At 34.5% G+C, this 70,113-nt stretch overlaps 1 long non-coding RNA gene across 1 annotated transcript; it reads left to right on the top strand.

Annotated features, from left to right (window-relative positions):
* Window positions 1-18,869: 18,869 nt before the first annotated feature.
* LOC146767349 (uncharacterized) lies at window positions 18,870-61,030 on the top strand. The gene is made up of 2 exons (XR_014955623.1): window positions 18,870-41,275; window positions 42,516-61,030. It is a non-coding gene; the product is annotated as an uncharacterized LOC146767349 (long non-coding RNA).
* The last annotated feature ends 9,083 nt before the right edge of the window (window positions 61,031-70,113 follow it).

The following is a 70,113-nucleotide window of genomic DNA, read 5'->3' as shown; positions in this document are numbered from 1 at the left end:
AACAGCTCTGTAGTGATGCCTATTTGTACTTGTTTCTCTAATAAAAATGCAACTGTAGCTCTCAACACAAATTAGTTTTAATTATTTAAATTATATGAATTTGTCAAACATAAATAATCTAACACCTGGTTTGCCTTCTTGTTCTCTGAAAAAATGCGTTTCATGAAAACTAGTAGAGGATGATAATAGGGAATAAAAAAGGTAGGTCTATGTATTTATTCCAATTCTATTAATTTTTAAAAAGGGCAAATGTGATTTGATTACTGTCTAGGAGGGTGAAAAAGTAGTCTGTCTTATTGCTATGCAAGGACACAACAGAATACACCAAAGCAGAGGGATGTCTCACATACACTGGTTCTATGCTACTCATCCTATGTTCATGTCTGAGGACTGGTGACAGTGATTTACAGTTTAGCAATCCTTCTTCTGAACACAAGGATCATGTTACCAAGCGATAAGTGGTGTAGGTTTTAATACACTTAATCAAGCTGCCAAAATCTGCCATAACAGTCACCAATATATGTGAAACAAACCCCAGGCAAAAGAAAAGGCTGAATTTCCCTGTTTTGTCTTTGTTTTAGTAACTTCATTTCAGGAGACCTGCCTGACCTTAGAAGAGGAGTGCCCTAAGTTTCAGAAGGGTATAATATCATACATAAGCCAATTGGTAGCTAACTCTGAAAATGGACATCCATTTGTTTTCACCACAGGATAGTATAATTATGTTTGCTGTTTCTGTCTCATGCTACATTTTGTTTTAAAATATTTGGTATTTAAAATTCTGCATATCCTAACACACTACCCTGAAATCATTTATTATTTGGTTGAGGAAATATATAATCCAGTTGTGGTTGTTGGTGATGGCCTCATATGGCCACTTCAAGCAGTGATAATTTGTATGACTTTTTGTATATTAAACAATTCTTTAATATTGATTCTCTTTGTGGTGTATTAACTGTTATCCTTTCTTTGTAAAGGAAGTGTGCTAAGCAGATACTTACTGTCTTAAATCAACAAGGCAATTTTAGAGTCACATGAAGCTGTTGAAACCTACCACTCAGTAGTTTGTCTGCCAGATTAATCATCTTTATTGTTCCTTCTGGAGAAGTGTCTCTTCCTTTGTGCAAAATATTTCTAGCAGGCAGGCTTATAGTGAGAACTTACGACACTCCCAGGGTATGATTACGCGACCATCACCGTTATTATTGTGCTCTACATGTTAGTAATAGAGTTCAGGCTTTCAGACCTATTTTTTTTTAAATGCAAATTGCAGATTTTTTTCTTAAGCATTTTATATTTCACAGTGCATTTTCTCTCAAAATGTTCTTATAATTATTTTGTGCAGTCCCTTCTCAGTGCTGTTAATTTAAAATTCTTATACGCAATTTTTGCATATCAGCTTGGTTTTTAAAACCATTTGCAATATTTAATTATTGTTAAATAATCAAAAGTATACTACAGGAAAGTACTGTGAGACTACTTAATTTTGATTTCATTGGAATTCAATTACATGTCAGTAGTAAAAAAATCAAAGAACTATGGTATGCAACTACTCAACAAGAATGAGAACTATATTTGGTTCTTTTTATTTTTATAGTAATTTTATAAATTTATAACTTGAAACTATATAAACTAAGAAAAAGCATACACAAAGCAAGATATTTTCAAAGATCCTTTTATACATCATAGGACATTAGCTTGTAATCTAGATACATAAAATAATATAAGTAAAATGATAGTATTTGCTGATGTTGCATTCAATGCTGCAAAGTAGCTCAAGAAACCTTCATGTTACTGAATACATTATGATGATAAAAATACTTTTAAACAAAAATATCAGGATAATCAGATTTCATATTTGTATCTTTGAAACAATATGAAGTATCTCCATTTTTCAATACATTTCCCTAAACAAGTGGAGTTCTTTGCTGCTTAATATAAGCTCTTAGGGAAGTATGTTTATGGGGGGAGGGAGAGAATTCAAACTAACATTTTTACTCAAATGTATTAATCAAAAGTAAATATCACTTTAAAATCAGATGCTTGTTTTCTCTTCTAAAAGCCTACTTGGCAATAAGTCAGATTCCAGACTTTTTGAAATGTTATAATAGCATTACCTGGCCACAGCTATTCTTGCCACACTATATTATTCCTCTTTCTGTACCTGGAGGATGTAGCATACATCATTGAATCATTTCAGTTTCTGCTGTGCATTCAATTTGTATAAAATTATTTAATTGGCAATTTCCTTCCTTTGAGTTAAAAGAGTTGGTGTCCTGTGATATTGACTTCATACTTTATATTACCACACAAACACATGTAAACATGAGCAGTTGCAGATTGTGAGATGTAGAGGAAATTGAAGCGGTAATAATGTGATTTTATGAAAGTCACGGGACTCCAAAAGTATATTAGATAGGTTTACAAAAAGAAGAAAATATTTTAATTTTTATTATAATGCTTCAAAGAACAAGTTTATTTTCACTGAATTCTCAGTCATACCCTGTCAATAAAATCAAACCTCACAGAAATTTATTCTGGTTTAAAAAAAAGTGTTTTCACATGTGTTGTTATAATCAATTTGCTCTCTAAAATTCAGTTCATTTTTTCCTCCCAATCAAATTACATCACTTGCTGTACAATGAAAAAAAGGGGAAATTTTGAAACAAGGGCTGTTCCTAATCAGACTGTATTACTTACTGTGAGCCAATTTGATTGCATGTGACTATTGCATTAATTTTATCATTATTGTAGGTCATCAAGACAAGTAATGGAGCGTCATCACTAAGTATAATTTTAGGTGAGAAATTGGATTATTTTTTGCTCCCAACATCAGTGGGCATAGTAGAGTTTATGGCATCCTGGCATCCATGAGTTTATATGTCTACTTTTTTGCTATATGCATTTGTCTACATTGTGTGGAAGCAGAACTCCTGATGAAAAACACTAATTCCAATTTTACTGAACATGCATACTTCTATATACAAATATTAAAAAAATAAATCTTTAATTCATTTGTTTAAGTAAAGCTCAAGTGGGTATCAAAAAGGACACGTCGGTGAATGAGCTGGCCAAATTTGCCCCCAAATATAGGCAAGTATATCACTTCTATCTGCAGATTTGTATGCCAGTCAATAATGTTACTCACAGGCTAACCATAAACCTCACAGAAGCTTGGTGTGGTTTGGTGGACAATCGGCTTTGAAGATGTTCATCTCCTCTGTACTGGTGACCAAAATTAATGTAGAAACCAGGAACAGTTGAAGTGATGAATTCCAGCCTAAGTTAGCAACTCTGTGTATATATTAACTAGAAGACATATTTATGGTGCTCTTATTTTCCCAGACTGAAGACTTAGAAGGGAAAACTCTATTAAAGAAAACCTGTCAAAGGGAGTTAAGGGTCCCTGAAGTTTGCAGCTTTGCCTTTATTTGAATTCCAATGAAATCAAAGGAGATTTTTGTTAAAGTGAAAGCCCTGGCAAGAAAGCTATGACTTGTAGGTACAGTGTAAAATTTGAATGGTATGGTTGAAGTTCAGTCTACTTCCATCCAATACTTAAATAGGGGGTCCTAATTTGGAATTAATCATTAATTGAAATTATTAACTATGTCAATCAATTCTGCTCAAAGTTCAATTTTGAGAGATGGACATTCCACACTAGGGTAAACTTCAAATAGACGTACCAAGGATAAGACTTGAAAGAGTTTATATTGTTTATATAGGAGGGCATGCTCCAGAAAAGAAACATTTTCCAGAATCATACAGTACTGTAATAAATTAACAATATGATTACTAGCATTTTTGTTAGAAACCATTAAGAGTTGCTGTTTCAGTTTAGATATATTTATCCTAAATACTATATATATAGAAATCACTGACCAAACCCTGATGTCATTCTACTATAAAACTTCACTTCCAGCTCTTGCAAAGATAAGTCTTTAGTATTTCAACAGCAACAATGTTTTTGATATGTATTCTCTTACTAAGCATTTTTGCAATACTGCATTTAATATTTTCTTCCTTCAAAATAAAGAAACATTATTATGGGTGTGCCCTAAAAATGCTTTTATACTTATTGTTAAAGCATTGGATGCATAATGCAGATGACATCCTAATATGGCATTGTTCTGGAATGATATTCTCTTACCTTTAACATAAGATAAACTGGTTGATCTAATTTTGTTTTTCACTTCTAATATCAGTAACAGAAATAGGAAATTCTTTAATACAAAGAAGGTGAGTTTGCAAGGTTGAATCATTTAGAAGGGTGTTCTATAGGACAGGAAACGACCTGTTTGGCTAATATTTACCTACTTATTTGAAGAAATACAGCTGTCTATGTCTTTAAACTACCTGTCCATTTCCACACACTCATAAAATACATCTGCTTGATTTCAAAGTGGGTATAACAGGATAAAGTAAATAAAGAATCAAATATGTCCTCTGTTACTAAATTTTAATAGATTTATCTATCTTCTCTGATAGACACAGCAAGAACCTAGCACAGTAAGATGCCACACAGGTTTGTGAGCTGTAGAGTAGGCAAAAAAAAAAAAAAGGCAGTAATGCTTCCAGTGTGTATATATATTTGTATATGTTTATGGTTTTTTCAGAGAACACTTTCCTGGACTGCACATCATTATATCAAAGCCAAAATGTTGTGTTCCCCCAGCACAAATATTTCAAATTTAATTAATTATAATTTTGACACAGTTTTGTTTAATCGGAATTTTTCTGTCTAGCTCACTTGAAATAAGAATACAATTTCTACAGAAGTGTTCAGAAAACTGGAGCTGTCTTAGGAGGGTAAGTTAACACCTCCCATATCCTCCCTCAAGGAAGTAGCAAAGAGAATTTTGACTACACACACTCTGGGTTTTGTTTAGAAATATAAGACCAATTATAAATAATTTTAATATCAGTGATTCTGAAAATGAATAATACTTCAATTGACAGATGAATTATCACCTAAGAAGTCTTTTTTAAAGTTGCAACATGTTGTGGTCACTGATTTTTACAAACGATCCTGACTCCTGAACCACTTGCTACAGTGTATTGCAGTGTCATAACTGTGCTATTTAGGGTAGAGACAGTAAAAGTCAAGCAAGTCAGCCTAAGCCCATTGTGTCTGGGAATTCATTCTATCTACAGGAAAACAAAACAAAACAAAGGCTCATGTCACTGACACAAGTCCAGCAATTCATTCTTCCTTGGAGTCTTCCTCATAATTTTTTTCCAGATGGATTAAAAGACAGGTTTCCTCAGTGCAAGGTCCAAGTGTGAACTATGACTACACAATGTGGGGCAGATAGGTTTTGAAAGTTTCTTTTACAGTACTTGAAACTAATGCCCACTTTGGCAAATGTCTCTTAGAAAGCAAGCATAAACCTCACAGAAGCACAGTGTTAGCGCACTGTCAGCATAGGTTTTACAGTTGTTTTCTCTTGACTTAGTTCAAAGGAGAACGCATGCATGAAAATCTTTCTCCTACATTACCAGAGATTAGTTGGAATTCTGGCATTCATTGTAGCAAAATTTGTACTGTTTAGGACAAAATTCTTTTTACATCACAGGCTACATAAACCAATTAATAATATCAGGTATTAGTCATGAAGTTGAAATAGCTCTGGAAATTATAAGAAAGATTAAGAGATTTGAAAATGCAAGTGCTGTTGAAAGAAGGTGTGAGTCAATTCATGCTAATAAAATGTTGAAGAATACTATCCTGGTTACACAGTAGTTCTTCATTATAACAGTGCTTGCAGCAATGAAGCAATTGGTGAACCCCCTCTTTGTAAATGGTGTAGCTTAGGAGGAAGAAATTCCAAAGAAAATAAATTATCTCCATGTATAAGTGCCTCCTTGAAGTATATGAAGCTATTCTCAATGTTCAAGCTAATCTCTTTTTTTCATGTAATTTTATTATTATATAGACTCTAATGAAATGAATATTAATGGATTGAAAGAGCCTGATAAGATATTGAGCATAAAAAAATCAATTTTTTTTGTTTCATAAGTATTGTAAGTCTTAAAAAACACTGTTCTCCATACATCCATCTACTGAGGTTAAAAAGGCCTCTGTGTAAGAATGAGAATAATTTGGTTTTACATGAGGAAAACATAATGAAACTGGAAGTGTTATCAGGTTGATTACCAGTTTTGTAGTAGTGTGCATGTTGTATAATGTGTTCTGCCCACAGATAAGGCATTGTATGCTGGTACTTGTCTCAATGAGGTGAGTGGAATTTGCAATTCACTGAGACTTTTTAGAGATCAAAGTAAAGGACAAAGGCATGTGTAAAGAGACATATGTAAAAAAATATCACTGAGTGCTTAATTATTCCTTCTAGGCTCTATTCTATAATCAATTTGAATAAGTTAATTGATGTAGATACACTTCAGCCTGGCAGAGATGATAATCTTAATTAGGAAAAATGGTCACACTGCAGGGATGTAGGCTGCAACTGGAGGTGCACTTGAAATAAAGGTCTGATGTTATCAGTTGTGGAAATTGTTTCTATTTCCTGCATATAAGGCTCATTTATCAAAGCCCCAAATGTTCTGACACTTTGCATTTAAGGCAACAGCGCCTCTTTAAGGCACCTCTGATGCCTTGTCAAGGAAATACTGTTATTCCTGCCTGTATGCTTTCCTACTACATATAAGTCTAGAACCCAACCCACACACCTGTCCCCAGGCTTGAGTATGTGAGATGTCTTTATCAAACTTAGCTAACTTAGAGGTATATCCCTTATATTTAGACACCATCAAGTAGTTTTGTATGACAGCCAATAACTGTTGTTTGGAGATACTAAATTTCTTTCTGAACTTCATTAGTATTCATGTCTTCATTTTCACTATGTAGCAGTGGAAATAATTCTTTGATAACATTGTTGTTCTGGTGACCTTTTTCTGATAAACTCGCCTTTGTCAAAAGAACAGTTCCTTCCTACTTACCACATTTATCTGTACAACCAAAATATTACAAAGTTTTTATGATTATATGATCAAAAATTTATCAATAGGTGTCACTTGAGTGATATAATACAAGTTAAAAATTTTAAAATACTACAATTTTAAACACCTGCAATAAAGCCAGAGAATGGAAAATACATTACTTGGGCTTTATGCATTTCTGTATTCTACTTTAGAGGTTTACATATATCACCACTACCACTGTGGTGAAGTGTGAGCACCTCACCATTTCAGATAGATTCATAGTGACATTCCTAAATTCTGCTTTTATCCTATTCCACCAAATGGAAAAATAATTTAAAAAATTACTCACAAGGAGGGCCCATATAGATCTGTGAGAGAACCAGTTAGAACATTTCCACCAAAAAGTAACCACATAAAATGCAGAGAAATCAAGGAGCAAGTACAGAAGCAGAGTGAATAACCTTATGATTTGCTATACTCCTAGCAGTAATCTCTGAGAGCATGGTAATAGACATAAAAGCATTAATGTAGCCTAAGTAATGAGTAAAACCCAGCTATTTCTAGCAAAATTATTTACAATTAATTAAATTTAAAAATGAAAACCACTTCAAACAAAAAAAAAAAAAAAAGAAGCAAAATCATTTTAATTTTGCTTTTAACTAGTATTTCTAAAATGAATTAAGAATTTTTGCACTATAACACAACCATCAAATTTTAAATTCTTGGTAGAAAAATAATTTATTGGGAGAGATGATGCATATTGGAGTGCAATAATGTGAAAAAAAACTTGTCTTATTTTAGAAGAATTAAGTCAGTTTTCATCTCCACTTTCCATTCAGTAATGTTATATATAATTTAGAACAGGTATGTGTACATATATACATATTTCTTTGAAAAGCTAAAATTCTGCTACTTGCCATCATCAGAACCACTAGTCAATAAAATTCTTTCACTTCCCTCAGCTTCTCCTTGGTCATTTTTTAATGAACAACAATTTTTAATTTGTGCTTTGAAAAAATATTTTCCCATTGATAGGAAGTCTGAGTAATTAACATATTCTAGAAAACATGAATTTAAACTCTGCCACTAGTAAGGCAGTCCACTTGTCCAATTTTTTAATAGAAAAGATGGCTATCAAATTTACTACCTCATTTCATTCTCTAATTAATCTTTTAATGCATGAGCTGCTAACCTTGAGGCTCTATGGTCAGGAGCATGTTTCAAGGCAATAGTAGTGCCTCACTGTATATCTGGTAGCCTGCTTAAGTTCTCTACTGCATTCCCTAATGCACACTTGCTGATAACTAATTTTTTTTCAGTTTAATTTTGCACATCTCTAGATTAGCACCCTTCATGACTTCCTCTGGGAGGTTTTCCCTCAAACCTTTTAGTCAGTCATTTTTCACGGTACCTAATCTAAATTTTCCTTGTCATTTTCATTTACCTCCTTCATATTTTATAGTTTTTTCTCTCATTGACTACTTGATGATATTAAAGAAATTGAACAGGTACACTCACTAAACAAAAGTGAATGCAGGTTCAATGATGGAAAAAAAAGAAGAAATTATCTATTTTCTTCTTCACATGCATGAATAATTCCCACCAAAAAAATGGAGCAAACTTCCATTAAGTCATATATATGAATTGATTACAGTTTGGTTTCGGGCAAATAGCAGAAAATCCTTCAGAGATACACACATGAATTTGAGAACATAAGAAAACAGACTTAATCTAAAAAGTACAAAGCCTGTCCTCTCAGAATATTTTTCATTCTCTGAGATTTGCTTATGACTGAAAGGGTCTAAGTATCTCCATAACCACATATAGCCTTATGTCTGCCCCATTTGTAAAGGGTCAGCTAGGATAGTACTAGTCACTAATTTCAGAATTAACACAGGGAAACATGTTTGCTGGTTCACATTTATACCCAATATTGTATGGTCTCAAGCAAATTGTACACTTTACAAGGCATTTCAGTTAAGTAATGAAAACTTATCTGGAAGAAGGTATGCCAAATTTTCAGTGATTCTTTCCTGATTCAGAGTAGGATTTAAGAGCATCCACATAAGAGAAAATATAAAAATATATTTGGTAATAATTTGATAAACCAAACTAAAAACACTGTTTCTGTTTTTTCCATCCAAGGTCAACAAGTCATCTCAAGGCACAAGAGATTTCAGACCTAGAGTGTAAAACTCAGCAATAATCTGATTTGGGAACAAGATGTGCTCCTTGTTTTGTGAGCCACTTTTCACAGTCTTAAGATTTAGTTTGGAAGGTACCTAGGCAATTACAGACTGAAATGGGCTTTTTGTTTTTGGAAACACCTGTTAAACTCATGTTTAATGTTTTTGAGATCACAACTAGGCATCCATCTACACCTTCATCTACACCTAAATAATCTTTATAAATCCAGCCTTTAGGCTGGGATTTCATTACTCTCTCTGCTTTTGAAGCAAAGCTAAATTAGAGTCCCACTTCCTCAGGCATCTTGTCCTCTCTCTTCTCATCTGATGTTTATAGCCTTTCCAGTCTTATAGTAAAGCTAATAAGGCTTGGAGGCATCATTTCCAAAATCAAATTTAAAAATTGCTAAAAATGTTCCAAGTACAGTAAATAAGAAGAGCAGTATTTTGACACAGGCTGTTTCAATGTGCAGTTTACCCTCAGACAGCTTTATCATCACAGGTGAGGTAACAAGCTGCAGCACATGTAGCATATTTCTTGAAGCCAGATTGCTTTCTCAGTGCTTATTCCTTAGTTTTCTGTTTGCAAAAGATCCATCCAGTAGAAGTTCCATAGCAAGTCTGTAATTACCAGATTCCTGATAATGTGATATCTTTATTTATTTTGTCAAAAAAAAGTTATATGAGGTAGAAATTTTCTGTATATATTTTTTTTAATATTTCCTTAATATTTCCTTATTTATGCATTTTATATACTGTCTGTTTTTTTATATGGGGTTTTTTTTTGTTTTTTTTTTTTTTTTTGTTTTGTTTTGTTTTGTTTTGTTTTGGGGTGGTTTTTTTTGTTTGTTTGTTTTTTGTTTTTTTTTATTCAAAGGGGCCTTGATCCAAACCAATAGATGTGAAGGAAATTACTCTGATGAGCTTTGGAATATCACCTTAGAAATTACATAGCAGAATTTTCTTGAGCTATAATTAGTCATCCTTTCTAGTGAGCTGTTTCAAAGTCTTTTGCAGTTGATTTTTTACAGCTCTTGTCAAAGATTGTTAACCTATGATATGATCTCTTCTAAATACAGGGTAGTACACAGCCCTCAAAGACATTTGCTCATTGCATGCTTCTAGGGGTTAGACACTTAATGATATCCTATCAACATCAGTGAGAATAAATGCAGAATGTACCTCATCAGTTACTGAATCACAAAATCACATATTTTTTGAAGTTGGAAGAGAACTCTTGAGACTATGTAGTGCAATCCCACTTTTCAAGCAAGGTCAACCAAAGCTTTTGCTGAATTTCAAAAGATTCTTATCTGCTCAGTTTTCCAGCCTGTTTATGCCTCTCTGAATGGTAGCACACCTCTCTAATGGCTAGTATATTTTAGCCATTTCTCCTGGTTTTGTATCAAACCTGCTCAGGATGACCCCTTCCCCATCACCCATGTCATTAATGAAGATGTTTAATAGTTATGGTGCCAGTATTTGATCCCTGGACTATGCTGTTCGTGACTGACCTCCAGCTGCTCTTCCCTCCAACCCTCCTCCAGGCTAAACAGTCTAAGCTCTCTGTCTTCCTGTGGAAGGAGCTCCAGTTCCTTCCCCCCTTGGTAACCCTCCACTTGCCCTCTCCACTACCTCCATTTCTCCCTGGCACTGAGGAGCCCAGCACCGGACACAGATGAGTATTGGGAAAGGATCACTTCTCTCCACTTACTGGCAACACTCCTAATTACAGCCAAGGATTTCTTGGCCTGGTTTATCATGAGGACACATTTTTGGCTCCTCCTTAACTTGTTTTCCACCAGATTCTCCAGGTCTTTTTCTACAAAACTGCTTTCCAGCCAGTTGACTCCACGATGCATTGTTGCATGAGGTTATTTCTCCTGAGGTGCAGAACTTCACATTTTCCTCTGTTGATTAAAGGGAACAGGACAAAATCTGTGCTTCTGATGACCAGGATAGTGATTCTGCTTTTTGTCCTAGTCCAGCCTCTTAGGATCCTGATTTCCACTATCCCTGGTTACTGCAGTCAAAGGATATCTCTGGATTCCACATTTGACCCCTTCTTCCCTGTTTTAAGTATCAGGTGCACCACTCCTTTTTAATTCCTAGATCACCTCTGTCAGGAAGCTGTTGTCAGTGCAGTTCAGAAACCTCCTAGTTTGCTTTTCCTTGCTATGTTGTTGTCAGACTGACATGTCAAGCATAAGAACCAGCAACTGGGAATATGAGACTTCTTCATGTTGTCTGACAAAGATCTCAACTACTCCTTTCCTATTGGTGATAGCAAAGAAGTAGTTGAGATTAGCTGCCCACCAGCACCCAACACAGCAGCTCAGCTCATCACTCTTCACAAGGCAGAGCTCCACATATTCCAGCCTATTTCTCACATAAAGAACAACTCCCTCTGGCATTCCCAGCCTGTGGTTCTTAAGGGGCCTGTGTTTGTGTTTTGCAGCACTTTATTGTGTCATCTATCCCACCACATCTCCATTGTTTTAATGAGGTCATAATCCTGTAACTGCACAGTTTCCCAATTCTTCCTGCTTTCCATCTGCGTGCATTAGTGTACAGGCATTTCAGGGGGCACTCAAGTGTGCTGACTCCCCATGAAGAGAATAAGAAATTCCCTCACAAGACTGTGGCACAAACATTTATTTATTTACATCCCCGTGCTTCTGGTGATGCCACTTCAGCCTGCTATTTTGATTGCTATGTCCCTTCTGTTCATAGAACCTCAGATCCTTTGTCTGCCTACCCTCTCCTCCACTTGCTATCATGAAGGAAAGGATCAGCAAATATTGTCGTGTTCTTTTCCAGATAAATTTTAACTGGTTTAACCTCCTGTGGAAATCACCAGAAAGTACAATTTCTAATAAAGAGATTTTTTATATATAAATTTGGCACACTTAGTACATTACTTCTTTGCTCTTCATTGGCAGAAAGATTATGGGGCTGGTATTAAGTCTTGCTAAGATTGTTAGTCTAGTTCTCAAATCAATCTTTTAGGAAAACCAAGGTTTTACTCACAATATATTGTAGTATTTAACTCACCAATGCATTTTCAGTCTTTTTTCAGATTTGTATTGGATTCACATATTTATTAGGCAAATTGATTGGTATTAATAAATTACAAACTTTAATTCTGTATTATTGCTTGAGTTATAGCCCTCCCAAATATCACTGTGATCTTTTCTTGTGATCTGTCACATTGAGATAAAACTTTTCATGGTGTTGTTTTCTTCCTTAGTGCTATTTCACCTCTTAGTGTTGTAGTTCATTATTGCTACAATTGTATTTTCTTTGTATACATTTTGAAATATCTAAATTTGATGTGCTGAAGGCATTTAATTCTAATCAGCAAGCTAGAACTAATAATTGAAATTCAGTAGAAAAAAAACAGAATTTGAAATGTAAACCAAAAATCCATTTAAATTTACATTTAATATTGGATTTACTTGTTTCTTATTTTTTTGTCATAAGGAAAATTTTAAACAGTTGACTTTGTCAATGTACAAACAAAAACTCATATTTACAAGGAAATTAGAATAATCTTGATAATAAGTTGCAGTAATAATAATAAATTAGTATCTTCTCTAGATTAAATGTTCATTATCTTAGCAATAATTATTATAGAGCTGTTTAGCACACAGAAAAGATATGTTTATCAGAGTCCACACTGGAATTCATAGTTGTAATATATTAGTATTTTGTGGATTATTTTTTGGTTGGTTGTTTTTTTTTTTAATTTATTTTTTCCTTTCAATAAGGAAGATAAACTTAATCTTAACAATTTTAGAGGCAGCATTCCATTATATAGGTGGCCAGCATTTACTGAAGAAGAAGCTATAAAGAACTAACTAAATACAACTCAAATATCTTTAGAAGCTTGAAGTCCTCTGTGTGACATACAAATAACCCACATAATTCAAGCTACATGATACAGAGGAAGGAGCAGTCCTCTGATAATTTAGTTGTCTTCTACACAACAATATAACTGTCTTGGTGACTCTGACAGCCTGAAGTTAAGTGTGAAGTTTCTTTTTGCAGTACAAAGTTAGCTATTTTAGAAATAAATCTGCACAAACCAGCACAAAGATCATGGGCATGTTTAGGCTAGCCAGAAAGAGAGCCCAAATGGAAGGAGCATCTTTTCAGTCTCATGGAAGAGCATATTTTCTGTTGCCTCACTTTGAGTCTGAATGGATACGTGTGTCACAATTTCAGGTACTTCCAGAAGATATTCACTTGTCAAAATCTTGTTTCATAGATCTCTCAAGACATCTATCACCTCCTTTCTGATATTCCCAATTTATCATATAGGGATTAAAACACCTGTGTCAGTGCCTGCTGGACTTTGAAAGTTCATCCATGTTCTAAGCAAATAGCACTAACTAGCACAGCAAGTGAGCATTCTAGGATAGGAACTGCCCGGCTGTATTTAGCATTAAAAGTTACTGTGTTAGGTGTTCAATGACACTAATATTCAGCTCTTACTTCTCTCCCTAGTGGCTGCTTTACTTACTGTATTTTATTCTTTGACCCAGCAAGCATTTAATTATACTGTGTAAAATAGAGCAACTTCAAAAGAAATTTAAAATACCTTTCACTAGTATTTTTTGCCATCATTTGATGACTAACAGTCACTTTAAAAAATTTTAAAAGCAGAGTATGACACAAAACCTAGATTTTACAAATTGGCTGAGTCCATTAACCATTGAGTTAATTCATAAAATAAAGAATAAATTTAATCTCACTTCCTGATCTCTTTTTAGGCAGAAATAGATGTGTGTTCACAATGCAATTTTCCAATGAATTCCATATGTGAGATAATGGAATATGCAACTCAGATCATAGGGGCCACACATCAGAAAGAAAGCAAGCTTCTGGGGTCTACAAACCAGCTGCAAAAATATGGGCACATGAGAAACTCTTGGCCAAAATCTAGATGTCTAGAGAACCTAAAAATAAAAAACCTACAAATATCTTCAGAAATTGCTGATATTCTGGTTTCAGAGAGAAGTAAATAAGCATTTTCAGAATTTAAACAGGTTCAGTGCTAATTATATGTAAAGTGCTTATTTGAGTGGTTAGATATTTGCATGGGTTTGAGCCAACTACTGAAACACAAAGTATATGTCAAGTAATGTTCAAGGTAAAGGCATGAAAGACTCTGTAAGTAGAAGTACTAATTCTGATCTGCATTTCCCCAGCAGTATGACTTAATTTGCTACTTGGTTGTCGAATCGTACTCTACATTGAGATTAGGTGTCCTTTCTGAACATTGGCACAAATGTAATAAGACTGAGTTGCCACTGTAAAAATTGTACAGGATTGGTAGATGGGAACCATATCTCAGTCAGGATGTGTTGTGGGAGGAGAGAGACTTAGGGCAGTACAAAAAAGAATTGTTATGGTGATGCATTATCTGTGGGTAGAAAAACTATGACTACAGAGAAAAATTGCTCAGCATGCACATGAACAGCTTAAGGAAGAACTGCAGAATGAAAGCAATGTCTTTTGAAAAAAACTATAAAAGCAGTTTGGGGTGTTTGTGATTTCATAGCATTGTTCTTCAGTGGACTAATAATTTCTTCAGACTTCTGTATTTTGTTTTAGAAAAATACAGCTATATAATTTTTAGGTAAAACAACAGGGTGTGTGTTATTTTTCTCTTCCAAGTCCTAGTTAAAATGATAAACTAAACAATGAAAACCTTGAAATGGTAAACTCAGATACAATGATTACCTACCATTATTAGCTGTACCTAATTTTTTTTCAAATTTCCTCAAACCTTTGGTATTCAAGCATTATGAAACAAGCCTAAGCACAATAAGATGTGGTTTTAAAACCAAATTTGTGGACTGGTTTAATGATTTTGATTACTTTGATATGCTCCTTCCCCACAAATGTAACAAGGAGAGATGGAAGTTGAATAATTTGATTCTGGAAAATATTTACTTCTGGGAGCAGACAATAAAATGGAGATACATTCACAAATTGAATGAATAATTAGATTAAGCAGAAAAGATACTTTTGCATGCACTTTTTGTGATGGCGCATGAGACAGACTTTCAAAAACCACTGGAGTGAAAATACTAGCTTTCTTGAAATCTAAAAATGTCTAAGGTCAGCCACACAAGACAGAGCTTCAAAATAACCATCTCTGCTTTAAAACATGTCTTCATACATCATATGTAGCTACCTCTTGTGTGGATAGCAACAAGCTGGAAATTGGTGTGGCGGTTGAGAGGAATTGGCCTCAATAGGGAATGAAGAGCCAGATGCTTTACCCAGATTTATAAAAGTAAAAGAAAGTGATAATTTTCAAAATTTTAATTTTTATTTTTTTAAATTTTATTTTTAAATTTTACCTGAGATGAAGGAAAGATTTTAACTGGCACTAATATTTTTATCTTATGGTTATTTTTGGGGGAATAACAAGACTGAGTTTGCAAGGATTTATACTTTGTTTTAGAAATTATATTTTAGAAATATCTCAGATATGTTTTCATAGATTAGAGTGCATGAGAATATGAATCAGGGGTATATATGCCACTCCAGTCCTGTAAAAAACATTTTAAAGAGGAACAAGTATGTTTTAGTGCCACAGTAAAAAGGGATGCTAATAATCATATTCACTGAAAAGTTATTTTCTAAATCATCACCACCCTTTAAAGTTTTTAAAATACAATAAAACCTGAATATTTTTTCATCATAGACTGGAATTCAAACCTGAGACCAACTACCACTCCACTAATGACCCTTTTCTTTGATATTATGGCTATAGACAGTGAGCATTAAACTGTCCAGCATCTCAAGGCTGACATATCAGATGTCTCCTTGTTGCGTTGAAATGAAGTGTCAAAGTGTTTATTTAGAATAAGACAGATGTACTGTGCGTAGTTTAGAATTAATACTCTCTTATTATGCTGAGGAGATTTTGCATCCTTTTGTACAATATTTTTTAAAATACTTCTTTTGTCACATATATTATCATAAGCAAATGGCTGTTGTCCACAGTATACTACAAACATCAGACCGAAAGCTGATACAAATAATAACAGCAAATGTGAAGTCTCTCTAGGAAAAAAACAGTTATGTTTAATGCACAATAATCTAAATTTTTAAAAAATAGAGAGTGAAGAGGAGAGTGGGAAGCTTACAAGAAGCAGGCCCTTGGGATCAGAATATAAAGGAGATGATATAAGGTTATGATTTCATTAAAAGATAAATCTGATGCAGGTCTAGGAACAAAAAGATGTCATCAGAACCACAAAGGAGACTGATAAACCCTTGGTCTAATCTGCTTCCTTCATTTCCATGCAAGAAATGAATGACTATAGGAATGGAGTAATGGAAATAGGATTAAATGTAACAGCACAGTATCCTCAATGGTGCCATGGTAACATTAAAGGGTTAAACCAATAATTTTTCATTAACTGGAAAATCATCATTCAGAAGCGAATGAAAAAGAAGTTGGCATTATAAGTGGATCAGAAGATGTCACAAAGAGAAGCCAGCCAGGTAAGTGTCACTCTAGAATATACAGGGAGATATGCTTCCAGTACAAAACCTGAAATATTAGTATCACTTGGCACATCACTTCTCTGAAGTATGGTAAACTACTCTCATCACTCATATTAAAAGGAACAAAACTTCAATCTGCGTGGGTAAAGGTGAGTGCTACTGGGATAACCAAAGGAATAGAAAGTCTTAAGAGAAGGATGTTATTTATAAGTACAAAGTGAGTTAAACAGAAAGGGGGAAGAGATACAGAATATTAAAACAGAAATAAATTATTTCAAACTGCTGATGAATACACAGTCCTACCACTGAAATGTTTTCACCTGTCAGTACAGTATTTGAATGGTCTTTCATGGCAGCTAGCAGAGACAAAACCCAGCTATAAGATGGTTGCTACTTCAGTCAAGACCAGTAAAAGTGTTTTGGGAGACTCAGTCCTATCCAAAGTTGTTAATTTCTTCAGCCTTAAGACAAAAGAGGGCTCTACTTCAGTTTTGAATAGATTTATCTCTCATGTCACTTAGCAAAGACAAAGATCCTGATCAGCACACACCCTTCATTGCTTTGAACACCTCTTTTCAGAAAATCCATCCCATATTTTAGGCTAGAATACTTACACACTCCTTGAAAAACTCCTTTTGAAATTACTCCCACCATCTTTTTTTAGTAGCTTAATGTGCTGAGATAATAAACTTGGGTCAGCATGGTCTTCTGAAACATCAAGTACATTTATGATGCTGGGGAAAGTTATTGATCAAGTGAGGCAATTTAGAAAGTACAATGGAACAGTGGAAATTTTACAGGTTCCTATGAAACTGAGGCACCCAAGTATTCAAATACTAAAATAAACATGCAAATTTATACCACCATGATTATAACTGCCTAGCAGAAGTGCAGCATTTATAGCAAGTGCCCAGTTGCAGAATTTCTACAGCAAGTGTCCAGTAATAGAAAAATTTCTAAACCAAAAATTTCACAGCTAAAAAAGTCTACAAATCCACAAGATCATCTCTTTTGTAAAAATAGGACTTGACCATGCAGGTACTAAAAGCCAAACAAAGAGTAATGTATTTTTATTAATTTCACTTTTGAATTATGCATTTCTGACTTTTTAGCATTTCATTTAAGAAACACATTTATAATTGATGGGAAAAGTTTGATTATTTTCCTGTGCTATCATATACTTTAAAATAATTGAGCCTAGGGGTGCAGAAGGCAGCTTCATTCTTCCTAATTGGGTTCATCTGAACTTTTTACAATCTACTCTGAGAAAATTTAATTGATAATTAACAGCACTTCAGTTCATCTACTCATGAGGTTTTAAAAATACATGAAAAGCTGACAACTCACTGACTGAATGAAAAACAGTGTACACAATTAAATATAAAGAAAATCTTGATTGCCTATATCAAAGCTTACTGTGTTAAGAAGATGAATGAAATCTGTTACATAAAGACTTCTTTTAATGTCCAAATTGGTTTTTAAATAGCAAATATATTAACTATCAAAATATTCAGTGCCCCACCACGTTTCCCTCCCAGAGACCAAAGGGTAGCCAGCCAACCATTGCAAGAGGTCAGAGGCACTTTTTCTGTGAAACACAACTTTCAACTGCTAGCTTCTGGCACTAGGAAGTAATAAATATTGTAACATTTAACCACACAAAGTCCAGGCAGAGATTCTTCAAGAAATGTGCCCTTTTTTACAGATTCACTGAATTGGAGATATCCCAATATACTTTGCATCTAAGAAGTTAGTGGATTTATTCCAACATTGAAAATAATGCATGCATCTCTTGCCCATCTCCTGAAGATAACAAGTCTCTGTATAGTCCCAAGAGGCAAGTTTAATAGCATTTAATCTCTATTTCCTATCTAGAAAATCTGAGGTACAAAACCACTGCAACACACTTGCTGCAGTTTGTATCTGAACTGGAACTAGAAATAAAATTATCTTTATTTTTAGGTTAAATTTTAGCAGCAACACCACATGTTTTATTTATGCACAAAAAGGAAAGAATCACATCATAACATTGAATATGTACGGGAAATGTAATATATGTAGGGGGCTACATATCTAGATCTATCTATATCTATCTAGATCTATCTATATATCTATCTAATCTAATCTCTATCTCTCTCTATCTCTATCTCTATCTCTATCTCTATCTCTATCTCTATCTCTATCTCTATCTCTATCTCTATCATCTCTATCTCTATCATCTCTCATCTATATCTATATCTATCATCTATATCTATATCTATCTCTATATATCTATATTTCTCTTTCTATATCTATATCTATCTATCTATATATCTATATCTATCTATCTATCTATCTATCTATCTATCTATCTATCTATCTATCTATATATATATAATGGTTTGAAATTCAAATAAACATATGTGCTCCCCAGGTACATCTACAGGGAAGATGATGATAATTTTATATAACCACTCTTACGAGGCTTTTTCAAGACATTTACTTCTCTCTCACCATAGTAAATAAACTCTAAAGTTGGAAGGATATTGGGAAGAGAGATTAGCTGAATGAAAAATCCCAGACAACCATAGAAGGGATAAAATAGTAAACACAGGTGCATGTTTGACAGATGTTAAGCAATTTTTACTTCAGTAGGAAAAGGGTCAACACAAGAATTCCAAAAATGCACCTTTGAATACCATCAGAAAATCATACAAGCAAGGAAGCCATAAATCCTGTGATTAAGAGACAGGAAAGTTCCCATATTTCTGTTAAAAGTGAGTCAATAATAAATCCTGAACAAGAAAGTAAACTTGTTCATTCCAGAGGGATTGCCAATTAATCTCTGAGTCTTAGTGCAACTCCAGATTTTTGGAAATTGAGGTGGAGCATTTCAAGAGCCACAAGATTGGCAGCATTATCAGCCTCTCAGTAAATATCCATTTGTGCGTTTGATCTCTCTTGCAAATTCTCCAGAAAAGTCACATTGCATGAACAAGGAATCTCAGTGTTATGAACTGCTCAAACAGGTCATGAACAGGCAAACAAACCAGAAAATATCTTCCCCTTCCTTCCTTTCTTTCTTAGTATAATTCCACTGTATATATTTTTGAACTTGGGAAAATGCAAATCAGTTTTAAGTGCAAATAATCTTAGAAAAGGATAATGGACCAGTGAATTACACAGGAAAAAAATGACATGTATCATGCTTAAAAAGTCTAATTCTCTTTTTTTTTTTGTTTTCCTGAAAGCCAGTTACAGAAAATTGTAACAGTTGCTAATGGAGATAAAAACCAATAAAATTTCACCTGAATCACACAAGGACTTTGAGGCCACTCCTACACATAAATCTCACAAGAGCATACTGTGACTTCTAAGGATATCTGGCATAAAGAGCCAGTGTGGGCAACTCTATTGCTCGACCCTAGTCCCAAGTCTTAAGCCAATACAGAAATGTTTGGCCTGAATAAACAGGGCTTGTGACTGCAAATGCCTCCTGAATTCCAAAAGAACAAAACAATATGCTGAGGATGATGAAAGGATGCAATAGACTTAGAACAGACTCTAGACTCCTTCTGTATTTTCACCAGAGCTACTGAGCTGTGCATCACATTTTTACCACATGAGGAGGTGGAGGTTGAATATAACTGTAAATGAAGGCTTAGGAACACTGCTAGTCCTGAAAAAAAGAGTAGACCGTTGAGGAACAATGACAGGAGATAGAAGTATTCTTGTGAACAGTTTGCAGAGCAATTTCAATGTCTGGCTACTGTTAGTAATTATTTTTACCGGGATTGGCAAAAAAAAAAAAAAAAAGAAAAAAGGGATTAAGTATATGAAGATTAATTCATTAATGCCTTTGGTTCTTATTTTCAAGTTTCATGCTTCTGTGAGACTATAGAAATATGGAAAATATGCTTCTACTATTACTCAGTCAAACTCCCTTTGGAATAGGAACAGTTGTTGTTTGCTGTGTTCTTTTCCCTTACTTCAAGGAGAGGATTTGGGTGAGAAGAAGATTAATTAAATTTCTTTTGCTCTTTATTTAACTTATCGATGTTCCCTGCCAGAGGAGCTAAAGCTACTTTAGATACCTAGAGGAAAATCAAAGGTTTTTAGAAGAATCAAGGCAAATTACTTTTCACAAATTACACATTACTTATAATTACTTATTACATACCACCTAATTTCAGTGGTATGTTTGCAGTGAAGAGATTTTTTTGTCTCAAAATCTCTTACAGAAGTATGTGTATATGCATGTATCTCTCTGTTATGGATATATACAAGAATAAAAACAGACCAATTTAAAATCAGGATTAAGAAGTCTCTGTATCTCTCAACAAACCAATTAGATTGAAACTTTAGCAGAGTAACACAATGTTTGAAATGAACAGCTCTTTCTAAAGAAGTGCAAACATTATTCTCTCTGATTATAGACACTGTAGCTGAGTAGGGATAAGAGATGTTGTAAATCCATTAGTGAAGCGCTGCTTGCCTTCATTTCAGTTTAATATTTCTTAAAGCTATAAAATTGTATTATGTTAATGTAATGTACAGTCCAAGTGATAAAGGCAGCTAATGTGATTACTACTCACTGTGCTATAAACCTTTCAGCAAAGCTGCAGATAAATGGGTATTCAACTGTTTCTCATGATGACAATGTTATACAGAGCAGATCACATGTTAAAAGCATCATCTGGTTGTTAGGAGTTTTTTACATGCTAGAATGCTTATGCAGATACTAGAACAAACCTTAAAGCAGTACCTCACTTATTGGTGGTAAGCAAGGCCTAGTGGACCAGAGGTTCTTATCTAAACAAATCCAGTGATGTCACTATTGTGATTATTCATTTGCAGAAAAATGATCACACATCAGATCACAGAAATTTCAGTTTTCCTGGTATTAGAGCTTTCTTTTCATCTTGCTGTCAAAATAAGCAGCCGATTATTGAAAATGATGAAGAATATTCCTCTGTTTTCTTATGATCATGTAACAGCCATTCTTTTCAGTTATTCACCTTACACACTATGAAGTGAAAATCTTATCTCTCTGTGTAAGTTTACATTATAATTCTATTGGGCAATTCATTATAAAATTCTAGTTGCCAAGTAGAAGTATTAAGTTGAGAATAGTTAGAACAAAAGTCTGAATCCTGTGGTCAGGGCATTAATTATTTCAATGAAGTTTGGAATTTGAAGACAGATCTTTTGGGGTAGGAGAGATTTGTACATTTCCTTCCAGAAAATTGGTACTAGATAAGAAGAGACAGAAAAATTACATTTAGAAGACAAATGGCCAAACAGTCCTCCATCTGACACGGCCTTTCCCTGTCATACATCTGTTGCAGTCACTGACCACGTGTCTAATAATGGCTATTTTTTTTTTTCAAGCACTCCTGAAAAAAAATTATCAAAAATAAGTACTGACTTCCCTTTTGCTTATGTCTAAAGTTCTGTACTTTCATGTTTGGAGGTAGTTCATTCTACATGAGAATATCAGCAGAACAGGACTGCACGTTTATACCCAGCCACACACTGTCTTTGTTCTCCAGGATGGAATCCATGCTGGGAGACATTCATCCAGTTTTCCTGAAGCCAGTAAGTTTAATGGCCAAAAGTAGTAACTGAGGAAGAGTAAAGTGGTTAAAGCATGATGACAAAGTAGAGGAGGAATCAGGTTTGTTCAGCCCAGGGAAGGGAAGGTTCCAACTGGCACATAACAGCCTGGCAATGTCTGTGAGGCAGTTACCACAAAACCTGAGTCAGTGTCTTCACATTGGTTTATGGCAGGAATATGAGTGGATTTAAGGGGATTATTTCTTCATCAGGACTGTCAAGGAGTGTAGAAAATTGCCCATAACAGTTGTGAAGTGTCTTGAAGGTTTTCAAGACATGATGTTTAAAGTGCTGAGTAACTTTGTCTGACCTTGTGACTATTTTAACTTAAGCAGCACCTACTTAAGGTCCCTCCCAGACATCTTATTCTGTATTATTGTGATTCTAGTTTTCAGTAGGTCACAATATTATCTACTACTGCAATGTCAGAGAATTGCAAGAGGGTGGCAGTGATAAAAAAATTAGAGGGAAATAAATAGACAGCTATGAGCAATTTATTATGAAATCAATTTTCCAGACATTTAAATTGTTAGAAATTTACATTTTGTTGTCTTCTGATAGGCAAAGGTACCTTGGCTAATAATTAAGGAACATCATTAATTTGAATTGATAACTGGAAAGAAAACTTGTGGAGACACTTTACAAAATAATCCTGAAAAGTTTCTGTGTTTTACTTATGGAAGAAGCACATATTATTCACATCTGTCTCCATCCTCAAGTCCTGCCCACTGTAGCCCATAATTTGCACCAGAGGGCACGTGTCCAAAACAAGCTTATGCAGGCATAACTCCTTTCTGGCCTCTGACACAAGAGAGTGGCTAAAAGCTATGAGAAAACATACCAATTAAAAACATTAAAAAATCAACAGAGCATGCATAATAAGTATCACTTTCAAAGAGAGATGAGAGCAAAATTCCCCAGTCTAATTTCAGATGTAGATACCTCCCAATACTTCCCAAATCCTTGCATCTAGGGGTTTAACTATGGATTCATATCTAATGTCATACAACTTAGCTATATAATAAAGTTTAAAGTGTAAAGCATTCCCATATCTTTCAAATGATGATTAATTCCTTTTGTATTCATTTAACTAACATTAAACAAAATCAATTCATGTAGGATGAATGTAGATACATATTTATTTTCTTCTACATTTTCAGGAGAAACTCTTTAAATGAATAATTGTTCAAAAATGAATAGCAGAGAGAAAGGAACTGAAAGTTTCCATGTCAGACATATATCGTACAATAAATAACTTAAATATATTAATATTTATTTGTTTATCTTTCATAAGTGTCATATTTACTTTATGTACATATGGTACAGGAAATGAATATTTCTGTTCCATGGGGAAGATACAACATGAAGTTAGTTTATATCTTGACACATGCTGTTATATTATTTCAACAGTGACATTCAATAAGAACTTCAGAGAAATATCTTTTAAAAAACCTATTGAATCAGCTATTTTTGCTTTAAATGAAGATTTACCCTTTTTCCACAATCATGTTGCAACAGTAAAAAAATCTCAGTATTTAATAGCCTTTCATGAGAGAGTTCTTCAGAGAATATTTTTCTATCTGATTTTATGGAATTGCTGCCTGTATTTTTTTCTCCACACAGACTTTGTGAGATCACCTGAGGCTGACCAACATCTGAGATTCTGTAGCCATTTACTTCCAAGCAAAAGAACCTTATTTTTAAAGTGACCTCCCTGAGGTGACTTGAACTTCTTTTCAAACTTTTAGCTGAAGCTGTAAAGTTATGAGGCTCAAACCTTTGTAAAACACATCCCCATGTGGATGTTTAGTATTACCAGGGGATCAATGATTCAGCCACAGATTAGCCAGCTCCCTAAAGTTTCAAACTACAGCTCCAGAAAGTTTATGCCAAAAGCCAAGCATCCAGATTTTACCAAATGCTGAGTTCTTCATTTGTGGATTTATCTATGAGGTCAGAATTGTGCAGAAGTAGACTCACATCTGTAATATGAATAAATGATTAGGAAATCTGGTCTCTAAAACCAATGACAAAGAATAAAAATGTGTTTTGGTATGAAATTTCTTATATTGAAAAATATATAAATTGGTGGATTTACCTCACCTAGTTACAAGTGACAAATGACCAAATTCCTCATCTTCCCTAGAAATGATAAGCAAAAATGTAGAATACATTATTCCCTCTACTAACAAAAAGGCAAAAATCTTTCATGTGCATTAACTTTTTAACTTCACCTTGAAACGTTATGCAGTAACTGCAACCATGTAAAGGATTTCCAAATTTTGATCCTAATCACATTTTAATATTTATTTTCTTAATGCTGAAACTATATAAGTTGGGGGGGGGGGTGTTTGTTTTCTTTTTTGGTGGTTTTTCTTTTGGGTTTTTTTTGGGTTTTTTTTTTTTGTTTGTTTGTTTTGTTTTGTTTTGTTTTTGGTTTTTTGTTCATTTGTTTTTTTACCTTCATTTATATCATCCATATTCTGGATCCTGTAAATTCTTTCAATAAATTCAGGGCTAAGAAAACAGCAGTCAGATAAAGACTTATCTTGAGATGTATACTGAATCTGTTTCTGTAGTTTTTAACATAGGAAAATTTTAAAAACTCAAATATTGTGACAAGCTTTTGGATTTAAAAAGAAGTTTTGTAATTCATGACAGCTTCTAACAAATCACTCCAAATCTCTGCAGATTTGGAAGTGTAACAGTTACATTGTTGAACCCTTCAGCATACTGCATGCATCAATTCTTGGTTTTCAGCGTGGTGGTGGGTTACAAACTTAAAGATGTCATTAGCTCAGTTTTACATGCATTTACACACAAAAAAATCATGGATTTGTAAGACAATTAAATTTCACTTTGAATTTAAGGAGTCAAAATCTCACATTTTAGTGAACAAAAACAGAGCAAATATTTTTAATGAACTGTGAACAGAAAGCTCAATCTTCTCTATGAAACACAGACCTTAGGAGAGACAAAAGCTATTTAATACAATGAATTTTATTGCACATGTTTTGCAGTGCTGATGACCTCCTACAAATCAAACAATTTTTTTTATATTCAGAATACTGGATAGTAAAGAAAAAATCCTAGTGCATTTATCTCCTATTCTTGCTGGTGACACAAGGATATGGAAATAGAATCGGATCAGCAGCTAGTTTACCTGGGAAAAAAGCTTAGTGTGCAGGTAAATCATTGAAGCATATGCTACCCTCACATGATAACAAGAAACTGGGAATTTTCATTAGTGATATACCGAATTCCTTATCAGCACATCTGGTAGTAAACTCACCCAGGCAGTTTACAAATCTTTAATAATCAGACAAGGACTGATTTCAGATGTGGTTACCAGAGTCTTGTAAATAATCTTAGTGGAATGTGAGGGGGAAGGAAAGGGAAATTAAGACTCTGAAAGGCAGCTTCTCAGGTGGAGAGAAGCTTGCAATGACAGTTTGACAGACTTTCTGGTGTTGTGGAAGAATTATATGCAATAACTATATGAATCGCTCACTTTCCTCCAAGCATTACATATTTTTTAAAGTGTCATAAATACAAAGATGTGGGAAGCATTACTTGGTAGAAAAATATAAAATTTTATTTTATGTCCCTTGCAACTCATTTGCATAATACAATCTGGAGGGTTATGTTTCTCAGTGATGGAAAGATACTTTAAACAAATATTCTGTGTATGTATACCATTCACAGCAAAAGGTCATGGTCTTAGCAGGCAGATAAAAAAGTAAACAAAGGCCAGCATGTCTGCATTCTCCCCACATCATATTGACAGCAAATAATAGTTCCCTAACGGAATATCTATCAACTTGGAAACATTTACTGAGCATTTTGTTCTGGCTGATACAGACCGTTCAAGTAAGTCATTATACTGGGAGGCAGCTACTGCCATTTCAAAAAGTATCTTGAGACTAGAGCAATTCCATATCACTGTAATTCAACAGCAACTGACTACTAAGTAGCTAAGTGCCACAGACTCCATGCAGTATGGCTGTTTCCATGGTAATTGGATACCTGGGCACTTTATCGAAACCTGTTCACCAGACAGCGTTAAGGGCTATGAAGGAAATCCTCAGACTTTTCCTTTCTACAGACTGATTTGCAGGCAAACTGAATAATTAATTTTCACTATTTCCAGTTTCATATTATACAACTCTGACTATTCACATCACAAAAGTGCATTGCTAACTTGTACTCTGACTCCCTTTGTTCCCTTCATCCAGTGTCTAATGAAAGATTCTAAGCAAAACCCCCCACCTCCTTGCACTGACCTACACCAGAAAAAAACTGTTTGACTCAAAGCAAGCAGGGTCTCCTACAGGGACTTATTCCACCTCTGATAGTGGCCAATGCATCTATTGAATAATTTAATGAAGAATTTAAAGTCCAATGTATTCCCACAAAAAGGCTTATTTAAAATCTGTGTTATCTTTTGTCAACTCACCCTGATTTTGGGGTGTAAAACAATTTTTGTCTATAAGAACAGCTACAAAGTAAGCTATGGGCATATTAAGGATGAAACTAGGAACAAAGGAAGGAAGAAAGAACTGCCCACTGTCTTTGATAAACTGATAACAAGTGTTAGGGCAATTATTTTCTGTGCCCGTTCTTACCCAGTCTTTCTTCTAAATGATCTGTGTATGTGCCAGTAAGCAAAAATCAGCTCCTGTTTTTAATCTCATATTCCATCTGCTTCTGGAATTACTGCTAAGGGCAGGTGGCAAATGAGATATTTCTAATTTTCCAATCTTCTCCATGGGATGAATTCTGCCTCCTTGTTCAGGCTGGGCAGTTCTTTACCAGCCCTTGGGATAGAATAAGGAGTAGCTCAAGCTGCGTGCATGTGACAGAACCTGCATCAGTTTGAAATGAGGGCACATATGGTTTAATGTTACATGTGTGATGTGCACAATACATTATGAGACAATGATTCTTCAGTTGGAACGTTTCAGGACAATAGACCAGGGCATGACATAAAGGCACTTGCTTTATGGCTAGTTTTTTTCATTGACATGTTTACATACAGTTGTTTCTATACCTGCTAATACAATCGTGTTTTGCTGAATATCATTCTTCAAGAAAGAATGATTTCTTTTATCACAGTGTCAGGTTCTAACCAAGTGAGCAGTAACCATATAACAAGTGGTAAATCAAGTCCTATATCCATCAATCTAATTTGTGAATGCCATGATTTTTACTGTCATTTCAAAGAAAATCAAAATCAGATATATATCTGATTAATTCTTACATCTTCAGCTACACATTAATACATATACATGGGTTTAACACTGGTCTATACTTATACATATATATTCATGCATATAACCATGCTGTAAGAGCATCTCCTCTGACAAAGAGGAGACAAGTGATTTTCTAGAGACTTATTTGACATAATTCATTGATCTCTCTGCTTTATTGGGGGCTGATAATAGAATACCTCAAGGGGAAGGATCCATGCCAGAATCCTGGATCAAAGGGTTTACCTCTTTGCTCACATAGGTGCTGAATCCATGGCTTATTTCCAAGTAAAAGTGCCTGCAGCAACATTTGCTAATTACAGGTTGTGTTCTACTGTTTCCAAACAGGGTGAAAGTGACAGAAGTTTAACTGTAAATAATTACACACTTGACTAAGTATGTGATTAGTCCTATTTGCTGTGGTTGGGACTAGAGTGACAGGACAAGAATGGAATGATTGCATTATTTACAGCTTAATTGTAGACAAGTAATTACTTATGTAAGCTGGTGCTGTGGGGTCAGGGAATACATGCCTGAGAACGTCTAGGGGTTGAAAGGAAACTTCAGAAAGTCGGTTTCCAAATGATGTAGCAGAAGTGCAAATTCTATGCATTTATCTAATTATGGAGGGAGGTCCTTGAATTAAATGATTTGGCATGTTAGATGTCTTGTTTTCTTGAAACCAAGGATTAGATGCAATATTTAAACCAGAACTTCCAGCCTAATAAATCACAAATGCCACCTAGTGGCTTTTGCTGCCTAGTGAATGATTGCATACTAAAAAAAAAAAAAAAAAAAAAAAAATTAAAAAAAAACCCTAAACCCTATGTTATTTCCATGAATGTGCATATGGTTGATGAGATTATCTGTGAACACATTTTTCCATCAAGTTCCCAGACATGTTTTATTTGCATTGGATCAGTTTGTGAAAATCTTACTCATATTGGCAAGTAACAGTGAATAATCCCATTAAAATGTAGTTAACTCCCTGCTTTGGAACTGTATTTTAACTATGTGCTCTCCTTGCCAAGTAAAAAAGGTTCTGATTTACAAAATATGTTAAATCAGTAATCAGGTTAGCTAAGTTAGTTAAATTAACTAAACATGTCAGTAAACTACTGTAATTCTAAGTCTGTCCATCCAATTAAAATAATGCTCCATTTTTTAGTTTTGTGCTCCTTATCCAAAATGACTAAGTATTTCAGAATCAGGGTCAAGAAGGAAAAAAAGAAAGGGACAAAAAAAAAAAAAAAAAAGAAAAGGACCAAGCTGATTATTTTGAAGGAGAATAATTGCAATTTTATGAACCTCTTACTTGAGCCATCTGTATGTTGTTAGATTCATCTAAAAATAATGAAGGGAACCTTACAGGATCAGAACAAAAAATTTATTAGTAATAACTGTGGTACCCAGTAAGTTGCTTACTTTCTGTGTTTCCACATCTGCAAAAAACTACATATGTTGAGTTTATGATGGATATTCACATGTGAAAAAAATTTTGCAAGTGTTAACTTTTTTTTTTTTCTGAGACAGGAAGAGCTTGACAATCTCAAAAGCACTAGAAATTGAGTCTTGTGATGAGTGCAATTCTGTCATTTATAGCCCAATTCAGCAAAAACCTTAAACTGAAACATTGAAGTTTTGAAATGTAGCATGGTTATTTTGGCACAGGAACTAGAAAAAAAAAGTTAGTGACTTTCAGAAACTTTTGAATAGTCAATCTGCTCTGAAAAAATGTGATTATAAAGTGCAGTTGTTAAAAATTGTTAAAGCTTGGGTAGGAGTGTTGAATCAACCAGGTTTTGTTTTTTTTTCTCTCTACTTGGGGATATGTACACTTTGATTTCAGAACATGAAAATGACACCAATGATAAGTTGCAATTAAATGATATAGATATGCATAGGCAGATGTGAATGTTTTATGTTGTAAAACATTCAGTGATATGTATTTAGGTCATTATTTCAAGGGAAGTTTAGAGTTATGCATATGGCATATGAAAGTTTAGTGGTGCCTAAATACTCAAGGTGCTTTGCCTCCCAAAACTGAGCTGAATCCACTCAGAGCTGTTCCTTCTGAAACATTAATTTTTGATGGATGACAAATTTGTACTTCAGAGTGATTACTTTTAACATCTATCTGTACAAACTTTCTACATTTCTTTATGGAATGACCCTACAACTTTCATATTCCTCAATCTCCTATGCTTTTAGTATATATTTATCTTCAAGCAGGAGAATAATTTCATTAAATTAATTTCATGGGATTAAGTCCAGGTGTTGCAGAGATTTTAATATAACTAAAATTATTATAGTTTTCAGTGTGATAAAAAGTAAGCAGAGGTTCAGGAAAGTTAAGTATATTACTCTCCAGAGTTCATATAAGAACTAAGTGAGAAAGCAGAGTGCAAAATGCCACCTCTGATCTTGATTATTTTCTTTGCAAGTGTTACAGTGTTTTTAAAAAGAAAAATGTCTGTAGCTATTTAATGGGATAACTAATGCACATGCTAGTAAAGGTGTTTACTTTCTTAAATACTTAAAGCTCAAAGTACATTCAAAGGTCTCAGTTCTAGTTCTGCTTTTATTGTGACATGAAAAAAACACTCTCAAAGTATTCCAAAGCCTTGTTTATGTCACAAATGATTTTAAAATTAAGAGATGTAAATTTATGAATCTAAATAATTCCTCATTGGTATATTTGCTTTTATATTCTTTTAATTTTGTTATTCTTGTGGAAACTCTACATGGGCCTGTATAACTGACCACTAAATAGAAAGAAATTACCCATCAGAATAAATGCCAAATTGCTACCAAGTGTTATAGCATAGTTTGTCCTTTAATCATGTCTATTGAAGGTCTTTAAAATAACATATTACATAGGAAACCTCTTATTGTGTTTTAAAATTGAATCTGAGGTAATAGAATACAATTTGTAAAGAATAAATTGTTGTACATAGTGCCTATATATCTTTGCATAAAGAAAACAATAGATGACAATTTTTGGTTTCATAATTTAGAAAACAAAAGCAGTTTTCCTGGGTGGAGACAATTACTTGTAGTGAGATAAGGAAACATAATAAAATTCCATGGCTGGAGTGGGTTGTTTATGACACTACTAACAACAATAATTGGAATATTTGTAATTTTTCTTGACCTACTTTTGCTTACTCATGCTTTTCCTTTCTTCTCCCCCTTGTTTTACTTCATTTATTTAAATTTGTCATGGAAAGAAAAACGAATCTGGTATTAAATCTTTCTTCATATTAATTTTGTTTCTGACATATTTCTTCATTTCTGCTTTACCACCTGAATTTTTTAAGATATATACTGACATATATACTAATATTTTCTATATATATATAGGACTAAGATGTTTAAGATATTTAGTAGTATCTAATCTAATAGTGGTTTCTTATGTTGGATTTTCATGTAATGCAGTGCAACCTTAGTAAAAGTCAACAGACTGGGTTCTGTGGTCATTAATTCATATTAAGCACATTCACATTAATCACATAGTCTAGGGTCCTAATCTATAGTAGTCACCTATCTAGAGCATGCTGTATTTTCCAACTACCCAGGAAGTTTACATGTTTATATCATGAGCAGGAATGCCTGACTACATTTCTCTTTAAGATGGCAAATCAAAGAATGCATCACAATTGTCCTTCAGACTTGGTAACAGGTCAAAGGCCCCTAAGAGGGAGAACTGGGCTTTGAGAGCTCTTAAGCCCTAAGCTACTTAGCACTTATGCCACAGCTCCTGAATCCCTTTTACTTTGTTCATACTGTGTTTCCTTAATGTCCAGTACAGTCTTCAGGGAATCTGCCTTGTTTCCATTTACACACAGTAGAGAGAATAAATAAGCCATGGGAGTGCTGGAAATTAAACAGGAAGATGCTGTGGAAGTGGTGGATTGGGCGATTGATGACAGTGGCTGAATGACCTCCAAAGGCACTGAAAGAAGACACAGGATAGGGACAAACTCTAATCCAGATGCTGGACACAGCTTCTAGCTTTGGGTGGAACAGTTGCCTGAAAACAATAAAAGAGTTTTTAAGGCAAATGGTTGGTATATTTTTTGTTGAGGAGATGTTAAGCATGCCCCTATATGTTGTAATACATAAATATTATTACTTTTGAAAGACATTTGGGTTCTGAAAATGTTTATAATGTTCCTAAAAACATGCAGTGAAGCAAATCAATTAATTGATGAGGAAATCTCCAATATATAAGAATTCTTCATTCATTTATTTGTCTATGGTTTCAAAACAGAGCCAATTATTGTTTAATCAGTTAAGAAGAATTAAAAGAAAAAAGAATTTGAATCCTATGACCAATCAAAACAAAAATTGTCCAAATGCATGTTCTATGAAGGACTTTGGCCTCAAATCACAATAAATTCTTCAATCTAATAAGCAAATTCTACAAGAAAAATATGACTGCAGCCTAAATTCTTAATTTGGCTTGCCTTTTTAAAAAGTTCTCTTTTCTTTATTCATAGCATCATAGACTCATAGAATATTTCTTGTTCAAAGGGACCATATGACTAAGAGCATCCTCCAGATGCTCCTTGAACTCTTACAATATTTGTGAGACCTCCCCTTCCTTGAGGAGCCTGTTCCTTGTGAAGCCAGTGACTGACCATCCTCTCAGTGAAGAACCTTTTTCTAACATTTAATCTGAATTTCTATTTGCAGAACTTATTTCTATTTCCCTGTGTCCTATCACTGGTCTCCAGAGGCAGGAGAGAAACACTGCCTCCACCTCCACTGCTGCCCACTTTGAGGAAGCTGTAGACTGTGATGAGATCACCCCTCAGCCTTCCCTCCTCCAAGATAAACAAACTACCCTCAGCCACCCCTTGAAAGTCTTGCCTTTGAGGCCTTTCACCACCTTGGTTGCCCTCTTCTGGACACACTCAATTTTATTTTTTTCTTATATTGAGGCACCCAAAACTGCACACAGTAACTGAGATATTGCCACATCAGTGCAGAGCAGAAGAGAACATTCCCCTCCCTTTCCTGGCTGGTGATGCTGTGCCTGATGTACCTCAGGACACAGGTGGCTGTCCTGGCCACCAGGGTACAGATGACTCAGATTAAATTCATCACCATCCCAGACTCATAGATCAGTTTCTGCAGGGCTACTCTCCGGCCTTTTATTCCCCAGTGTGTATGACCTGGATTATCCCGTCCCATGGTGCCTGTTCATGCTAAATTTCATATTGTTGATGATATACAGATCTCTGTTCTCAATGGTGTCCACAGCTTCTTCTATTTAGTATCATTGGCAAACTCACTCAAGTTATTTCAACCAGAAAAAAAATTTCATACACAAGTAACAAAAATTTAGTGAGAAGTCAAGAAATACTAATGAATTCTGCTTAAATTCAAAGGATATCTATTATTATTATTAATTATGTCGATTATTCCTATGCCTAGGAAATAAGAAGAAACTCCAGGTTTGCCTGACCAGACATGGAGTACTGGTACCTTGAAGAACATGCAGCATAAACATGCAGGTGAAGTGTACTAGAATACAGACAATCAAGTCAACTGAACTGTGCTATCAGGAAATGTCTCCCAGGCCTTTAGTGAGGTAGAAGCCCAGGCAGGGGGCAAATAGGTTAATTTACCAGAAAGGAATGAAAGTTCCATGTCAGCAGAATAGGGAGAAAGGGAAGTAAACAGATAAAGTGAGAAAGGGAGACTCAAAGTATGCTCTAGGCTTTTCCTTTAGATAGGTCAGACATTTCTCTTTGATGGATATTATGCAGATCATAATTAATGCATGACACAATTGAACCTGTCTTGTTGACTTAAGTTTAGCATTTAGAATTGTTCACTGCTTAAAAACACAGAAAAAATACTACTAAATTGCTCCTGCAATTAATTAGTCCACTTACCATTCAGCCATGATGACCTGTGCTTCCTATCAGAAGAGAGTAAAACACCCTCAAACAGTCAGAAAGTGATTAGCTGTTACTTTTAGGTGGCATCCCATACCATCATGTATTTTGGTATTTTTGTGAGAAATGCACTTAAAACCCTCCACTCACAAGTACCAATTTTACCACACAAGAATATGTGTATTTTTACATTTAAAACTTATATTTGCTTCTTCCTAATTTGTGGCACAGTCCATTACTTTTGCAATAATATGTCTTCTGTATTCTGTGAATCTATTTGGACTGAAGTCTTGCTATCACTTCTCTCTCTCTATTTTTTTTCCTAATGACACTAATATATATATAATATAATTGTCTTTAATATTTAACTATGTACTATGGTACTATATACTTTCAATTAAAATATGAAATTAAAAGCTTTTTCTACCAGTCTAAAGTCATGGTGCCTCTCCACAAGTGGAATTGTGAGACAATAATGCATGCAGACCAGGTACAGACTGAAATAAGTGGAGAGTGACAGTTGTCAATATACTTATCAATACTACCAGATGAGAAGGAATTAAAATGCAGTCACAGAGGAATATTTACTTTAAGGTAGACAAATTCCTATTTCTTTTGCATGCCATAATGAAAACAGAACTGTAGGGGTCATATCAGGGACTTCATTCTAAAAATAAACCACTTTAATTATGGCATATTCACAAGTATCTTAACATAAGCTTCACCTATCTGCAATCAGATTTAACCTCTTCTAAAAATGGATTGTCAAAGTATATAGCTAATACATATATTTTATATATATTATAATCTATTTAATATGTTATTTTTTTAACATGACCATTAATTAGGTAGAGGGAGAAATTTTCCTCTCAAGAGCAAATTACAGATACAAAAGAAGGACACTTAATTTTTTTTTTGTGGATTTTCTCAGAAAAGTATCTTATAATGTAAGAATAATCAGACTGGAAATAAGTTTTTTGCTGGTTACCTAATGCCTTTCCCAGGGTGCCATCCTTCTCATGCTTGTGGCAGTGGTTATATTTCACTCCTTGTTGCTTTTTGGTGCTAACAGTGAATAAATGGAAATGCTTTTTCCTTGGTAATTCCCCTAAAAGTGCTCACAGCCTTTGCTTATCTACCATGTATAGGCAAGTTGACACTTTTCCCAGCATAAAGAGCATAGAAATGCTGGCAGCTATAAAGCTCTGGCACCAACATCCAAGCTGATTCTCACAAATGGACACACAAGTGCTTAGGTCTCTGTTAGGGATTCTAAATCCCAGAAAGTATGCCAAACAGCTGCTCTGCTATTGTCCCAACTTTGCCTTCACTGGGCAATAAAATTAATACTATTTGCCTTTTTTAATCATTATTTATTTTGCTTTGCAATTGATGCAAACATTTAAAATAGCTGGTCAGAAAAGACTTCATGTTCCAGCTGCCAAATGACCACATAAGTACATCTGTGGCACCTTACAGATTAAGGCACCCGGCAAACTAAAGACACATATGGTGCACAGGAACAGGACCTGGATTGTACGTGACAGTCAACTGAATGAAGATTGCAAATCTGGCCTTGGGATAGCATTCAAAATGTATGAAAATATCCAATCAAACTCAGTGAAAGCTCCACAGCTGATGATGACTCAACATGCTCTAAGCACTGGCATCGGAAAAAAAAAAAAAGCAAAACTTGTAGAAGTTATTATTCTTTCTGTCTCTTCCTGCTGGCTCTGGGAAGCACATTACAAGTTATGCTTACTTCACATGTTTACGGTTTTCAGATCTCTCTCCCTCTGTCAGGAAATGTATTTGCTGAGCCTGAGTGAAGGGTAAGAAAGTCCTAACTAGGTTATTTACTGGACTGTTATGATAGGTGCCTTTTTTTTTTTGTCAGCATAAACTTGCACAAATATATTATGGCTTCATAACTTTATTTTCCCTACTAATATTTCTCTATTCAACTCTTAAATATTCCTCTGGTAATTTTTCAGATTTTACTATTTAGGAAAAATTCAATTGATCTTTTTTTTAGAGATGTGTCTTGACAGGATTTTAGACAATATGATCATGTTCTTTATTTTAACATTCCTTCTTTCTACTCTAGTTATTGCTTTCTATGTCTGTATGACTTGTGGTGGTTTGCTTTCTTTTTGATTGGACATATATCTCATTTCAGATTGCTCTGTTTATTTTTCTCTCAGGCTGTTGTCAAACTATTTTTATACAACAGTAAGAAAATTCTACGTAATACAGAACAAGTAAAGAACCACAGGGTAAAAAGTTAACCCAAGATTTTTAAAAGACAGATTCTATTTTATTCTATCATAGATTATATTACAACTCTTAGTTATAAACATTTTTTATGACCTTATCTTACCCTGAGATTAGCTCAGTTGTTTAGAGCATGATGCTAATAACACCAAAATTCTGAGTTTGATTCTTTTAAAAGTTGAACTTGATGATCCTTATGGGTCACTTCCAACCCAGAATATTCTGTGATTCTGTAAACTGCACCAATAAAAAGAAAAAAGATAGATTAAACACATAAGTTATCTATATTATGTGGGCAACCCCATTAATATACTAAGATGATCCTGACATCTTCATGGTGGTATCTGAGTCTGCTGGTGGTGAAGCTTACCTGGGTAAGCCAGGTTACCCCAGGGTTCATACCTTTAGTTTGCATGTGAGACTTGCCAGCTGCCCAGGGAGGATCATTAGAAATTATTTTCTTGGAGCTGCTGCACCAGGATAACCTGATCCTGACTCTTAAAGAAGCAGTCACAGATAGGGGACAAATATGTGGCAGAGGAGAAGCCAATGTGCAATTCTCACTGCAGCCTGTCAATTTTACCTTTAATTATGTTAGAAATCTGTTTTTAAATCCCTGGTCAGTTTTAAATAGATCAGCTGGACAATTTTCCTTCACCTCCCCTTTCTATCTTATTTTCACTCTATCTAAATGTCATGCAAAACTGGAAGTTTTCTGTCCTACTGCATAATTGCTTACTCAGATCTGCAAGAACTGCAAAAATTCTACTTTCCTAGAAACAGAGGCTTTCGGGGAATTTTCATAATTAAGGACATTTGATCTATGATTTTTTTCATGATCCTTAAATAAAGTAAGTATAATACACGTAATAGGGGGCAGAGGTGCTTTTTTTCCCAAAGGAAATTAATTATTCCAACTATTATTTTCATCCTGAATTAGAATGACATGGCAAAGCATCAAATTATTCCTGCACTGGAAGCTTAAAAAGCTTTTCTTTAAGCAATATTCTAATTTTAGTTTTTGTAATCATTCCTGCTAACATACTGCAATTAAATAACTGTGGGCCAACTGTCTGGGATACGCTGGACAGAAGGATGCTGTGTGCACATGCTCTGAGGTGCACAGGGCTAATCACTGTTTGTCTGGGACATCCAGCTCTCCAGCAGCTCAGTCTTAGTTACTGTCACCATTCCATCAGGGATCTGCTTGGGGGTGGTGTGGTAGGAAGGAGGATTCATGGATGTGACTACTGCTGTTACAGTGTTTTCTTTTAATTCATCAAGATACTGTTGGATGCTTGCTTTTTTTCTCAGTTTGATGCAAACCTGAATACCACAGGGATTTATTATAATTCCATATGCACTATGAACTCCAAATGTAGGGTAAGTTAATCATAGTATAATCTGCCCTAGGAGCTTTAGTCCTGCACTCAGAAGGGAAACTGAATTATTTTATAGGAGATATAATTAAATCTGTGATTCCTGTCTGTAGAAAAGCTCTATGTGCCATCCTTACAAATGCTGTTACATGATTCCTTAGGGAATAACACAGAGGCAAACAAATATTGAAAGAGTTTTTTATTTTATTTTGCAAATGTAAATGTCAAGAATCAGATCTACTTGCCCCAGGAAGAAATATTATGTTTAAAATTACCTAAACCAAATGTGAATGTTGTGGTAAAATTGAAATTTTGACAGACAAATTTTTTAATTATAAAAATTTTGAGCATAAATTGTCCAAAAAATTCCACAGGATTGTTCTGGCACTTCAAATCACTGTAAGCTATCAATGCTTTTAGTGAACTACTCTGGTAGTAGCAATGTCTAAAGGAGTATATTAACAGATAAACTACTCCTAGGTTACATTCTGGTCTTTGTTAAATTAATGAAGTGTTACTAAAGTTTTTTGCCAGTTTTTACAATTGACACTGTTCCTCAAATTGGCCCAGTTTGGAGAAAATAAAGACATTTCACATGTTGTATCTCCTTGGTGATATAAACTGGCAGAAGAGGTAGCAGCATGACTTAAACATGTTGCAGTTAACTTCCCAAATCTTTGGTTACAAATTAGTCAGAGTTGATATGAACATCATGAAATCACCTGCCATTAGAATTCCGTTGTATTATGTTGTGGTAAGACATTTGCACGTGGATATTGTGAGTTAGGAATTGTTCCTTACACTATGCCATGGTATTCCTATTATTTCTCTAAAATCATATCCATATGGTCTCTATTGTCATTGCCACTTGCAACTGCCATGTTATACTTTTACAAAAGTAGTAATTGCGGAAAAGTAAATTGTGCTTGACATTCAAGAAGAGGAACTGCATGATGAGAATCGATGGAAAAGGACTACAAATGAAAATGGTGGTAAAGGTCAGTAACAAGTAATGGACACAGTGAAAGTGGAATCTATGCATATGCAACAATGTACAAATCTGTCCCAGCAGTGTCTCCAAGCATTCAGAGTCAGGCAACACAGTTCAAAGAAGGGAATTGAGTTAGAAAGCAAAGGGGCAAAGAAGAGGGAGGTTTGACTGTTGAAATAGGTGAGATTTGTGTTAGAAAAAAGTTAGCAGTAAGTTTTGAAGTAAGAAGTAGGTATTTAATTGAGGAAAAATTAGTTAATGAAAAGGAGAGGGCTGCAAAAGACAGAATCATTGAATTCCTTAGAATTCAAGAGTATTTAATGTTCCTAACTTTATTGCTGTTGTAATTTTTTAAATCCTAGACCTGCTTTCAATTCCTTTCACATTGCTGCTCATATTCTGAATAACAAAGCATTTTAATCCTTTAAAAAAGCAGCAGAGTCTACTGTTTGTTGCACAGTACATAAGATATAATTGTGTCAGGATTATGATAAGGGGCTGATTGATTTATGTAAAAATAATGTGGGGGATTTTTACCCCAAGAAAGCACTTGAAAGAAACATATAGATGAGGACCCAGAGTCAGTAAGATAATGAACTAATTTCTATGAGTCTTTGGCAGTTTGAGGTACACACTACAGAAAATACTTTTCATCCAGAATTCTTTAAAACCCTTGTACATTGTACCCTCTGCCCTAGAGTTCTATTTCTAGATCATTTTTGATCTTTATAAAATATCTGGTAACATCAATGTCTTTTTGCAAATAGTTAATTTTAATTTATTCTTTTTGAACAGAGAGAGCTGGTCACAAGAATATGTATACTCACATATAGCTATTTCCTTTTAGTAGCCTCCGCACCATGTGTTAATTGATGCTGTAAAGAAATGGCACTTAAAACACATGCATAGAGATAAGCCTAGATATCTCTGCCCTTAGCTTTCCTTCACAAGTAATTAATACGAAGGTCAACCAAGTTAAACTGAAGGACATGAAGGTGCTTTGCTTTCTAACTCATAAACCGATGGCCTTCAAGTTTTTCATAAGTTTCTCAGCAAAATAATCAAGGGAGAGGCATTTAGTTTGTCCCTGCATTGCTCAGTGATTATTCTGTGATGGAATGTCTCTGATCTTTAGCCAGATGGGAGCTGCCAATGATTACTCAGTGTTTCTTGCTGAGCACACTAAGGGCATTGGACAAAATCATCAGGAACCAGCCCAGGAAAAATGAAAGGTACAGTTCATATAACGCTCAACTAAACTGTAGAAATCAGAAGTACAGCAGACTGTTGTAAATGCTGTATCATAAGGATTCAAAAGTAATGAGATATTCCAGTAGAAACTGGTTTACACAAAATCCTGGATATTTTACAGAAACACACTTATCCTTGATAAACCTCCTCCACCAAATGTCTACTGTTAGCCATTTCGGAGTCAGGAGAGATGGCTAACAGCATTCTTTACATCATCATGGTCACTCCTATGATATGTTCCATGCTCACAGATTGTTGTGCAGAATAAAGTCCTCCACTTTCTGTGTATGATCTCTTAATGGCCCTGCCAAACAGAATGGATTTTGGTGCATTTTATAAATCATTTGAGTAATCCTAGCATTCTCAGATTGCATTATCACCTCATTTACTCCTAATATTAAAATCTACATTATACTAAAGTTTCAAGCAGAGTTGTTTTTCATATAGAGTATTTTGTCTTTTTTTAATTATTATTTTAAAAAGTCAGCTGTCTATCAGTTTCATATAGCCGTTTTAAGTATAACAAGAATATTATAAGACTTTGATGACTTGAAAGAAATGCTTATAGCTGTCTTATAAAATTTGATCATGCCAGTATACTGACACAGCACTTTTTTTACCACACATAATTTTGCACTTTATATTTGTATCATTAAATCTTAACATTCATTCAAATACATAATTTAATACAAGTTTTTTCCACATTTATAGTGTTTCTATTTGACTCAAACAAACTTTAGACTTCAGAAGCAGAGTGAACAGAACTTCTTGGTGGTTCAGATCCAGGGAAACTTGACACAATTGTTTGTGCAAGACTTTGCACTTGCCCCTTGTTGAATTCCAAATGGGCCTCTCAGCCCATTTTTCCAGCCTGGAAAATCCTTCTGGATGGCAGCATGACCCTCTGAGGTCTCAGCTACTCCTTCTAATTTTGTGTTATTGGCAAACTTGCTGAGGGTCCATGCTGCCTCATTGTGCAGATTGCTAATGAAAATACTAATCAGAATTTGACTCAGAATTGACTCCTGAGGTAAACTCCAAGTTTTTGGTCTCCAATAAGATTTCAGGACACTTATCACTACCTCCTGAGCCTGGCCATTTGGCCAATTTTCAATCCAGCTCACTGTCTGTCCATCCAGACTTCATTAGCTTCTTCATGAGGATCTTAGAAGAAAGTCTTGAAAACCTTATTCAAACAAAGTCTGATGGGCTATGATACACCCGGGTTAGGTGGGGGTGCCCAGGTAACTCCCCTGTGGGGGACCTTTCAGTTGTCTGGTGGAAGGACTCAGATATATCTGAGTCTGGAGGCACTTCAGGGGTCATTGATGGTTTATGACATATTTTGAGACATGGCAGTTTTCTCCTCTCATGTCAGCACAGTCAGGCTAGGAATGCCCCATCAGATCTTCCCTGGGGGATGGGAGGATGGGAGTTTTACAGCCCAGTGGTTTGTGTAAGGGAGGAAGTTTTGCCTAACAAGAGGCACCACCCTATCCCCATAGGATTTGTCTCTTATCTCACACATAGCCCATCATTCACCCTGCGTCTTACCAGATCACAGGTTAGCCATTACACACCCAAAAGCTCCCCTCCTCCACCTCCAAACCTGGCTTCCACAAAGCATCCTGGGACCTCCACAAGTGGGGAGTATTTTGAGTCATTAACCATACCAGTCCATAACCCAAAACACCCCGTGTCTTCCCTTTGGCAAATAACAAATTTGTTGAAGACCCCTATGAGGACAAGGTGTGACATTCACATTCTCTGGACAGAGAGACATAATTCTGTCTCTCAGAAGTACAGAGAGAAGAAAAGAAAACAATCTTTATCTCTGCTCCTTTGTTTCCCCCATGTGGAATGTGGTATGGAGATTGTTTACCTGAAGTGATTGCTTGATTGGATTCAATGACCAATCGGATCCAGCTGTGTCTCGGACTCTCAGCAGAGAGTCACGAGTTTGCGTTAGGTAAGTAAGAAGTAAGTATGTAGAATAGTATCGTATCTCTTTAAATAGTATATTAATGTAATGTAGTATAGTTTTAATAAAGCTATCCTTCAGCCTTCTGATCTGGAGCCAAACATCATCATTTCTTCTGAGTCATGGTCTGCCACATTTTTACTATAGACAAGGGTCTGCAAATGTGAACATGCTCCTATCTCCTACATATAGGGTGTATATATCTACTTCATCCTTCTGGTCAGGCAGCCTGTATCAGACACCCACTACTCTCTGGTGTTTACCCATCAGTTCTTAGCTGGCTCAACACCATCCCCAAGCTGAGCTGCAAATAATCTGACTCATACAAAGAGCTGCTCCACCCTGTTTTCCCAGCCTGTCCTTTCTAAAGAGCCTGTATCTCTGCATTGCAACCAGTCAAGGGATCCATGGCACCATGTCTTTGTGATCCCAACCAGATCATAGCCCTGCAGCTGTACACAAATCTCTAATTTATGTCCATGCCTCACGTTGTGAACATAAGTGTATGTGCCCACCTGGATGTTACAAGGCAGCATTCATTGCACCAAATATCCCTACTTATATAGGTCTAGCTACCTTAACAGTAAATGGATAAAACTAATGCTTAATTTTAACTGGTGTTGCTGAAACACTATTTTCTGAACCTAATAGATATTTGTCTTTTTATCTAGTTTTGTTGATGAATACATCCAATGCATGTAGCTTGGTTTGAAAGCTGCAGTGTGAGCTGCAGGTTGATGAGAGCCTGAGGCAAGAGGCTGTGTCCTGCCAAATCTTTGCACAGCTAAGAGCACAGGGACCTGTGGCCCAGCTGAGGGACCAGACATGGCAGGATCCCTTGCCCCTCAGATTCTTACTCAGACGGTGATGCTATAAAAGGTCAAGAGTTCCTTTGTTCTGGGTCCCTTCTTGGAAGTACCAGCTCAAGTTTAGTTTTGTTATCCAGTAATTGCACCATGATTAAATTATTTGAAGTATCTAGATGTCCAGGACTGCAATGGGAAACCTGAGGTTGAGCAGGTGAGAAAACCTGGTGTGGCTGTGTGAGAGCAGGAGGTACAGCTGGGAAGGAGCCTCAGTCCCAGCTCAGGTCGTGCGAGAGTGAATGCTCCAGAGGGCTGCTGGATGGTCAGACAGGAAGTTTCTTTACAAGTTTTATCTTCACCCATAAATAATTTCTGTTCTAAGCTGTTGTTAACCTGTTTTTGCATTCCTTTCCTATGAAAAGGTGCTTAAATTTAAGTAGAGTGCAGCAAAGAAGAACCCATTCTAATGCCAAGACAACTTAAAAAGGTAAGATGTGGCCAAGGACTCAGAGGTTTTAAAACTGTTTGCTATCATCTTAAAAAAATCTCAAATTTTGCCTGTAAAAAGAAAAATAAAGGAATTGTGTCAATCTTTTACCACTGAAAACTGTCAGATATATTTCAATAGAAAAAAGCAGAATTTTCTTAGGCGTCTAATATTTTAATAGGATAAAGCAGAGGATGATCATATTTACACAAATAAATATGGTATTTTTAGTAATTTTTAGTAATTTTTTAGTAATTTTTCTCCTTAATGCTTTTCGGTTGAAAGCATCTATTCTGCTCATAGACTTATCTGAATGTTCAGGTCTGAATTGATACAAATAAGAACAAATTTATATTTACTGTTATTCTCATCCCTGTGAGGTCCTTTTAAAAGACTGAACCTTCTGGGAAGCATGTTGAGACATTTCCTTTCTTCATAACTGAACAATTTCCTTGAGCATTTTCTCCCCAAAAATCTCAGCATCAGGTTACCTCGCAGCCCTTGTTCTGAAAACCATGAGGTATGGCATGGAAATCTCCACTATTAATAGGTGAGAAGGCTGCACCCCTTTCCCTGACTTTAGGTGCTGTGGTATTGTATTGCTCATTAATCAATAATTAGCCATATTGTTATAGATGACTTTATGAAAGCATGAAAGCACTTTTGGCAAAGCAGTACAATTTGTTCCACACATGGCAGTCTGCCTTAGCAACAAGGACTGGAATCACACTTCTCATTTTGAAGTCACACTAGGAGATTTTTCAGGTATTGGAACTGCACTTTCAAACCTCTTTGTGCTCTCATTTAAGATGTCTTTGGTGATCTCTTGTGAAATCCTGACTGCTGACAACAGGTACATTCAAATGGAAACTAAATTTCATCTGTTTCAGGAATAAATCCCATATGTATTCAAAAGAAAGCTTTCTCTGAGCCTATCAATCAGCAAGTCATGTTGGAAAGAATTCAGACATCACTAAATAAACATGATGACTTGCTCTGTGCTGAAAATATTGATGTTGAATATTCAATATATAATGACATAAGGTAAAAATATTTGTTTGGTCTTATCTCTCTCAGAAAGCAAAGTGAGCTACATTGTTTTATAGTGACACTTAGATATAACAGATGTATATGTCTTTTGGAAACATCTTGAAATGCAGAGGAATTGTGTGAAAGTGAGAAACAAGCCTTGCATTGCTTGCTTCCAATTCTAGCAAAGAACAGCAGACAGCCAGTGCACCTTCATTTAAAGCCGTACAGTCTTTACCCCTGCCTCAGTTTTGTTTCATGTGTGTTTCAAGTGTGTTTAATGATGGAGGAGGGCATGGTTTTTCATGAAGTTGAAAGAAAGAATAGGATCACCAAGAGTTCATAGAAACTTCAATTTCATAAAGTCATCTAAAAAAACCTTTCTTGCACAATATGGGTTTTACTGATATTTCTGTTTCCTTCATATCCTAGGAGAGCATTTTGTTTCTCACTGGCCTACACACTGTTCTGAAAAGAAGAGAGAAGGCCAAAAGACCACCAGAATATTTTCTCTTTTAAAAAATCCCAGTTGTTCTGGAGTATCAAACATGTGCATAAAGCAATATGGATCATCTGTTTTTATCTCAGAAAAAAAAAGTGCATGTGTGCATAAATGCAATGATATTACATATTACTTCTAATAGAAACAGAGAACACCTGATTCATTTGTGAATTAAACATAATAGTTTCATTTTCCTTAGATTTATGTCTTAGAGAGAATAAAAAATTGAAAAATAAAAATTATCCTAAATAATAGGATATTATTAAATGTTTTGTTTTTAAAAATATTTGTTTATAAAATTTTTTTGTTTATAAAATATTTTGTTTATAAAAATATTTTGCCACTAAAATATGTGGGTTGCAGTCGTTTGATAGCTCTAATGACTCATGACCATGTCCAGTGGACTACAGCCATGCTAACCCAGTGTACCATCTATCCAGGAAGAACAGGATACCTGAAAAAACCACATTCTTGAATTTGACTGAAGGCATCTCCAATGGTGGAGAACTAGATTGACCATGACTCTACAGTATTGTCAAAGCATAATTTTAAGCCATAGTGGCCCACATCAGTGCTAAAAAGTGGTTATGTACAGCACTTTTTATGTTGTAGATAAAACCAACTCTTTTTTTTACTTTACTTGACTTTGTTTCCTTTTACCACTGTGAGAAATGTAGAGTTGAGAAATGCATGCTTACAAACCAACTAGCTGATGTGGGAGAAGGCTTTCTGAATTAAATTGCTTAGAAAAAAAAATGGGCATAATGTCTCTTTTACATAGCATTTCCATCACTGGGGCTTTTCGGTTTTTGGATTTTTTTAGGAAGAAGTTTGTTAAAGTTATTCCCTTACAGGTATTTAACTAGGCAGTACCAAATGTCATTCAAATGATGCAGAGCCTTGTGATATAATATCCTACAATGTACCTAAGTTGTCAAAGTCATAATTTCATTATTTGATCTTTTATTATCCTGACTTCTAGGGTGCAATATTTTTTTTTTTTTTAACTGAGAGAATAATTATATAATCATGTTAGAACACATATCTGATACAAGGACCCTCAGTTTTTTGTTCCTTTTTCTTATATATAGGGTTACACATATACATATGTACATATTTACTTGGGCCTAAAATTCTGGATAGGTGCTAGGTGTTCCAAGCATTTTTGGACAGAATATTAGTAAAATAAGGAGAATAAGTGCACAGACAAGCAACTCACAATTCAGCTGTTACTGAATGTTTTAAGGAAGTTTTTAAAGTTTTTTTTGTTGTTTTTTTTTGGTTCTTTTGATGCTTCATTTTTGTATGTAATACTATGAAAATGGTGAGGATCTTTGCTGCTGAAACTACCTTGGTTGTATACAAATACAACCTAGAAAATTTATCAAATGTCTATGTTTTCCATAGCAAAGTCTCAACTAGGTACTAAATATATTTATATTGATTGAAATGTATAGAAATATTTTTAAATTATATAATATTAAATGTAATATTTTATAAGACTATATCTAATATTAATAAGGTTTCCTTTGAATATACCATATGTTTATACCTGTCAATGTCCATGTCCTCAAAATCTTTTTTATTGTAATAAAAAGCGTATTATAATGTAACCTTTTATGTCATGATTTTATGTCTTATTTTATAAGAATATAAAAAAAATAAGCTTCTTTCCATATGTTATCTATAGAATCATCATATCATGTTTGCTATAAATTGAATTCCTCGTGAGACAACATAATGCAGAAAGGCTGTGTGCCATTGGTGAAATGTATAAACTTGTATAAAGGGAGACCTAAGAGTTCAGGAATGATCTCATAGGAGCTGCTCAGACCAAATTTGAATATTTTTAAACCCTAAAGCAATGCTACCATATACTTGGAAAGAAAACTTAATTTCTTTAGACTTTAATGAGTGCACACAGCAGATGGGAAGATACAAATTCCAAAGGGAAAAGTGAAAGTTGGCAAAAAGGAAAATCACCTCACTTTCAAATACAAATATAACAACTATACCAGCTTTTGGCAATATGTTTCTGCCATGTTGAAGTTTTTTTTATTATGTATGGATATATGGAGATCAGGGAGTTCACACAACAAAGGTGATCCTTTATGTTGCTTAAGAATCATAGAATAGAATTGTTTTGTGTTGACTTTGTTACTTAGGGTGGGGAATAGTTTCCTCTAGAGCTTTATATCTTGGCTTCTGCTTGTTTTGCACTTAGCACATACATCCCTTCCAAAAATAGATTGTTTTGACCAGCACTCACCTGAATGAGGTGTAGGTTTCTGGCACACTGCATTTAGTTCAAAGCATAAATTTATTTTTGTAGACAAGATTAAAAATACATACAGTGCCACATATTTTTATTAAATTCAGAATTCTGTAAACATAATTTTATTGATTTTTAACATTAGTTCACTTTAAGTAGGATACTGAAAATGGCCATGGTTTTATTCTTGATATCAAAAAGCAGGTAACTAATGTTCAAAATTATTTTCAATCCCACGGATCATTGGCATCAATCACTGCTCACTAGTGAGATGGTAGTATTCAGGTGTCAGCTGCTACAGAAAAACAAAAATTAAAAAAAACCCAAACCTCAAATCTTTGAATATTTTTTTCTTTTAAAAAAATTAAAATTTCATTTTGAAAAAAAATGGAGGTAGCTCATGGAGTTTTCACTCCTTGGCACATCAAATCATTTTGTTTCAATCTTTTCTCCATTACATAAAATATGATTGATTCTATGCCCAACTTTGAGATGCTGAGAGTTATACTGCACATTATAGCTTTTCTGCTAGGCCAACACAATGGCAATGGTCATGCTGATATCAGAAAATAAATCACAGTCAGTGTATGCTCTTTGTGGCATAAGCAAAAAGTCTTTAAATAATAATAGTGGATTTTTTTATTGTATTTAAGCAAACTAAGCTTGAGTGGAAGATCCCTTAAGATCAGACTTCATGTTAGTGCAAAGAATTGCAGTAAGCAGGACATGTATCAACTTGAAGCCTCTCTAGATATCTCCACTGCTTAACCATCAAAGTTTAGACTTGCATTTTCCAGGCACCCTTACTGTGGAATCCTCTGGCTTTTATTAATCAGACCTCTGTTAACATTTTCAGGAGTTTTCTATTTATTTTGACTGTGAGTGGATGCATTATTGAATTATTAAAATGTTGCTCTTTTTTGAGGAACAAGTTCTTTGCTTTAGGTTAACATTAGCCCAGGAATTATAGTACAAAAGTAATTATTAGGTTATTAATATAACAAGTCTTTGTTTTAAATATAATCGAGTTTAATCTTGAGAATAATGTTCATACTTAATTTTACCATGGAAAAATCCCACCAAGAAACCTCTTCTAAATCACAGAAAGCATAAATGCCAGTAGCTTTATAAGAGCTAACATTTTATTGTTATTAACATTTCTAGATAAAAAAGTTTACAGTTCATTATGATTTCATAATGCATTTCATACAGTTTTATATATGATACAAAGCCATACCTACAGGTATGATAGACTGCAGTTCAGGCACGCTGGTTATTTGCAGTAGAAATGGAAAGAAGGATCTGTGGATGAATTTATTCAAGGCTCCATGCTGTGTCTTATACATTAATCATGAAGCATCATGTTTATGCAAATATGCAGCAGCTTAATTAGGCATACAGAGTAGAACATTTGGAATAATGTTATGAGCTATTGGGCTTCTGAAATATGTTCCTCAGCCAAATTTCCAAAACCAAAGTATATCTGAGATGATTTTATTATTTTTGAAAACAGGTGTACAATTGTCTTCTTGGTGCTAATTTCATGCCTTCAACTTTAAAATAAAGCTTGATCCCAGTTGGCATGACATTTTCCTTGTCACTGTGGATATTCTGAATCACTGACAAGAAAACAAAATGTTCATTCAGAGATCAGACATGCTGAGAATTTTGAGAAACCTATAATACTTTGAGAATTTTTTGTTGTCTGTTTTGAGCATTCTGTCTTCTGAAAATATTGAGGTTGAATTTGGCACTTCCATTCTTCTTGCTACAATATGTGATTAATCAAAAGATCCTTATTCACATTCTGATAATTCAATACCTTAAATGTAAATATTCAGAATATTAAGCATTCCACTTCAAAATACAAAATTTTATTACACTAATTAATTTATAATCTTATCCAAAAATTACTCTTTAATTACTATTACTAATTACTTGAAGTTACTTCTGTATTTCCTATTTCCATGAATGTTTGTTAGGTTTTCTTCACATCTGTTAAAAAGTTAAGCAGCAATTTATTTACTTTTTGGTACCTGCTGTAAAGAAAAAGGAATTAGTACTTACAAACCAAATCACTAGTGTTATAGTAAACACAGTAACACAGTATGGTAAACACTAAACAATCCTAAAATAATAACACCTTTTGCAAAATAAGCTAGTATTGTTTGCTGGGATTTTAGCATATGATCTATACATTCTTCATTTGTTCTGAGGTTAGTATATAGATCAAATTCCATCTATACATCATAGCAAAGACACTGTGCTGCCTGACAGCAATAATTATGAATGACAGCAAAAGCAAATGTCTGAAGAATGCTATAGAAAGAGGAAATTATAACCTTTAAACTAAAGTGCTGGTATACATAGAAATATCTGAAGGTACTCCCTGCTGTGGTGTCACATGATGCATGGAGAGTCTAGTGGAAATGGGTGTTCCAGCTTCAGCAAAGCATCAAATGGAAGTAAAACTGTAAAAAATTCAGGTGGTGAGCAAAATTAATGTCCTTTTTAAAAGATATGAGAAAGAGAGTATGACAGCGTGAGATTTTGTGGTTTTTAAATTGCAGAGGACACATCATCATCTGAATTTCACATCACAGGATGACGAGAAGACCAATGGTCTTCCTCCTGTCCAGCAGAGGATTATTGGAGCCCCTTATAAGGAAAAGTATTATGTATTTTGTTGTATTTTATGATCATATAAGTACCTTTCCTGAATATTCCTGTATTTTGGGAACACAGAAAGAAAATTATCAGAAATTAATAATTTATATTTGTTATTAATGATCTATACATGCACTTTACAAAAGGCCACAACTTCATATGCGATGTCAAAAGAATCCAAACTTGAACACATTTAATGCTTCAAGAGCTCCATAAGCAGTCTGAAATCTGTTTTCTCATTTACATCCAGTTTGATCAGTATCTTCTCTGACATTTACCACAGTGCACAAAAGGTGACACTTCACATTTTCCCATTTTAAGTTTTCTGTGAAGAAAAATATTCCCTCGTTTCCTCTAGGATCTGAGTGCTATCAGTGAGTGGCAGTCTGGCTCTTGGTACAGGTCTAGATGCGATGAGAGAAGAACTTCCTTTACAGCCAGAGGGAACAATTTGTGATGACATCTCTTAAATTTCAGCTCGGAGCTGCCTGGAGCACAGTGAGCTTTCAAAAACATGTAATGAGACAAAAAGTTGATTTCCACAAAGACACTCATCACTTGCAAATTAGCAGAGTTATTTCTCAAATTTTCATTGTTTCAAGTAAATCACTTTCTTCTTGACTTTGGAGAGTGAGAAATATTGTATGTTGAAATTCTTCTTAATTACTCTTAGCAGTTATAAAAATAGAATTAAATTTTAATTTAAAAACTAGAACAATGCAGATAAGAAAATAAAGACTAATTACTATATTTTTAAAAGCCCTTAATACTATGAGCAGTCTTGTGCCTTCAAAACACAGAATAGGGATATTCAGAATTCACAGACCTGTCAGTTACACAACAAAGTTAAAATTGAGATTAAATTTCTATAACCTAAATAATAAAATAAAAAGTTATTAAATGCCTTCACTTTCTTGGGCAACATTATTTTAACAGAAAATAAATTGAAAATATGTTGCAAATGTGATTTGCTCCCCCAGAAACTCTGAAAAATACAGTAGTCTTTTTGCACAGGCATAATCATCAAATTTTATAAATTTGAGGTTGTGAACAAGGCAAGAATATTTTTTAAAAATATATCTTTTGAATCAATCAAATATACTTTATTTTATTGTTAAACTGAGAAAGCCTCCATTCTTATAAAAATATATTTCAAAGCATAAACATTATTTGAAACTGGAGAATGTCAGCAGTAGACTTTTGCAAGAAGGTTTAGTGCTGTTGAGTGAGTCTATTTTATTTTTACCTTATAAGAAGTTTTACACATTCCTTAATCTTCAGAACAGTTTTTCTGAGATCTACTTTCCTTCCAGCCCTTGCATCCATGTTGGGATGATTCCCTTGTCTTCTCTGACTTGAAAGTGGACTTCAACATATTTCAGTTGCATTTTGTCTAACACATGGATTTAACTTTCACAAGAAGCATATGCATCCAGCAGTAAGGGTACCTAAACTATGTGTCCTGACACCAAAGGAGACTTAGCTGACTGGAGACAGGATCAAAATTCTCAAAACAATAGCACTTTGGAAATCTGGTGTTATGAGTGTCAAAACACATTCTCCTGAAATGTGTTGCTGACTCCTCCAATTCACCTCCATGTCTTCTTAAAGTGCTTCTGTTTTCTACATGCCTTCTTGAAAAAATACAAGGTTTAAAGTTTGTCCTAAACCTATTATCTCTTTCAAAATGGTATTTTCTCAATTGTGTTATCCTTTTTTGTTTTTGAGACTCTATGACATTTTAAACAGTGAAATTCAAATGTCTGCATATCAAGGACTTTTCAGAAAGTTTGGGCATCCTCTTTGGAAAACTAGTGACAAGGTTTACTGATTTATTTCTCAAGAGGTCTTAGACAATAATCTGCTTAGGAGGGAAAGAGTGAGAGTTGTTGATTCAGAACAGTGTCTGCCTTTCTTTCAAGAAATCATTTCCTCTTTCATACAGTTTCTCAACAACAAATCCATCAGTGCCCTTTGCTCTTGTGAGTAACTCTCAGCTGTAAAGAAAGCTACTGTAGAGGGACAGCCAGCTGCCTAGGATTACAAATTACAGCATAGATTCCCCCACACTAGACAGATTACTCATCATAGCCCCTGACACTGCTGTTTCTCAGAGGTCATTCTGTTGCTGTCTAGTGGCAAGTGATTGTAACAGTGGATGCATCCTTTTATGCCTGCCTCACTGCGTTGACATTTCTGGTTTTGTATACATTTTATGTAGTTCCTTACATTGTTCCTGAGGATGTCAGCCTCTTCTTTCTATCTGAAAATATTTGTATTCATATCTTACTCAAATAGGATTGTTGACTGTCACTTTCTTACTTTATTTTTTTGTAGACAAGCTTTGAAGAGTTAAGTCAAATGATTCTTACCTGTGGCTGGAGTTTGTTATTTTGTTTAGGTTACCTTGTGTCTTATCATCTCACTATCTTCTATTCCTACTAGATAAATTCAAAGATTAACAGTAAACAATATCTGACTGCATTTGTAAAACATATGTAAAATATGATTTAGTGTTTACCTTTTCTTTGCATGCATAATGACCACCCTTTGGTTTAAATTTATTTTACAATGGCAGTGATACCAAGAATGATGGAATTAAAGACCAAAATATTTTCATAATCAAGGTATATTTGGAAGATTTAGCAGCATTATTTTATACAGGTATTTCCATAGGTGCTCTGCATTTTGAAGTACATTTTTAATAACTGGAGCAGTACAAAATCTTCATATGATCTTTCAGAGCTGCAACTTGCAAAGCCCCTGATAGTCATTGCACTGTTACAAATCTTCTTTGCAATTATAATGTTATCTGTGTGCACAGTGCATTTGAACTGTTGTCACAACTACCTCACAGTTTTCTAGAATGCCCATTAAATCAAAAATGTTCCACAGTTCTTTAGTTACTATTCAGATGTTGGTTTGGGTTCTTTTCTCATAGTGCTAAATTAGTCGACTCTTAAAATATTGATTTAAGCCCTTAGGGTTGCACACTGATCTAAGACACGTTTGTTGAAAACTGAATTATAGATAAGATTTCCCCCATGCTAGAAGAGAATAGCTTAGATATTCAAAGAGAACTTGGTGACCTACCCATTTTAAAATTGCAAAACTTACTTATTTTAATTTAATTATTCCTAGAATTACATAATACTTAAGACACTGAGTTGGATGAAGTTAGTAACAAAAATATTTGAGCAGGCTGTTCTCTAAAGAATTAAAAATTACCTTTTATGCAAATTTTCATATAATTAGGGATAGTGACCTTGGCTCAAATAAGAAAACATACCTTCTATTTTATAAAACTAAACTGCCATGATAAAATTAATGATAAAATTATTTCTTTGTTGTTTTATTTTTTTAGTTATTATATTTAATTGAAAAACACAAATAGTAAAATCTAAGAGAATGTAAAAATGGAATATGGCTAACATTCTAATAACATTAAGTGTTTTGTTAATTTACAATGCATTTGGATGTATTTTGTGTATTTATTAATTTTTTTAGCAATTTTCAAAATCATAAGATATTCTGTTTATGGTGAAAAGCCTTATAGACCAAATTTATTGTATAAATAAGCAGATAACATCAACATGTCATATAAGTCACCACAGCTATATGTAACTTCCTTGTGCACTTGTCTACATGCTGAATTTATGTGGTTATCAGAAACACAGAATTACTTAGTGATACAAAGTGAAGAATTCCATCCTTTGATGACAAAACAATGTTAAAGATGAGGAATGTGGATATGAAAGCCACATAGGAAATGAAATTTTTGTATGAAGAAAGGAAATCCCCTGATTCCCAAAAGAAATTACCAGATATGCAAGGGCAAAGTGTCATATTGAATTTTGATCTATGAATTTGAACTTCAATTCAACCTAAATTGCCCAGACTTATAAGAGGAGTTCCTCAGCTCATGCTAGTTCCATGTCAGAATCCTTACAATGAAGTAATTCTACATTTTTCAAAAAATCCCCAAACTGATTCTTTGGAGAGGTTTAATGTCAAGATGCAAATTCTGAGTATTAGATTACATTGAGATAATCATTGCATAAGAAGAAATACGTAATTGAGGTATGTTTTTTTAATTTTTCCTTCTACGCCAGATTTGCCCTATATTCTTCATATCATTGAGCCATAGTTCTTCAAGAGTAGAAGAAAAAGAGTGGCAAGTTTTGTGCAAGAAAGTATGTACTGGAAGAAGAGCTGGATTCCTGTCTGGTTTTTTGTTGGTTTTTTTTTTTTTTTTTTGTCCTTTATTCTACAGTTTAAGATATGAATAAATCTACTGCAATACGAACAGTCCCTGAAGAAGAGACAGAGAAGAGGGTGGCTCTGTCACTCTTACCTTTTTCATGACATCCAGCTTAAGCTTACCAGTATGTTAATTTAAACACAGTTAATACACTACATATATATCTATCAGTAGAGTTTATAAGCAACAAAGTTAAATCTTAACTGACTGGGACATATGGGACCTGGTTGTACAGCCATCAGCAAGCAGTCTGGGATGCATTAAGAGGGACTGCAGAACCTCAGAAGTGGTAAAGGGCTCAAGCTTGAGTAGTTATTTCATGAGTCCTCCAGGCTAAGGAGGTGGAGCACAGGAGGGACTCTTCATCAGGAACTTAATAATAGGACAGGGACATGTGTACAAATTGAAAGAAGAGAAATTTAAGCTTACATTAGAAAGAAAATCTTTACAGTGAGGGTGGTGAGATAGTGGAACCGGTTGCCCAGGGAGGCTGTGGGTGCCCCAACCCTGGCAGTGGCCAAGGCCAATTTGGAGAAGGCCATGAGCAACTTGGCCTAAAAGGAGGTGTCCCTGTCCATGGCTGGGGAGGCTGGGACTCCTTTGAGGAGTTGATCTTTAAGGTCACTTCCGACCTTTAATTTTCTATTACTCCATAACTGGATATGCAAATATGTGCAAATAGAAAATAATCTTGAATTTTTTTTTGAAAGAAATGTATGAAGCAATGGCATTGGACAGCCCTCATACAAAACACCAGATAAATTGTATTTGCACTGTGTAACAATTTTTTGTGTTTTATCCCATGTAAGAGGTAATGCTAAAGCAAACTATTAAGCCATGCCAAAGAAAGTGCAGAGATATCTTAGTGCTTAGACCAATTAGGTATGCAGAAGATAACCTATCCTTAGAAGGACCATGCTGTCACACCTATACTTTTTCTGGAATACAAAATTGACCAAGTAGTTCATAGGGAAATGAGAATGTAAGCTTTATTATCCAATGTAGATATTAATTATCCTATTGCATTTGCACATATTCTACTGGTGGACTATGTGCAAAAGTTTTGAATATCAGACCACAATGCAAGCATAAAAGGATTTATGCAAATTTTTGCAAGAAAATACTTAAAAGAGAGCATGTGGAAATATGACGTGCATTATGTCCACATATATCATGGTGAACTTTAGCAGACAGGCTTTTCTTCCTGCAAGCATTAAAAAAAAAAAAGAAATAAAATTAACTTATGGGTAGCTGGACAATAATATCTTTATCTGTGGCTGTCATGACAAGGAGAGCATTCTGGATTTGTGCATTTTTCCACTGATCTCTGTTCACAGATTCATACTTCTGTTCACGGTTTTAGGTAAAGCAATAGTGTTATTTAACTAACTTGCTATATCATCTGTTGGACTTTTGGTCTAGAAATTAATGAGCATGTTTTGAAGGGAAATGCTCACAGACAGATCTGATAGGCTAATTTTTTAAAGACATCTTAATAAATCAGAAAAAGAATCTAGTAACTGTGTGTTTTATCTATACATAAAAAGCTCATAAACTTTCCTCATATATATTGGATTTATTATATTTCTCCAAAGCAATTTGAAAAGCACTGAATTATACTCCCTTTCAGGTTCCAAAAGAACTTTAGTAATAAAAGAAGAAGATTGTTGCTGAAATTCATTTTCTTATGGATTTATAGGAAAACTAAAAATTGCTTTGATGTCTTTTGCATTCCCTTGCCAATTTAAAAAAAAAGAAGAAGAAGGAAAAAAAAGATAAAAGAACTTCTATTAGATTTAACAACACTCTTCTCCTCTCCCCCCACTTCAAACCTCATTTATCTTTTATGAGCCCTGGGCATCTTGCCATAATAAAACTGTGAATACTAGAGTTCTATAATAATTTTTTGGTTTTTCAAATTTTTTTTACCCTAACTACTCATTGTGGCACTGACCCTACTATTCAAGAATTCGGGTTGAATGGGCCAAAACTTTAAACATTACAGCATATAGTTCAATATTCAAAGCACTGAACTTGGGCAATTAAAGCACCAAATTTTCAGAGGGATTGCTAGCTCCACTTGCTGCTAACAGCCTTCCTTGCAGCTTACTATTGCCTAAAAATAATCACTGGGATATACATTTTTTCAGGAGTTGTGGGGACAAGAGAAAATATTAACATATATGAGAAAATGTATAAGCATTAAATGTATATTACATACATACAAGGATGTCACACATCCCTGAATTAAATTGATTTTTTTCTATTAATTTCCATTGGATGATTTTCTGCAATAAAATTATTAACTTCTAGTGAATCAAAGAACTTTTGATTATATCTCAGTGAAGGTCTTATTTTTTCAGTTTTCTGAAAATATGGACCTTATTTACCATCTAATCTCTTTTTCCTGTTCATATAAAGGCGTTCTTTTGCCTTTGAAAAGTAGATCCAATGAAGTCAAAGACAAAGGTATTGTTTATTTTGGTTAAGTTGAAGCAATATATTAAAGGGGAGGTTTTTCAGACGTCTGTAATGAAAAGACCTGCATTAGAGTATCTGTCCAGACCTCTTTTAAAAAAACTGGAGACAAAACCAGCCATTTGGAGTGAATGATTCTAATATAAAGAAGGAAATTATTTCCAGTGAACATTTCCCTGAAATTGTCTTTTTTTTCCTGAGATTATACTTGGAGTTAGGTTTCTATACCTGCACCATAATGTTTAATCTTAGATGTCGAAAAATCCTCCCATATTGCCAGCTTAATTTTAACAGAAATCAAAGATTTTTGTCATTAATTTCAACTGAATTACAGTATAACTTGTTAAAACATTTGTAAGCAACATAAAAACCTGTATTCTAGACTGAAATATAAACGTAGGTTATAATTGCATGCATACTGCTCAAAAGCTATTCCTTGGTTCAAAGGCAAAGGAAGCAAGAGCAACATCTGAAGGACTTGTGGATTTTGTCTGGAGAATTTTGTGTTTTAAATGTGACCAGTAACCCAATATTGAAACTCCTGCATTCACCAACTGAAGCTATGCATCAGAGTTGGAAAATATGAAAAAAACTCCAATATAATACAGGAGGAAAACTGATACACATTTCTCTTGAATATGTTGTGTTTATAATTTTGAAGGTACAATAAAGACAGTGGCCAGCAGGTTACCCTATATTACCGACTTCCTATTGAACAGGTGGATAGAGGGAAAATACTAAACTGGAGATTGCAATCAGAGTAGAGTTTGGTACTTAAAATCACAGAGATGCAGAAGATATAAGGGAACAAGGCTTTGGAAGGGAGTCAGATCTGTGTAGACTTCTTAAAAACATTACTTTGAAGAAATTACCTCTATGCTGTAATATTTGAGCCTTGGTTTTCTTAGTCAGTCCACCAACAAACACAATGAATGTGTTAATAGATGTCGTGGAACTCAATTCCAATATTGACAGAAACCATACCTAAGAATTCTAGGGCATTTTTGTAATACAAGGTATTTTTGAAATTTCTTCAGTATTTTATTTTCAGAGTTCCTAAAGTCTTTGTTTTAAAACTGTGGAAGTGAAACCAATTAATCAAAGGTTGCAAAGTACCATAAAATCAAAGAAAAGTGAGATTTGATATCAATCTTATTTTCTCTGTCAAAGATGTAAGTGTAACAGGTGCCTATCACTGAAAATATTAGTTCTTTATTAAAATTATAGAAGAGACATATAATTCATGATTTTCTGACCTTTTCCTGGAAGGAAGTAAAATAATTAATTTTTCAAAAATAGGAAAGAAATGACTGAAAAAGAAGAAATTTGAGTCCAGGTTCTCAGCAAAGTCTGTCAAAATGAAGTGTTGGTGATTTCTAGAAAGAGGAAAAATTCAATACATCAGACTGTGAATTGAAAATACAAAAACCCCAGGTTTCTTGTTTGTTTTGATGGAGGGATTTGTTTGTTTGTTTGTTTGTTTCCTTTGACAAGAATCCTGTGGAATTTATTGGAGTTCTAAGAGCTTAAGATGGCTTATATTTGTCAAGTCAATTTTACCTTTTTCATGCTGGGGAAATTCTTTCTGTCTCTTGTGTGGATAAAAAGTCTTTTCTGGACAGCAAGTTTGTCAAAGTAGAATAGTTAGAAAAAGCTTCAAGAAGAAAAGAAGGCTAGCATTTGTCTTCACTACAGAGGAACTTTTATGTTTCATAGGTAGTGGTCAGATTTATTGTAGGAAATAATGATTTGGGAAAATATCAGCTTTAGGATGTTTGGAGTATTTTCTATCCAAGACTACACATACAGTTTTTCAGTAAAATAAGGTCATTCAAGGCTAAGATGTTTATTCAGTTGTGATATAAGTCCATGACTTCAAGTGGTCCCATAGAGAGGGTAAGTCTTTCAAACACAAACTGAAAAATGTCAAGCCTGAATTCTGAGTAGAAAAAGATTTGTGTGCTTTGGTTTTGTCTACTTCATATAAGAAATTAAAAAAAAAAAAAACAACAACCACAAACAAAACAACTTTTTCCTTCTTTTCCTTTTCCTTTTCCTTTTCCTTTTCCTTTTCCTTTTCTTTTTCCTTTTCCTTTTCCTTTTCCTTTTCCTTTTCCTTTTCCTTTTCCTTTTCCTTTTCCTTTTTTTCCTTTTCCTTTTCCTTTTCCCTTTTTCCATTTCCCCTTACCCCTTTCTCTTCCTTTTTCTTTATGTGCTTATATCAAGGGCATCTTTTTAAAGAAATATCAAGTTCAGAGCATACCAGAAACTACCCGGAGAATTATATACATTTCTCTTGAGCTGGTCTAGTTTTCAGGTAATGAACCTTCTTCTTTTTATTCTCACCATGACATTGGTTTTTTAATTTTCAGAACTGATTTTAAATTATTCATTTTCTGTGAAAATTACATAGTGGTTATGAGGCTTCCAAATATGTATTTTCCAATTTATTTTCCATTTCATAATTTAAAAAATCAAAATATTCCAAATCCTATGTATCATTTATAATTTGGAAGATAGCACTGCCTTTCTGTGACTAAACAGTTGATTTCTCCAGTATGTAGAAGGCAATAAGATTTTTATTTTAATCCTTTGCTGTGTTGTTCATATAGTTGAGAAGTCTGGAAGTGTATTCCCGATTACCACACTTCAGGAACAAGGAAATTCTGATATAAAAATCTAAAATCAATACAAAAAGAAATCTATAAGATGACACTTTTACACTGAAGCATCACAACCTGGAGTAAACCGTGGGTCCATACCATGATCTGTAAGTCACTGATAACAGCTTGGATCCATTTAGGGGAGTGTTGAATGTGGTCTTACAGACCTCATCTCTTAGTTTGTCCTTTAAATAATGGGAAGGATAACAGCCCTCAAAACACTGGGGTTGATTCATGAAGTAGATTATCCTTTTTCTATAAACAAGAATAAAGAGGGTGTGAATAAGCTTTAAAATACCTGAGGCAGAAGTGGATATTTCCATTTGCATATATTTCCTCCTAATAGCTTTCTGCTTCGTATTAACCCAGCAGCTGGAATAAAACTTACCAGAACAAACGGTGGTCTCCCAGGAACCTTCATGCTCTCAAGCCAATTGATTAATGTTACATAATAGCTTGATATTCTTATTTAGTGAGTTTCTCCATGTGAGTTTTCCATGCATTTCATCTCTGGTCTAGTCTCCCTTCAGCCTAAGACCATTAATATATGCTGTATCTGGGTGTTGCTTGGATCCATTTCCATGCTTTGTATCTTTGTGCTATATCAGTGCAAAGAAAACCAGGTAAGATACAGCACGTACATTCCCAAAAGGTATGCAAGCAAAATGAACAAACCCAAGTTTCCAGCCTTACTGCAGTACTGCCAACACTAGCCACTCCACTGGAGAAAGGGTATTCTGCCCTGTTAGAGTAAGCCTGATGAATCCCTTGATAATCTTTATTCGGTATTTTTCATTCCTGCTCTGTGGATAAATTTTGCATCTTATACACTTTTGTGCTGTAAACAAGAAGCTCTTCTCAGTTTCTCCCTTCATTACTAATCTTATTTTTTCTAACTTCTCTAAATTCGTATCAGTTTATAAAATGCCTTTAGTCCATTTAGTATTGATTACATTTGTTAGTTAGGAATTACTGCAGTGCAAGATAGCATCTGCTATCTTCTCTGGCCCCATCTATTTAATGATGAAGGCTGAGTCAGCCCACAGTCTATGACAGTCATCAGGAACTAAGATATTTGACCATTATTTACATTGAAAAAGTGCAAATTAGAGCAGCAAACCCCAGCTCTACTCCTCTGCTCCTGCAGCTATAAAAAATAGCCTGCTTTTAGAATATTGGCTTTTCTGCAACTGTAGCATATTGCTTTCCTCTTCCTTGATACAACTTTTCTGGCCCCAGAATATGACAAAACATGTTAGAATAAAAAAAAACAATGTTCAAGGCTCCCAGTGCTTATTTGGTAAATATTTTGTGACCCTTTCTAGAAAACATGATAGATTTACTGCATATAGATTCATATAAGGAAGGTTATTTTAAGCAGGATGTGTTCTTTTGCATTGCAAGACCTTCTGCCTATGTTGTTACTTCCTCTGCCATTCATATGCACAAGTAGCATCACTGTATTTGTTAGCATATGAGTTAAAAATAATTGGTAATACTATGCAAAGTGTGTTTTTAACAGAATTCTTAATTGCATTAAAAAAATTACAGCTAAACAGAATGGTGAGCTTCCAAGCAGCCACTCCCTTGTCAGCAACTCCCACTACCCATCAGCAAGCCCTGAGGATCCAAACTTTCCTCAGCTCAGAGGAATAATGCAAGCAATCATACAAGCTGCAATTCTTCCAAAGTTCCAACCTTCCTCTTACTAATATGAGTATTTTACTGAAACTGCTATTGGGCTCAGGGCCACGGGCTTGGAAGCTAGTCTGCATATCATAATAAGTGTACAAAGACAGACAAACTCATGCCTGTGACTGAGCTTTTCTGAACATGCTTGATCTCTGGGATCCCACTCAAAATGTTTTTGTCTCACTGATTTTGTTGCAATTTGCAGTACATTAGTTTCATTCTAATCCAAGGACACAGAGGGTTTTTTAGCACATGTAACAAGGTATACATGATCAAATTCTGCATGTGAGAGAGAACTTCTCTTAAGTCATTAATTTTTGAATCCATCCACTAATTTGGCAAAAATGTTTTACAATCTTTGTAATATTTCCTATAACTTTTATGGAAATATGAAGCCAGATATGTGAGAGAGATGTTATTAATGCCTTTGCTGATTGAGAATTCTTCAGCAGCTGAAATTATAAAAATCAAGCTCCATTGGCTCATGGAACTACTTATTTGAAAATCTGACTCTGAACCTCATAAGCATCTATAGCCTTACTCTTTGACAGATGTTTGGTGTTCTGCATGAAGATGTATCCTACAGAAATGAAACAATAACAATGTTTTCATTTCAGTTGTTTCAATTTTGATGCTTGTTTTCATTCTCATAAGCAAATGTTTTCCTCTTGTTCTTTCATAAACTGCCAAGGGATAAAATAAAATAAATCTCTAAGAACAAAAAGAAAACAATAAACTCTTAAGTGGCTATTTGGTTTTTGTTCAGACTCCTAACAGCTGCTTCATTCTACTTCACTGGTTCCAGATTTAATAAGGCCATATAAGACTTTAAGAAAACAGCAATTAAGAAATCTCTTCTTTTCCTTCTTTTTTTTTTCTTAATTTTTTTCCAGATTCTAACATAAAATCATGTACTCCAGTTTTCCTTTGACTGTAATGCCTGAATTTCTTATTTATAATTTCTTACCTTATTTTTTAAGAATAGTGAAAGTAATAAAGATATTTACTTTCCTTGAGTAATGGCTCAAAATTCCTGTCCTGCATACTGATTAGACTCAAGTCAATAAAATAAATCAATCTTTATTCTGGTGAAATATCAGAATTTTGAAAACCAAAACTAATGAGAAACATCAAAATCTGCTTTATTCTGATCATGTCTGTCTCTGTGTAAGCAGTACTGCAACATTTGAGCAACTGTTGCTATAAAAATTTTCATACATTATCTCTTTCTTTAATAGAACTAAATGACTCAGTCATATTTTAGTTAAGAAAGTTTGCATTCATTTTTTGCCTTTCCTTGGTTTTTACTTTATTAATTTAGGATGTCAGTCTACCCAACTTATTTCAGTTTTGCAATCTTCCTTGGTGATCTCACTGTTCTTAACAAACTCAATGTATTTTGGACCCGCACTTTCTGACGACTATCATAGAGGCGTGCGAGATCCTGAGCTGGAAGGGACCCATTAGAATCACCAAAGTATCATCAATAAGTATCGTGAAACTATCATCAGCAAATGCTCTTGTTATAGTTGAGTTCATTTGTGCACTGGTTAATTTTATTCAGAGTGGGTAGTGTGAGGCCACCTTCTACATTTGTGCTGAAGAGAGCATTGATAACTCAGTGATGTTTTCATTCCTGCTGTGCAGGGCTTACACAAAGACCATTTTACTCTTGCACCAGCAAGGAGGCTGGGAGCGAAAAAGGAGCTGGGAGGGGACACACCTGGGACAGCTGACCCCAACTGACCAAAGATACATAATGTAAAATATGGTGTAACAGCACTGAAAGCTGGGGGAAGGATAAGGAAGGGATGCATGTTTGGAGTGTGATGGCGTTTGTTATCCCAAGTCATTTCCCATGTTGAGGCCCTACTTTACTAAACACCTGCCTGCCCATGGGAAGTCGTGAATGATTTCCTTGTTTAAATTTGTTTGCATGCATAATTTTTGCTTTACCTATTAAACCTTCTCTATCCCCTCATCCCAAGATTTTTCATACTTTTTCTGCCCCATTCCACTAGTACAGTGAATCAGGGGCTCAGACACTTGAATGCACTTGAGGTGCCTTTTTTTGTCCTAAGGTAGACCACGGTCATGTGTATCACTGTTTCTGGTAAGGTGGGGTGGTGTGCCAGGTGTTCACTGAAACAGGAAAAGAATCTGGTTTATTTATGGACCTGAGAAGCTTTAAAGTCTTGTTCGCTTCTCTAGCAATTGAATTGTTTCTGTCCTAATTACAACACCAATACTTCAGTATATTATCTGGCACCTGAAAAAGCCTTTTGACAGTATCAGTGTCCTACTGCTAAATCTTTAATACCATTGACAACACCACCTGTCATCAGAGAGAGTTCCAATGGCAATTTATCTTTATTCCTCCCCTTTGCTCTTTCCTAGAAACCAGCAGAAATGAGATACACAGTTACTAAGGGAGACCTGTAGTGCCCCAAAAATACATTCTTGATAGACTAAATTATCCTCAACTTGAAAATAAAATTAAACTTCAAATTGAATTTTAGACAGTAGTGATAAAATTTTAAAGAGGAAATTGATAGTTGAAAATCTCCTTTCATTTTTAATTAAGTTTCACACACTATTCATCTTATTTTTCCAACATTTGCAATGCTGATTTGACATCTCCAATCCTTGTTTTAGTGTTCAATTTTCTTTAAGAAAAGAAAATGTGTCATTCTTCACTTATATGCCTTATAGCAAAAACAAAACCAAGTGAGAAAGACATCTGTATCTGGTAATAGATAACAGTACATGATCTTCTGGAAATCTTAGTCTGTTTTGATGGATTGTGAGGTTCACTCCATACAGTAACACAGATGAAACTATGCTAATTTTTGCTTTGGTTAAAGAACAACTCTAATGATATAAAGTGAGAAAGAGATGTTGAGTGAGAATGTGATTAATTTTGTGAACAAAATGTACAGAAAATCACCTTCTGTCTTTGAACATTTAGTCAGTTCTCATGCACCTTAGAGGTTGTGTTGCTGGACTTTTTGAACCACAGAATCATCAAGTCTGGGAGAGACCTTCAAGATCACCTAGTCCAGTTGTCACCTTAGCACCACTCAAATCACCCCTAAACCATATCCCACATCCAGGTGCCTCATAAACATTTTAACCTCTGTTTAAGTGACTGCCACCTCTAGGGGCAGTTTATTTGAATGCCTAAACATTCTTTTCAGGTTTTTTTTTTCCTAATATCTAATCTGAACTTCCCCATATCCAATTTAAGGACATTTCATCTAAACTTTTCACCTGAGACATGTCAGAAGAGAACAACCCCCACCTCACTGCATTTTCCTTTCAGCAATTTCTCCTTTCCCCTGAAAGCAGCAAGATCCCCCTTTAGCCTCCTTTTCTCCTGACTAAAAAATCACAGTTGCCTCAGCCACTCCTCATAAGATATATTTTCTAGACCATTCAACACCTTTGTGATGCTTCTTTTGACATGCTAAATTTGAAATAACATCAAGATTGAGGCTTGAAGGAAAGTGTAATTCAGGAAAAAGGAACACATTCAATAAAATCTTTAAAAATATGAAGTACTAAGGCCCATATTTTTAACACTAAAGCAATTTTGACTTTTCCTCTCAACCCTGAAATGTTGCAGTATAGGCTATATATTTAGACCTTTGTTGAGCTGAATTAATGACTCTTAAAACTCTACAAGTGTCTTGGACATTTCATTGAATAAAAAACTATTTTTGCAAAATAGTCTCTGTCTTTTAAATAAAAAATAGTGTCTTTATTCCATTTTGTTGATGGAGATTATCAAGATGTCATTGACCTCACATACTCTTTAGAGTAAAAGTATTTTCCAAAGGTCAAGTCTATAAGGGTGGTAAATAGCTATTTCATATTCAAATCCACTTGGCTGCTCTATAATTTTCATCAAACCCCAAGAATTCCTCATATAGAAATTACCTCATTAATAAAATTTTGTATTGCAGAATAGCATCTTTATGTTTCTGACCATAACAGTTTCTCTGTGTAGATGTAATATTTCGATACATCTACCTTTGATGCAGAACTCAATTTCAGTAAAATATGTATTTATAATGGATAAATTTTGGCTTTGTGTTTCTCTTGTTTAAAAGGTGATTGTAATCTCTGAGTTATTTAAGTTTAAAGTTAATCCTGGTTATGTCGACAATTTCACATTGTAATGGGAAACATTTCTCAAGGGGAAATAAGAGAATAATTTTCCTCTCTAAATATGACAATTTGTCTATGATAAACATCCAAAATGTTGGTTTTTTTTAAATTGCATTTTGGTATTAACTACATTTCTAGATGTAAATGGGAGTTTACAAATTTTAAAAAAGATTTAATACAGGGAAAGATTTGTTCTGGAATACCATATTTACTTCAAGACTGGGACTATATTCTATAGACTATTAAAGAAAGCCTATAAATAAAAGAAATAATGTTACTACTACTATATTCCTAGTTTATGATGCTACTCTTAGGCAAACAATAAATAAGAAAGAGTTTCTTTTCAGGAATTTTCTTGCTGAAATGGTAGATATAAAACAGAAAATTGGCTTAGAATTTCTTTCAGGAAAAGTACTAACTTAGATATGTTCAATACTTCTAGTCCAGGTCAACTTATATATATTGCAAGAAATCCTTTGAAGCTTTTCACTTTCTCTATCAGTCTAAACAGCAGGTAAGAAATATATAGAAGAGAAATACATTTGCTCTCTTTGTCTTTCATGTTAAACACCAAAGACAAATAGATTTTCCAAGAAAAAAAAAAAAAAAACACCAAAAAACAAAATATGTAATGAGTTGTTAAACATTTACCAAACACTGTACAGAACTTCTTTTCTGGAAGCTGACAATTCTCTACTGCTAAGATTTGATATTTTCCTTTGAGAGGTTTATTGTTCTGTAAATGCTGCATCTGTGCTAGACTGACTTATCTGAGGTGAGATGATCAGCATAGGTGTCAGTCTGTCCACTTTCCGTATGCAGAGAGATACCTGGGAAAGTTCCTTGCGAAGGGCCCATATGCACACATCCTCCCTTCATGGTGGAGGCAGAACTACCCACTCAGCATCGTCCATACAAGGCTACATGTTTTTTGCCATTTATTATTTATTTTGCTCACTGGGTCCAGTGGCTGATGGAAATAAATTATTGTTTCCATTTCCTATCAGTGGAAAATATAAAAGTAGCTTTTAGGAGAATTCGGGTCCTCTGAAGACCTATCCCTCTTGGTAGCAGCTTTTTCTTTAGCGCAGTCCAAAGTTCACTCTGCCACATTCCCACTCCATCCGCAATCAGATGTTTGGACTTGTTCTATTTTTCCCTTGTGGTAGATTTTGTTCCCTGTTGCACGATATAGCCCCCGAAGACAGATGCCATTTGATGCTCTCTGGGGCACCACATTTAGTGGTAGCAGATTGGCAGCTGGACACAGACCTTGCTGGGAGGCCCTTGCACTTCAGCAGTGGCAGCTGCAGTCCAGGTAGGACATCCCCTGGACCCTTTGTTGACTAATGGTGATCTATTTGTCAAACAAGAATTTTATGAAATTATGATAGTTTTACTCAATTAGTCAAGGCTATCTGCAGTATCCACCTTGAGATTAGCACAAGATACTTTGCTATTTTTTGATTCTTTTATAATCCTAACAATTTTCAGCTCAAACCATTCCAAGACTTCCCCCAAAGATGGTCTAAATGTGATTTATCAATACACACAATATTAAGAAAAAATTATAAAGACTTTGGAATAAAAATCATATTTCCTCTAGTGCAAACCCAAGGAAAGTCTTAAAAAATCATTTAAAGTTAGGGGACTGAAAATAATGTTCCTTCACAGGAGACTTGGCATTGTTTGTACAGATCCCTCTGTTCTCGTTTAGCCTTTGGTGGAATGGTCTCAATCTCCTAAGTCAGATTTTCATTCTTAGCAACAAAAATCTGTTCCAGGGGCCATCAAGTGTTACAGGAGTGTGAGAAGGTAGCTACTTATTAGAACTCAGGCATACTCACACTGTAACAATGTTAGGTTCCTTTTTATCAGAACATTGGATAAGATCATTCTAGCACTATTCATTCCTTATCAAGTGGTAAGGAATTTTTTATAATTGTTGATCCAAAATATAAGCAACATGTTTTTAGATAAAATCAGTGTGCTACTATGAGCAGAGAACACAGAATGCTGGCTGAAATCTTTAGGCTTGTATTCTGAAAAAGAAATATTATGGTACTTCCACTGCAGTTTCCAGTAGGTTTGGCATTTGTCATATGTGATATATCAGTTTTGAAAGATAAGAGATATAATTAATTGTCATCAAAGCTCTCAAAACTAGAAGCTTTAAGTGTTCCAATGAACATCTGCTTGTAGTGCATTTCCTTTCATTTCCTTTCCTAACATCTGTCATTTCAGAAGAAATAAAATGATGCACATCTTAGATGAAAGTGACAGGTGAAAGTTCCACTTGCATGTGGTATGAAAATTTAACTAATGAAGAATAAAATAAACAATGTGTTGAACTATTCAGATTTTAATAAATTCTCTTTTCCATTCCAAAAGCAATACATCTGATATTTGCATACTGTAATCAGCCTCAGGGTTTTGAGTCAGCAAAGAAATTTCTCTTTTAGCCTGTAGCCATGTGCTTTCTTGTTTTCTTTCATCCAACAGTTTTATTTATCCCCTTTTGCTCCTGTCTTTTATTTTCTTCTGCATACTCACACTTTCTGATCCCCTGCCTTGTATTTCATCTTCTCAGCTCTTATCCCAGCAGATTTCTTTTCAAAATACATGCATAGCTCTGAGAAAATGGCTTGGGAAGGAGGATCCCTGGGGAGAAGGCCTCAGGAAATGAAATAGCTCAGCTTAAACATGAGTTGATCACAGGACTGGGATGAATGCAGTTAAGTGTGCGGAGTTTGTATTGTTTGGTTCTTGAACAGGGCTAAATAATCATACTTCAAACATGCCTAAAAGTATTTTTTTTTTTTAAATTAAGCCATATCAGAAAGATAATTGAACTTTAGGTTATTAAGTTTTTTATTTTGCTCAGTAATACAGATATATTTAATGATTGTTTGGGCTAAATTACCACCAACTTTTCAACCCCTAAAAAATCTAGTCCTTAGGAAGTAAAGCAGCATACATTAACAGAAAGGTTATGGATGACAGCTGGGTTGGCTGATGATAGCTGAAGAAAAACCAGTTTTGCTAGGTGGAAAGATTATTACTGAAGGGCTCACACCAGTGAGATGGTAAAATCAAACAGAGACTTTGCCTTTAGCTGTTGGCATGGCTATGAAATCTGCATACACCAGCTCATGGGTTTTTTTCACTGCACTTTCTTACTCACTCTGTATATAAAAGACAAATTGTATTTTGCTTTCCTGGAACCACACTAAATAATTTCCAGGTGTTGTGTTTGTCCATTTAGTCACTTTTTAATGTAAGATACAGTCTAAATAAAACAAGATTTTATGCAAATTATGCTGATCCATCTGCACTAATTCTTAGAAATTGTTAAGATTTAAAAAATACATTCTTTATTTGCCAATCACCGGCAATATATTATTTCAAAGCATAACTTATTTTCCAGAATCTAATGTATAAAAATGAACTTTTTTACACTACATACTGTTTCATGCCAGTGTACAGAACTGAGTTTTAAACCATTATAGAGCCACCAATAGCCAGATTCTGTAATGCAACTTCAGAGACTTGGATCATGCAGGTTTTCTAATCTTTAGCCAACACTTTTTGGCACAGGCTATAAATTAGGAAGGAATTTGACTTTTAGTGGCTTCATATTGCAGTCTATCAGGACAGTGTGGAAACAACAGCTATTTCTATTAGCATTGTAATGAAACATTTTCTCTAAAGATAGTGAATGAAATCAACAAACTAATTAGATTTTATGCGTAATATTTGATGGTCAACATTAGTCAAAAGAGATAGCAAAATCTTCTATTTAATGCAGCCAATATTCTTGTTTATATTGGACAAGGAAACAGAAAAAGAAGATAGCATAAACCACTGTGAGAGGAGTGCTTTCCAGAATGAAATCATGTGCATCACACCTCTCCACTTCCATTATACAGAACAGAAAAGGAAAAAGATAGTTTTCAACATAGCATGGTATTAATCACTTAATTCAGTGGTCATGTATGTGGTTACAGAGATAGAGCATTCCCATACATCAGCTATGACATACACACTTTTAGACTTTCCTTTTAGGGAAGAAGTGAAATATTTTTTATCTAAATCTTACAAACATACATACTAGTTTGTTCATGGCCCTTTTTCAAAAGGTAATGAAAAATCCTGAAATCTAGAGACATTTGTTTTTAATGCTCTAAGTGTATTTTGTGTCCTTTGGCATATTTGCTGGAACTCAGATGCCCCAAGATCCTGAGGCTGGCGAGGCCAATGGCACTGGTTTAACAGAATTTCATTTCTAGCCACTTTTGTTCAGACTGTGAGACCTAGTCCAATAGTAAGAGCATGTAGCTAGAGAATATTAATATTCTTTCATCTTTATATAAACCAGTATAAAAGCAGTATTAAATCTTTTCCTGAGACCTACTACACAGTTCTTCTGTATTCATGGAAGCCAGGTTGATTAATTCTGCCCTATAACATCTCAAATGCATCTCTGGAATTACTGAAGAGCATATCTTATTCATTTCTATAAAATATGTATGAGTATTTCTAGTGTAATTTCTTCTTTTCTACTTTTATTTCCTTTTCTTACCTGTATCCGTCTTCCCCTCGATAAAAGGTATCTACTACCTTTAATAGCTCCTTCTCTGTTCCTCATGTGCTTATCATAACTCAATTACAGATGGAGATTTTTCTTTTTTCTTCCTGCTTGCAAAATCATTGCATAATTTATTATTCAAAGACTTTCAGAAAAATTCTATATTTTCAGATAAATCCTATTTTTAACATAATAAAATTCATTAAAATCATGTACAAGAGTTCACTTTATTCTATGAAGAATTAAAAAAATAATTGTTTTATTTATTTAAGGTAACAAGAGTAAAAGGAAACATTCTTTTAACAACATCTCTCATATGCAGCAGTAGAAATAAAATGTAATTTAAATTTACCCACTCATATAGAGACTAAATGACTAATTTCATCGTATCTCTTTTGCACAGTATTTAAAGTATAAGTGGAAATAGCTTGTGACAAATTGCAAGTAACTCAGCAAATATATTAATAGTAATTTATGTGAATTGCATATAATAAAATTTATGCCAAGATTGCTGAAATTTTATCAGATCATCAGTCTCTGAAAGTACAGAATCAGATATTGACCTCCTCAAGTTAAAAACTTTAAATACAGCTTATCTGGCATTTCTCTTTCTCATTATAAAATAAGCAGCTGCATTAACTGCATACCAAAGATTCATAATATATTGCTCTTCTACTTTATTCAGCTCTTGAGGAGAAATGATTCCAAAACACAGCCTTAGATGTAAACAGTCTCACACTGTTCCTAATTCTGTTGTGTAAACAGATTTTCACCTACATAAACAGATGAAAACCAACACCAAATACTCTCATCTTGTAGGGGGTTGAATGCTGTGAATTTCAATCTAAGTGCCATACCTTCAGTGTGCTCCCAGATGTAGGTAAATTGACTGAATTACATAATTTTTTTTCTGTTTGTGTGTGCACTTCACATGATTGTATAAGACTTCCATAGCTGAATCAATATCTACACATAGTGTCACAGCTACAGAAGAAATGCTTTACATATGTAATGTTCTATTTAATCTAATATCTAAAAGATGATAGAAAATTTTGGAAGCTGCCTAATACAAAATTAAAAGCAATCCAAATATTCATCTGGAAAAAAATATTAATGATTTCCAAAATTTTTTATGTAAAACTAGTACTTGCTCCATTGCATTCCCCTTTGAAAACTATAACACTGTTACAATGATAATATATTAAGTTTGG

Source organism: Lonchura striata, chromosome 5 (genome assembly GCF_050655825.1).
Source record: "Lonchura striata isolate lonStrDom1 chromosome 5, ASM5065582v1, whole genome shotgun sequence".
NCBI classification, from domain to species: domain Eukaryota; kingdom Metazoa; phylum Chordata; class Aves; order Passeriformes; family Estrildidae; genus Lonchura; species Lonchura striata.
The sequence above is the reverse complement of the archived record's forward strand: the minus strand, read 5'-3'. Positions and strand labels throughout refer to the sequence as shown.